Source organism: Amblyomma americanum, chromosome 6, assembly GCF_052857255.1.
Source record: "Amblyomma americanum isolate KBUSLIRL-KWMA chromosome 6, ASM5285725v1, whole genome shotgun sequence".
Lineage (NCBI taxonomy): Eukaryota > Metazoa > Arthropoda > Arachnida > Ixodida > Ixodidae > Amblyomma > Amblyomma americanum.
Window position 1 is genome coordinate 101,218,604 of NC_135502.1, and position 60,948 is coordinate 101,279,551.

Below are 60,948 nucleotides of genomic sequence, written 5' to 3' on the forward strand. Positions count from 1 at the left end.
CAGGCAAACAAACAGACAGACACACAACACCCAAATGCTGAAGTGGCCACTATAAGTGCTGCTGCACGAAAAATGGTGGATATGTTTAAATTAAAATGACATGTTTTCAAAGCTCTTTACAAGTGATAAATTACAGTTGGATATTTTTGGTATGAGTAAAGAGTATGAGTATAGAAAGGAGTATAGACTCCTAATTGTGGTGGCATGTTTTCTTCTATACAATGATGCGGAGGACACTACTATGCATTAATCAGCATGTAGTATTCACCAACAACTGCTTAATAATTTATAATCGCATTGCTCTGTCCTTCTGTTTCGGTTTCGGTTTCAACAGCTGAATGATGGCCGTGATGTCAAAGAGTAGTTTTATGTGAAGTAAGACATCTAAAAAGCCAATATAATCGCTGCTTCATCGTTTTAATCCGCTGCAGTGTTGAAGCCAGTCCTCCTCAAGAGCTGGAATGACAAATAATGTGGAAGCAGTAATTATATTGCAGCTTTTTCATGCTTCACGTGACGTAAAACTTCCTTTTGACGTCACTGTCATCGTCCAGCTGTTGAAACCAAAACAGCACGAGAAAGAACTTTGATTACAAAATATTTAGAGGTCGGAGAATACGAGGTGGTAATCCATTAATGACAATGCCTTAAGCATCATTACAAAGAAGAAAACACGCACTCAAAAGTTAGTTGCCTACGCTGCTTTATAGTTAATCTTCTCAGTCGAATTCATGGATCGCAGGTAGTCCGCAGACCACTCGTGGCGCAGTGGTTAAGTGATGCGTCACTACCCCGGCAGGCGGCTGTTTAAAACACAGCCACCGGTGGGGCTTGTGAAACCCAGGTTGCTCTTGCCAAGCTCCCGTGAGGCTCATGCGCAGCGCCACGGTGGGCATGTGACAATTGAATTAAATTTATTTCATATCCACGTGCCACGGGGTGTACGTAGCTGGCAACGTAGTAGGCAGGTTGCTTCGTGCCATGGTGGCCACGTTGTGATGACATCGCAAGGTATCGTGACCTCTCTCAACCAGTCACTATTTTAATTCTCACCTGCCACGCTGGGCAGTTTCCTCACAATCCTGTGCACAGCCTGAAATCCGCCATGATATACGCACGTCGGGATGATGTTGCAAGGGCACGTGACCTCTCTCGACCAATTAGGTAAATCCGTGTCAGAGAAGGCGGAATTTTTTTGCAAAAACGACAACCTAAATGCTACTGCATTATCAGAAAATCGCCCCTCCTCTCCTCTTTTCGTTCATAACATAATGTCTCTGCTATTCTGTTCTCTCATTAATGTGTTTTACCGACCCAGAAACTGCATACGTTGCGTAATCCTGTGGTCCGTTCCAACCCACGAGCCTCTCGCTTGTTCTGGCATAAATTATTTTCCTTTCATCAATGGGCCTAACTCGAGCGTGCATAGTTTAGCCAAACAGATGCGTCAAGTGTTTACGTTATGTACGAGAGGGAAGCGCGCTTGGGCGTACCCCATGGCCCCGGCGAACCATATTCGACTGCTTAGACCACTCCTTCCTCCTCGTTTTTCTTAGGAGCCCGTTCACTCTCTCCATTCTGTTCTGGTCTGGTTTTTCTCCTCATCCTGTACAGGAAACGTCAACGCCGCTAAAGCTGTTGTTGGGATTCAGGTAGCGTGACTGGGCCGGAGATGAGACGAGGACGATCGGAGGAAGAAAACTTGGAAAACTTCATACAAGGACTATTTACATTATGTACAAGTACGGGCAAGTGAGAGTGCTTCTCAGTAAAGAGAGCTTCTTAGGAGTCGGGAGTCTCCGATACCTCTCAAGAAGGGGGCTCTCTTTACTGAGAAGCACTCTCAGTTGCCCGTACTTGTACATAATGTAAATAGTCCTTGTATAAAGTTTTCCAAGTTTTCTTCCTCCGATCGTCCTCGTCTCTTCTCCTGCCACCAGTTGTTGGAATCCAAGTAGCGTGACTGGGCCGGAGAAGAGACGAGGACTATCGGAGGAAGAAAACTTGGAAAACTTCATACAAGGACTATTTACATTATGTACAAGTACGGGCAAGTGAGAGTGCTTCTCAGTAAAGAGAGCTTCTTAGGAGTCGGGAGTCTCCGATACCTCTCAAGAAGGGGGCTCTCTTTACTGAGAAGCACTCTCAGTTGCCCGTACTTGTACATAATGTAAATAGTCCTTGTATAAAGTTTTCCAAGTTTTCTTCCTCCGATCGTCCTCGTCTCTTCTCCTGCCACCAGTTGTTGGAATCCAAGTAGCGTGACTGGGCCGGAGAAGAGACGAGGACGATCGGAGGAAGAAAACTGGGAAAACTTTATACAAGGACTATTTACAGTATGTACAAGTACGGGCAACAGAGGGCTTCTCAGTAAAGAGAGATTCTTAGGAGTCGGGAGTCTCTGATACCTCTCAAGAAGGGGGCTCTCTTGGCATCAAACCAGCAGCTCCTTAAATACTCTTCGTATTCCCCAGATCCCTAGCTGGGGAATACAGTTCGAAGAATGATGTGCAATCACAGGATGGCACTGATGGTACCACCGACGGCAGGGCGGTCCTGATGCTTCTTCGCAGCTCGGTCGATGGAAAGAGAACAGGACCAGGTCACGTTGTCGTCCCCGCGGCTTCCAGGTGGCCGCGCACGTGCGTCCGGAGGGCAGCTGTATGACAGAGGAATGCTGGCTGTCTCCCCGCAGATGTCGAAAGATCCTGCACTGGTGACCGGCACGAATACGCTTATGGGTTGTCGAAAGACCCTGCACCGGTGACCGGAACGAATACGCTTATGGTCGTCGCTGGCATTCCTGTTGAACACTATCGTTGCTATGGGGACGCTGTCGTCGCTGCTTCCGGCATTCCTGTTCGAACACGTGAGGACCCTAATGTTGTCGTTCCCTCTGGCAGTCCTGCAGTCACGTCTCCGCCGAATTCCACGGCAGGAAGGAAGCGCGATCACGACATTGTGGAGCAGGCGCTTCACAAGCGCGCTGTCAAAACGGCGCAATCGTCTATCGCCCGCCATATCTTCCAGCTAGACTTTGTGCAAATTTTTTGCTCATTCTAAGCCACTCACTCACATTTTTTTTCTTCTCAATGTAACCACTTCTTCAAGAGCAGTACAGATTTAGAAAACCAGGACTCCAGTATTCCTTTTGACGTCGTAAATAAATGAAACTCGAAGCGTTCATCACGATATAGCTTCAAAAAATTTACTCCCTAATATGAATTTAGGACACCAGCTTTTATAAAGAGAGCAAGAAGAAATGTAAAAGCTTTGTCATGGTTCACACGTGAGCAAAAAATTCTAGCTGGTTTTATTTCGCTATTTTTTTGTGATTCTGCATGACAAATTTATTGCATGGTTTCTTTCTCTTCAAGAATAGTGCGATGAACGTGCGCCATATACGCATATCAATTATCAATGAAATTGGAAAATAAGGAAATTCTCCTATGGTCTCTTAGGTTTCGGTTACTGTTGTTTTCTTTCAAATGCAGCGCTTATCTAAAATTGTAAATTGCGCGGTTTAACTTCCCGCAGCAACACATGGGCTTTGAGGGATGCCGTTAATGGAAGGCTCCGTGTAAATTAACACTACCTTACCCGAATTACTTGAACGTCCGCTGAAATTGCAGAGCACACAGTGGTTTTCGTATTTCACTTCCTTCGAAATGCGACCGCCACGGCCGCCATCCGGCCTGCGACATTGGAATCGGCAGCCGAACCCCAGAAGTCACTGGGCCTCCGCTCCGGGCTTTTTGCCCTTTCAGGTGCGTCCCATAAGCAGTACAAGGTTATTCCAAGCATACTTCTAACAGTGAATCTTTTCGGAAGACCTGAATTATAAATGAAACATGCAGGGCTATGACAGAAAAGTAAAACGGATTACGCTGCGCATTATAGCAACAATTGAGAAAGAACTGCGAGATGCAAAACACTCTATAGATCTCATGAACGAATGTGTGAAAAATTCAGGAGTGAGATGAAGTTCCACACATGGCGGCTGCTTTGCCTTTTCTGTCAAAGCTGAACTTAGATATCGCAATTACGTTCCGCAAGAAGCACAGCAGTGAAACAACTGAAGCCCTTTTTGTTAGGCTTCAGTGTGGCCTCATAATTCTGGCATGATTTACCGCCTTCCGAAACTCATTTCTGATATCGAAACTATGCGACTATAAAGAATCCAATACCTGTCTGCAGAGATTTTAACATTGACCTATTATCAGATGAGTGACCATTTTTCTAAAAAATGATAATAACTCTCTAACATAACCAGTAAATCTGCACCTCTCATGGACTATGTTGTGCAAACTTGAAATGACGAAAAGTAAATGACGGAGACGAAAAAGAAAGGAAGAAGGTGACGTTTCCTCTCCCACACGAGAGCAGTTATCTATGATTAACCTTTGTGAGTCTTGTGGCGAAATTGAGTCCGTAAATCTTTTGCCGGCGGTTCACTCCTGTCCGTACAATTTACTTGGAGATCCCCCTCGCTCGTCTAAGGCTTCCTCTATCTATTCCGAGTCTCCGCTCCTTTGGGGCAAGCAGCAAGGGATATGCCCTGAGACCAGTGCGCGATTGTATTCGCGACTATATAATTACATCAGGTATATTCCTCTGCGAGAATGAGAATTCACTGGTTTTGAAGCGAAAAGCTTCACTACGCCAGTCCACACCGCACTTCGCGCGAGTCGGCGTATGTCGGAGCACGAGTGACGTCACGCACGGCGCAGTTTCTCTCGCTCCCTAGTCATTAGTGCGCATGCGCCACTAGTAGCACCGAGCCACAGGTGTTCCGCCGCTGCGCAGCGCCGCACCTTTCGTCAAAATAATAACTATAATAAAAAGGTGCGGTGCTAAAAGGACTAGGGAGCGAGAGAGCAACTGCGCCGTGCGTGACGTCACTCATGCTCCGACATACGACGGCTCGCGCGAAGCGCGGTGTTGACGAGCGTAGTGAAGCTTTTCGCTTCAAAAGCAGTGAATTCTCATTCTCGCAGAGGAATATACGTGATGTAATTATACAGTCGTGAATACAATCGCACACTGGTTTCAGGGCATATCCATTGCTGCTTGCCCCAAAGGAGCGGAGACTCAAAATAGATAGAGGAAGCCTTAGGCGAGCAAGGGGGATCTCCAAGTTCTACTCAATATACTCAAAATCATTTTCTCAGAATCGAACTTTCGATTTTTAGTTCTTTTTCCTCTTTCTCTCCCTACTTTATCCTTTCCTTTACGGCGCGGTTCGGGTGTCCACCGAGATATGTGAGACGGTTGCTGTGCCATTTCCTTAATTTCCTCAAAGCCAAACAAAACAAGTGAGCCAATGGCGTTCATAGAATTCATTGGTGTTGACAACTTTGCAAAGACCTTTCATTTTCAGGAAAGGAAAGGTGCACAACCGGCTCTGTGGGCCACTGGAGACCTCAATCTCGCTTTCACTTGGTATATCCTGGTTTAGCTTGGCTAATCCACATTAATTTTCTTCTTTTCCGTTTTTTTCTTCATTTTTTGCAGAAATTCTAGTCGAAGACACAGCATTATCCCAATACCCCACTCATTGTCCATGAGCGCGTTTGTATGCGCAATGCACCCTGGCCAGTCCCCGCCGTGGGTATGTGCCATTAAGCCTGAGGACGTCATCATCCCACTGAGGAAATAGCGCTAAGTGGTACAAAACGACGTGAACACAGGCAGACGAAGTGCGAATAATCATCATCGCATGAGCCTGTTGCGAATCACTGTCCTACTGGCTACAACAGGCACTTCTGAGAGTTGATAATTCATGACTGTAGACAGCGCAAAAAAGACGGGGACGTAGGAAGAACACAAAGACGAGCGTTGACTTTCAACTAAAGCTTTATTGCTTAATGCACTTAAAAAATCATGCTTCCATTCCATGAAAGAGAACTTCAGTTATCAGACCCATCACTGAGGCCTGGTTATCCCAAGCAGCTGCTCGTTGCCAATGGCGAAATCTATTCTTCCCGTTTTAAACTCACACAAAGCGAACAAGCATGAGGCACCATTCGTAACCGTTTAGAAAAAAATAACAGTGGTTCAACACATTCATGGCTTCTCACAGAAGTTGAAAAAATAGGGAATGGCGTTAACATTAAAGTTGTCTTTTCGGACCGTGACAAGCTGGCGAATTTAAAACAAGCTTGTCAATAATGCTGCGTTCATTGCACAACGATGCTCTATAAGACACCAAAATCAATTTGTACAAGGCGGTCATGCGCTGTGCCATGCCATTGCACGTTAAAGATCCCCAGGTGGTCTAAATTAATCCGGGGCCCTCCACTACAGCAGCTCTTTCCTCCTTTCTTCTTTCACTCCCTCCTTTATCCCCTCTTATAGGCCAGTTCAGGTATCAGCCGAGATGTGAGACAGATACTGAGGCATTTCCTTTCCCCAAAAACTAGTGGCATTTCCTTTCCCCAAAAACTAGTTTACTAATTTACCTTGTTAAGAAGGCGTTCTTTACTCAATCCCGCTATGGTTTGGTAAATAATATGCTGGGCAAACGGGGACGATGACTCAATGAGCGCCTCAAGGAGCATCACAACAATGTATATGAAACGATGAAAGGGCATGTGGGCATTCACTGCAGGACATGGGGCACTTTCCTTCCTCAATGCTGCAAGGACTGTAGAGATTGCATGCCAAACTTTTCCCAAACGAGAGTGTTAAGTAGACACGATAATCAGCATACCCGCGAAATTCTAGAAGCCGCAGATATAAATCGCGAGGATTGAGGACGCATGTGCCAATAGTGCTTCTTTTGCAGTAACAGCGAGGGAAATAAGCTAGCTTTTAGGATGCTAGATATATAATGACCCTGCTGTTGTCACCTTCAACAGTTGTTAACATATATCTGTTCATGCGATTTTCGTCATGTTTTATCTGGTTGTGCCTAATGTATGTACTTTCACTAGCAAAGCAATAAAGCTTCAGTTGAAAGTCAGCGCTCGTCTAAGTGTTCTTCCTACGTCCCCATCATTTTTTCACTGTCCACACTCAATCTCCTAGGTTTATATTCCTGCCACGAGCTTCTTTATCGTCTAGCAAAAATTGCCAAGAGCAATTAATCTCTTGTTTATTATGTGAGATTTTAAAATCTACTTGAATGTATGAACTGCGAAACCCTTCGTAATGAAAACGCAAATTTTGATTTTGAAAATTTTGCTTTCTACACTATAAAGGCAATTACCCAATAAACAAGTGTTGCCTTAAACATAATTATTAAGATCCTATATGTCGCTGAATAAATATGCTTGGCGTTCTGAAGAGAAACTATTGATTTTACAAAAAATGGAAGAAAAATAAAACAAATGAGTATTACCCTGGCAGCTTAAGTATTCAAGGAATAAGTAGCACTGATTTGAAAATATGCAAGAATGCATTACGCAAAACTGGTTGGTTTATGGTATATGGGGGTTTAATGTCCCAAAGCGACTCAGGCTATGAGAGACGCCGTAGTCAAGGGATTTGGATATTTCGACCACCTGGGGTTCTTTAACATGCACTGACATCGCACAGTACACGGGCCTCTAGAATTTCACCTCCATCGAAATTCGACCGCCGCGGCCGAGGTCGAACCCGCGTCTTTCGGGCCGGTAGCCAAGCGCCGTAACCACTCAGCCACCGCGGCGGCTCAAAACTGGTTAAATGAAATAAGTTATATATTTATAATTTATGGGGTTCAACGACCGAGGCTATGAGGGACAGCGCAATGGGGGACTCCGGGTGTTTCGACCACCTGGGGTTCTTTAACGTGCACTGACATCGCACAGTACATGGGTCTTTAGCATTTCGCCTTCATCGAAATGCGATCGCCACGGCCGAGATCAAAGCCGCCGCAAAGATACACCATGTAAAAGGGACACAAAGTCGCTTGGGGAGATGGTTATAAATATGTAACTGAATGAAACTGACAGAATCCAGTCAACCAAGATATTAATTCCCATTGCTTAATTAATATTTGTCACTAGTTTGCCCCACTAATCATTTCCCTTTGCTGTAGTCTACCTCATATCTACCTATACCTGTGAGCAATAACTTCTACTTTCTAAACATTAGCACTGAAGAGATAAGATATCTGTAACTAAAATGGCATAAACAAAGTAGTTGGTCTAGATGGCAGTCGGACCAGGGCAATGAAAGATAACATTGACATCTTCTGTCTTTACGTATGACAATTGTTCAATCACTCCCTATAGATAATAACTGTTACCAAGTGTAAGCACTAACTCTATCCCCCCCCCCCCCCCCTCTTGGCAAAAAAAAAAAACCCGCGGAAAAGTATGTAGTCCACATACCTCCGCTCCAAGAGATGGCCTTCTCTAGAAAGCACAGCAGCTGTCGAAAGAAACAACTGGAAAGGAAGGGACAGAGAAAAAGAATGACAAACAACAGAACACGTTCCTTATTGAAAAAGTGGCCCCAGAGAGGAGCAGCGGAGAGGTGTGGGGCAACGCATCGTACGCAGCTACGAGCAAGGACACCAGGGTTTCGGCCGCGACGCAAGGATGCCACTCCTTGACTTATCCGTCTTTCAATTAAGTGCTGCTGCGTTTCACGAAAACCAGAGTTCATATGTCCTCTTCGGTTGTTGTGCCACTCACTCGATCTGTGGCCTTTAACCCTAGATATACTCAAAATTGATTAAGTGGTTCCCGTATGCAAAGTAGAAGCAAACTAACGAGGCATTAATAGGCAGAAATCTGTACTGAACGTGCTCAACACACTCTCCAAAAAGATGATCACGCAGCAGGCTGAAAAGTGCCTTCAAGAGAACATTATAGCACCTCAGCAGCAAGAATTTGTTGCAAATGAATAAGCAAATGGATAAACAAATGGATCAACTTCACCACAAGCAATTAATTCCACCGGGCATCAAAGTAACATAGCTCTGATCATTCCCATCTTGCAGCGAAAATAAGAAGTTACAGTTTTGCAGACTTCACTTAAATTCTTTCATAGGGATTTATCCTGTTGGAAGAAAAGAGCGCTCATCAATTAATTCATATCAAATGAAAAATGTAGCTTTTGGAGTTTGTTATGGGCCCTATACTTTTCACTTAACATAAAGGATTTTCAACACCACTGACATAACTACATTAGCCTACAGCAACTCATTAACAGAGCCAGTTTCTTCATTGAAATACCTAAGGGATACTTTTGTTTGGCATTTACACCGGAAAAAACCAATTAACAACAGCTATGCAAAAAATGACCTTTCGGATGCCACACGCTGATTAGGGCGAAATATTACTTGCATCACAATATACTACGCTCCTGGTACTTCTCGTTTTCCCATTCGCATGTGAACTAATGATGCGGATCTTGAGGACAAACACAAAAGGTGTTCAAATTTATTCATACAGATTTTTCTTTGAGAAGCAGAGAACGATACGTCTGTGCGTTCAATGCAGGCTGATTATACGGTATGGCAAGCATTAATTACATAAGAGGGTGCAACAAAAAGATTATAATTAACTAAAATAGAATGATATTGATATTAACAACTAAAATAAAATGATATTTTGAAATTGAAGACATTTGAAATAGAATGCGAACCTAGTTTATAAAATTTCTGAATCAGGTTCGTGCTTCAAGATATGGAGAGTAGAAGATACACACTTAGCAGTTCGTTAAGTTGGCTTTATTGTGTTAGATGGTAAAACATCGCTGCAGGTGGTATTATTACAATAGACTTGGCCAACATTACCTTGTCCTAAAAGACGTAAACTGCGTCTGTGTTTTATTCAAGGAATGCCCATATTATCAATATACAACGTGCAAAAACCAACTCGAAGCGCTCTCAAAAACGTTCTTTTTCATCTTCCTTATCTCAAAGCATGATGCTAATTATAAAATTTTAAAAATTCAGCTGCTTCGATTTTCATGACCTTCAATTCAGCAAATATGTAACCTTGTGTCTTATAACTAAATGAAAAAAGTTAACCAAGCTTTTCGTCGAACTGTTTCACATAAATAATGCCTGCATTCGCATAAAAACCTACAAAAGACAATGCACTAAAGTATCTTTCATAGCTTTTGAAAGAAAAAATTTATAGAAAAATATACAGGGGAAGTTTTTTACTACATTTAATTCAGTATGAAAACACGAATTTGTGCTACGCATAGAACACCATGATGTGCGGGCAGTGCAGCAGGTGCGCACGCACTAGGCCAGGTTCTTGACATACACTAAACGATTTTGCTAAGCTCTGAACATCAAAATTAGTCGTCAGAATAGCAAAAGCCTGCTTATCGCCTTTACTCTGCATCAAAATGTCAGCACTGACTGCGATAACTTGTAATTTCAATCACTGTAGCAGCAACATTTTTATGCAAATCACGTGCTTATTCCTATCTTAGCGCCACTATAAAATTTCACTTTTGGTTAACAAAGTAACACATTCTCCCCTTCAGTTAATTAAGCCTCGTTGCCCTACCTTCTCGTAGCACAAGGTAAGCATGGAATTGTAATTTTAACCGTCCAAAATGTAGCAGTGTATATGGTGAATGCCTCATATGTCGTTCATTGGAGCCAAAAATGGAAAAATGCTCGATCTGTGTGAAAGTAGCCAGAAATTTTAAACTGATCTGTAAATCGCCTACAAGTGCAAACAACTTATGCCTGAAACTCTCAGTTCGTGAATTCTGCTTTAATTTTCTTTCATTTTTCGACAGCATTATGTGCTCACAGGTTCTTGGAGTCTGCTCTATTTTTGTATTTGGTTATGTGTACCTTGTAAACACTAGCAGTACTATTATGTACATAACGAATAATTCTGCAGCCTTCTATCTTCTGCGTCTGAGCCTGATAGTGATTTCTGCATTTAACCAGACACTAACCTTTGGAGCTCTCAGCTGTAAACAGCATTTGAACATATTTCCTGTTTTTCGCAAAAAAGCTTCTAAAAAGTACGCACACAGGTCTGCTGTTTTAGTGAATAAATTTCATGGACTGGAGGCGCAGCCTGTATTGGCCTAGTAGCACGATTTCTAACTTCAGTATTAATGCGGATGTATGTAGCAAAGTATGGGGGCGAGAGTACCACTAATCTTACCATTAGCTTGTAACAACCTCCATCTAAATGAGAGTAACAAGCATATCCTAGATTAACCAATCGTTCATTGGCCTCATAAAAATGCATAAACATGAGAAGTGAATGAGAAGCCTCCAAAAGAAAAACTTTATTTTCTCACTCAAGTAACGAAGTCCAAGTTTATGCTTAGTCAAGCACATGTCACATGCAGCCACCTTTTGAAGATTTTAGCAGATGCCTATAATACAAACTTGCAAGTGAGAAAGGGAGAGAGAAAAATAACTGCCGTTACAAACTTAAGTGTCAAACAGATCTCGTGCAAGTGTGACCAAAGCAACCCGTTCAGTAAGCTGGCCCGGTGCTAGCCATGTTGAATGCGAGGTGCTTGGATATTCGAGCGAAATCACATGTATAAATTCTAGTCATTCCGTCCCATGACGAGCACGCTAGAAGTTACAACTCTATGTCCTAACTCACTCATGCAACGCCTTGTGACGATTTAAACCGCTGGGGTCAGCAAACAGCTTGTGGCAAACCAAGCACTCGTAAGGCTTCTCCCCAGTATGAGTTCTTTCGTGTCGCTTCATATTCCCCGGAAAGCAGCTCTTATAAGGGCAGTAGCTGCACTGCACGTATCGTTGGCTACCAGTAGATGCGTTGCGCCGCTTTTGAACATCCCCGCCGTCTGAGCTGACAGCGTTTTGGATTCGATGCTTAGTGATTTGCTTTTTCTTCCTTTCAGATATTTCTGTTGTCGGCTGAAGCTCTGTACTCTGTTTCCTTCCACGCTTTATGTAAAGGCTGCGCACCTTAAAGCTAAGATGTAGCTCCTCATGACGACTGAGATTGCCACGATCAGCCGACCTCCTAGGGCAGTACCTGCATTTGTAAGGCTTCTCTCCGGTATGAGTTCTCTCGTGTCGCTTCATATTCCCCGGAAAGCAGCTCCTATAAGAGCAGTAGCGGCACTGCATGAATCGTTGGCTACCAGTAGAGGCGTTGTGGCGCTTTTGAACATCCCCGCCGTCTGAGCTGGCAGCCTGTCGGACTCGACGCTTAGTGATTTGCTTCTTCTTTCTTTCAGATATTTCTGTTGTCGACTGAAGCTCTGCACTCTGTTTCCTTCCACGCTTTAAGAAGAGGCTGCGCCTCTTAACGCTACGATGTAGTTCCTCATGACGACTGAGATTGCCGCGATCAGCACACCTCCTAGGGCAGTACCTGCATTTGTAAGGCTTCTCTCCAGTATGAGTTCGCTCGTGTCTCAGCAAGTTTGAAGCAGCGGTAAGCACTTTAGGGCAGTAGTGGCAATAGAATTCCCGCTGGAGGCCTTTTGCTGCTTTGCGTCGTTTCAAAGCATCCACGCCGTCCCAGCCAGTAGCAGGACGGTTCCTCCGCTTGATTTTCTTTGTCTTTCTTACAGAAAGATTTCTTGATGTAAGATCCAAAGGTTGCAAGGAAACATCTTCACTGCAAGCATTTTCTGCACCTGCAGTATGCAAGAGAAATAACATTAAATTAAATCTAAACTATACTGTTACTACACAGTAACAAAAAAGGTTTGGCAGAAGGGAGTGTCACAGTGATTTATTTCCCTTCTGATACTCAGTGACTATTCATTGCCTCAAGGGAGTTGTGAAGTGAGTCGAAAGATCCTCACTCCTCGCACCAAAAGGCTTCTGACTATCACGGCAAACAGCGTGTGCGAGGCAAAGCTCCCTTTTCTTGATATTTTAGTTTCGAGCGAAATTCTTCCTGTGAAAGGTGATCGACCAACGCGATAACCAAAAACATTACATTTCGATATAAATCTGGTCCTCTCTGGCACCGAAATGGTAAAAGGAAACCAGCAGCAGTCTAGTGCACCTCAAAATTTGCTAGCATTTCTTTATTTAGAGATACCCCTGACTTCAACAAGATGCTTTTAACAGGTTAGGTAATATAGAAATGCACAGTCGAAAAATGTTTGTCAAGAGGAATGAGTTCAATAGTGGAACAGTGCCTTTCTCTGGCACACTGAAATAGATGGAATAGGCAGTAGAGATCTCTACAGCAGCCCAAGGTTCTATTTTTAAACAAACCTTGAAAGATTTAATGCGGCAATCGATAGATATGGAGTCATGAATGTCTTCAGGCAATCAGTACTACTGACAAATTTCGTATAAAAAAATGAGGTACGAAACGTCCGCAGTGTGAAGCCTATATCACTTAAGCGGTGTGTCATGCATCTAAATTCCTCACCATGAACAAGGGTGGCACCGGTGAGTATTCTCAAGGTTCAGTAACAGTACACATAAACACCCCCAAAAGCAGCAGATTGGGCAGCTATTGCCGCAGCTCTGTTGGTAGAGCGCCGGACGCGAAATTCGGCGGTCATGGGTTCAGCTCCCAACAGTGGCATGTGGTTGTTTTTTCTCGTGCTTTCTAATCAATTATCTCTAAAATAATGACTATCAATCTCCCACTCATGAACCCCACAAATAAAGAAACATCCCTTATGCTGCTTGGTTTCAGTGTCTGTTAGCTTCTGTCATGTATTGACATGGTTAGCAATATATGGGGCATTTCACCTAAGATTTTACACAATTTTTAAAAATAGGTTTTTTTAGTTAGAACATCGCTTTTTCGGCATAGAACTCAGCGGTGTAGCACATCTGAATACAGCCAAGATGCGCTTTACTAGCAGGCTGGTTAAGCAATATTTAATAGTAAACTTTTTAACTATCACCGTCAGGCTTCTTATTTATTGAGAGGCGCATAGCCCACTGCAAGTAATATCCATATCAGTTTTTAGAATTTAGAAAACCCAGTTACGCTCAACGCTGTGGCCCAACATATTTTGGCTACATCACGCCAAATACGTGTGCTTTCGAGAAGCTCTCAGGCAAAGCAACCTCTCCAGTGCACGTAACTCGTCGAAATAGCCAAAATAGCAATGTAGTATATCGGTGTACTACTCCGCTGACAATGCTATGCCGAAAAAAGCACTGTTCTAATTCTTTTTAGCATTTTTTAAATTATGTAAAGTCTTAGGTAAAACGCCCTGTATACTTGCAACTCTTGATTTTCAACAGGGTTATCAAGCCGCCACTGTGGCTCATTCATTATGGCGCTCGGCTGCTGACTCGAAAGACGTGGGTTTGCATTTCGATGGAAACAAAAATGCTAGAGGCCCATGTACTGTGTGATGTCGGTGCACATTAAACAACCCCAGGTGGTCGAAATTAGCCAGAGCCTTCCACTGCAGCGCCCCTCATAGCCTGAGTCGCTTAGGGATGTTAAATCACACAGAACCAAAACCGATCAACAGCCTTTTAAGCAGCTGGTTCAGAAATTGTACCCGTATGAACTTAGCATGCTTGTTAACTTTAGTTAGAGTAGCGCTACCAAGGAGTTGTGAAGGTGAAGCGTAAGCATCCTATCTGTTGTAATTAAATCTGTGTTCGTTTTGCTGTATGTTTTGTAATGTTGTGATGCTTGTGTCCGTGCACAAAAACCAAGATGACATGCCACATTTGACTACCGGTTAGGCTTAGCAAACTTAATGCCAGGAATGGTTATTGTGTCTGATGAGGCTTTTTTATTGTCCGTTTTTGAGAATAAACCGTGTTGAGAGGCCCTTGCAGTAAGGTATGATAAGTGTTTTTCCCATTTCATGTGTTCAGCGATAAATATGTCAAGATGTTTCGGTTGGTTAAATTTTTATTTAAGAGCGTTAGAGGCCATAATGAAAAGTGAAGGCTTATTTTTTATTAGTTATGGTCATGCGGACCATTATTTTTCCCACGATGGTAACTGCGCACCGCTTCTCGCACTTATTGCTATCTGCATGCAGATGGGATGACGACACGGACAGGCGAAACAGAGGGAGCTATGCTATTATATCTGGCGGTATGTAGAAAAATTAGGAACATATCTGAAGCAAATATCATGGACGCTATAGGCAGGAAGGAAGCATAGCTAGTGATCAAGCGGCACCAGAATGGCTCATAGACACAAAACCTCAGAACCCTGGCAGCGTTACAAAACACGCGATTGGTTGAAACGGTGACTTCATCAAAGGTGGAAAAATACGAGGTGCTAACCACTAAAAGTTAGTATGTACCATTACGCACAACTGCACCAACTAAAACGGAATAGAATAACATTGAAAAAGAATTCAATTGACCTAGGATACAATTAGAATAGAATTGAAATATAGTTAGAAGAGAATGAGAATAGAACTGGAATAGCAATGGAATAAAATTTTAATTGAACAACAAAGCTTTGTTAAAGGATAGCAATGATGGTAGCCATATGTTACTCCTAACAAGCGCAATTTTACTCTCTAGTGAGAGTCATATCACTTTTTTGATTAAAGCTCAGATGATCACATTACAAGTATGTGGCAGGCCACACCAGATGATGCTACGTGACGGTTGTCCAAGGAATCAAACTTGCACTTATACCACCAGTGGAGGCTCTTGACATGGTTTGATGGGAGAAACTTGTTCTGCCAAAAAAAAAATGTGGAATAGATGTGTGCAAACTTTGACTATCTAAAGGAAGTAATTACGGCCTCAGTTTTTTTTTTCTTACAGTGCAGTGCCGAAATAAGTGTACAGCCCTGCTGAGATGAAAATGACACAATGACAAATACCATTCAAATTTTGTTTTCAGTGAACATTGATTCTATGGTTCTTTCTGGCCAAGTAAAGGCTTGACCTTCAGCGAGAGATGCATTTATTGCTTAGGAAATTACAGTTCAAAATTTTCCCATCACTCAACTCAAATTCGTGTTCTAGTCTCTGGCATCGGTTCCTAAAAGACTGTATCGACTCATCGCAGTGAACTTGCGAAATTGGCCACCGATGGCGACAACTGTATTACATGTTTTGCCTTCTAAATCATAAAATATGTTTTCAGTGAAAACATCACCTGTGCCGTTATTGTGTGCCGCCATATTCATGTAGGCGAACTTCGACTTCGCAGATATAAAACCATAGAACGCATAATACTTTGAGAGGGTGTATCAGTGCTTAAGACAGGACACAAGGATTGAGACATACAGTTCCCTGACTAACAAACAAGTCATTGATTGCAGCATATGAAGCATTAAGGATACACGGTGAGCTAAAGTAACAAGAAAAACCGCACAACCACAGCTCTGGGAGGGATAATAGAGCGTCACTGAATAAGAAACGCAAAATCTTGTAAGAAGAGAGCTATCGAGGGGCCGCTGATGTATGTGTCATTTGTTTTCTGTATATTATAGGCCTTGGAAATAAATTTTGAGGACTCATCTGTACACGTAGCGATGATAGGAATCTGCTGCAGAACCACTTCGCAATTTTTGCATAAAGCAGTGTATCACTAGATGGTTTCTGTTTGATTTGGTCTCTAAATATCTCACTTGCTCATGTATGGTCGATCGTTTATGCAGCGTCCCGTCTCACCAATGTATTAATGGCTGCATGACGGCAGAATCTTATATACCACACCAACGCTACAGTGAACTAAATTCTCCTGATGCTATTTCTGACATTCTTTTTACCTTCTTTCTTTGTTAACTCATTTTCACTGCCCAACTAGTTTATTCTGGGCGGAAAACGGCAACCACATGCTCCCTTTGCTCACAATCTTCTTCAGGTTGTGTGAGACTTTTGCGCGCATGGGATGCATGCTGTTTTCTTCACTACAGGTTGGTCAACAATGTTGCGCTTGCTACTTTGGATGCTGCATTCGGCAAACAGGGACTCTGCTATGCTCCGCAACATCGCATCGAATGAAGGAGAGTCCCTGCTTGCTGAATGCGAAATCAAAAAGAGCAAGCACATGAATGCTCACTAACCAGCCAAGACGAAAACAGCGTACATGCACAAAGTCTTGAAAAACCTGAAAAAGATTGTGAACAAAGTGGGCGTGAATTTAAGCGGGAAAAGAATACTGACAAAAACTGAGATAACATGACGTTTCGGAACCTACTTGGTTCCTTCTTCAGGTGCGAGAGCGGACGTGTTCCAGCTTGGCTTTTTAAGACCTTGTATAGTCATTTCCCGGTTTATTGAACGTAAGCCATGGTTGTTAGAGGGAGCAAGGCTTCTGGGGGAGTGGTTAACAATCCTCCGTGTCTGTTGAATGTGCATGGACCATGGCTCAAGTAAGAGCCTCCTGCGCAGGGGTAACTAGGTCTCCAGCCCAATGGCTCTGTCGAAGTCACTCCTGTGGTCACGTGCATGCCTCACAGAGTTCAGCCACCGCTCTTCGATCCCTGTTTTGGTTTATGGGAGTTTAACGTACCAAAGCGACTGAGGCTATGAGGGACACCGTAGTGAAGGGTTAGGATATGAAAATTTCGACCACCTGGGGTTCTTTTAACATGCACTGACGTGAGTGATTCCTGTTCATTTTTCTGACATCTGTTCTGTGCTGCTGCATTCTTTCAGGGAAATACTTGGTTTCGCAAATGTACTACGCCAGCCACTTCATGCGAGATATTCTATACGTTGATTTGGGTCTTTCCTTCCCGATGATGGCTTTTTCGGATGGGGAGTAGGTGCCTGATGGTGAAAGGTGGCTTGTGTGTTGTTTGCACTCCTTCCTTTCTGATAACCGAGGCCAAGGTTTCGTGGTGCCTTTTACATAAGGGACGCATATGTTTTTTTGCTGGTGTCATGTGCTTGGTCCAGAGGTGGAAATATTTTTGTTCTTGTTAGATATTTTCTGGTTTTAAATGATATGCCGAATCAACGCATATCTCTGTCCAATGTTTTTTTTTTAGTATAAATGAGAATCAAGTTGCTGTTTTCCACCCAAGATAAACTTTGTGGGCTGTGCAAACAAGTAAACCAAGAAGGAAGATGAAGGGCTGTTAGAAAAAAAGCATCAGAAGTAGTTTGTTGACTGTATCGTTGTTATAGCATACAAGATTCCGATGTCATGCAGCCAGTCTACTTCAGTGAGATGGAACGCTGGCCTCAGTGATTGACTACATGGGCATGCCAAATATACACAGAACAAGTCACACACAAACTAGATAGCTATACACCGTGCTGAGTGCGAAAATTGAGAGCTGGTTTTGTAGCAGACTGCTATCATTTCCAGGTATAAATATGAGCCCTCGAACGTCATTTCCTAGGCCTACAATCATAGGTGCCGACTGCGAGGGGACTGGAGGGCTCAAGCCCCCCTGAAAATTTTCTGGGGGGGCTTATATCAGCTATATCAGGGGGGTGACAACAGCTATGCCAGACTGCCACACACTATATTAAGCACTATATTTAGGGTACCTGAAAGCTGGAATCATTTTTGATGTCAGTCCATGTTGCGACGCTATTCAGTTTTAAAATCTGAAAAAAAAGGCAAATTTTCGTGCCCTCCCGTAGGCAGCATTGCATAATACTGAAATGCGCTGGGAGGCTTGTGTGTCAAAAAAATCGGCGGCATGTATGGCATGTTCCACCAAATTTTAGTCTGAATTGCACCCCAACCAGTGATTTCAAGCATTCTTAAAATTCGTTCAGGTTAGTGATCTCTTCTAAGATGATGGTTCTGAGAAGAAAAAAACAGCTTTGGTTTCAGTTTTCGCTTCAGTTCCGGCTCCATTTCGACATTGCGAACTGGCAGAACATCCGGCATCATTTTGTGCGCGATATATATACCCATCAGAAAAGGTTATTTTGAGGCACTGAAAAATATGATTTCGATAATAATATCAGAGCTACTATGCGTAACCTCTCTTCTTTGTACTAACGCAGTCAAGAGTGCTAAATAGCACCTGCAAAGGCAATGAGGGTGCTCCTGTGGCATACGTAGTCACTGTGCAGGTTTAACAGTGGTCACAGTGTACCACCAAAGAAGTAGCAGTCTCAGCGGTTGCCTTCAGTTTCGACGATAATCCAAACTCCCCATCCATAAGCTGCACCTTCCCCTCACTACCACCGCTATTTCGCACCCTAAGGCAATGTTGAGCCTTTTCCGAAGAGTCTGGGTTTTAACTAAAATCTTTGTTTGACACAACGCTTCTCTGTTGCTTGTATACAAACACTCAGCTCTCACCTTCGAAGGGCTGATCATTTCTTTGGTCTGTACCTTCTTCCACACTGCTAAAGAACTCAATGCAGTACTGGCCAGCTTCCTCTGCACAAAGATGAATCTTGTCACCAGCCGCACAGTCGTGGTCGCGGCCCTCTTCACTATCCGGGGCCAATGCAGCAGGAGCGCTGACGGCAGTTACAGCACATTCTGATGCAGGAGGATCGGTGGTGGTCACCGAACACTCTGGTGTAGGAGGAGCAATAAAGGGCTGTTAGAAAAAAAGCATCAGAAGTAGTTTGTTGACTGTATCGTTGTTATAGCATACAAGATTCCGATGTCATGCAGCCAGTCTACTTCAGTGAGATGGAACGCTGGCCTCAGTGATTGACTACTTGGGCATGCCAAATATACACAGAACAAGTCACACAGAAACTAGATAGCTATACACCGTGCTGAGTGCGAAAATTGAGAACTGGTTTTGTAGCAGACTGCTATCATTTCCATGTATAAATATGATCCCTCGAACGTCATTTCCTAGGCCTACAATCATAGGCGCCGACTGCGAGGGGACTGGAAGGCTCAAGCCCCCTGAAAATTTTCTGGGGGGGCTTATATCAGCTATATCAGGGGGGGTGACAACAGCTATGCCAGACTGCCACACACTATATTAAGCACTATATTTAGGGTACCTGAAAGCTGGAATCATTTTTGATGTCAGTCCATGTTGCGACGCTATACAGTTTTAAAATCTGAAAAAAAAGGCAAATTTTCGTGCCCTCCCGTAGGCAGCATTGCATAATACTGAAATGCGCTGAGAGGCTTGTGTGTCACAAAAATCGGCGCACATTTTTGTGAAGCTGGCGCCACGCGAAAGAACCGAGCGCGCGCTGCAGCATAGACTGTTCAATAATCTTGGAGAAGTCTCCCCTCCTGGCGTGTTGAGATTGTGTAACCTTTCGCGCACTTGGCTTCATCTGCTCCTCATCGCTCGTAGGTGGTGGTGACTCACCGGCGGAGAAGCCCCTACAATTGTTCCAATGACCTGACCAATGACGATGCGCGTTTCGGTGGGAGGCAGAGAGGACACTTGTGCTCCAAAAGCTACGTGCATGTGCTCGTCTGCTACTACTTCTCGTGTTAAATTTGTCAGCATTATTGACGCTGATTCCTCTACTGTACCACTTGGTTCTTGGGTTCCTCAAGGATAAGTACTTGGCCCCCTTACCTTTTATATCTTCTATATGGCTGTAAATTACCGTTCCCCTCTTTAATGTATTCTGTATCCTCACAGTAAAATAAATAAAGAAATATCTCTTGCCAAGGAGCATGCCCGGAGGAGGGGGGAGACGGTGAATGAAAATGAGATAGTGCTAACTGCCCCCCTCCCCCGGCAAATTGAAAACTCGGCGCCTATGCCTACAATATACAGAAAACAAACAACACATGCATCAGCAGCCCATCCATAGCTCGCTTCTCACATAAAAATGCATTTCTTAATCAGTGGCGCTTAATGTTTATCCGGTTGTATGGCTCTCCGGTTTTTGTTATTTTTGGTCGCCATGTTTCCTTCATATGTTCACTCTCATGTTGCGATAAATAATTTGGTTTCTAGTCAGCGCAAGTTGCATCTTGTTCCCTTTGTCATGTCTTTAGCACTGTTACGTCCTCTCCTTCAACATGTACCAACCGGCCTGCATCAGCCCTCTTCTGGTATAAAACTTGATGGACCAATAAATTTTCCTGCTCGTGCGATGTAAAGCACTTATTCATTTATTTGAGTTTCTTTCATACAAAATGTATGGCATGTTCCACCAAATTTTAGTCTGAATTGCATCCCAAACTGATTTGAAGCATTCTTAAAATTCGTTCAGGTTAGTGATCTCTTCTAAGATGATGGTTCTGAGAAGAAAAAAACAGCTTTGGCTTCAGTTTTCGCTTCAGTTCCGGCTCCGTTTCGACATTGCGAACTGGCAGAACATCCGGCATCATTTTGTGCGCGTTATATATACCCATCAGAAAAGGTTATTTTGAGGCACTGAAAAATATGATTTCGATAATAATGTCAGAGCTACTATGCATAACCTCTCTTCTTTGTACTAACGCAGTCATGAGTGCTAAATAGCACCAGCAAAGGCAATGAGGGTGCTCCTGTGGCATACGTAGTCACTGTGCAGGTTTAACAGTGGTCACAAGGTACCACCAAAGAAGTAGCAGTCTCAGCGGTTGCCTTCAGTTTCGACGATAATCCAAACTCCCCATCCATAAGCTGCACCTTCCCCTCACTACCGCCGCTATTTCGCACCCTCAGGCAATTTTGAGCCGTTTCCGAAGAGTCTGGTTTTTAACTAAAAACTTTGTTCGACACAACGCTTCTCTGTTGCTTGTATACAAACACTCAGCTCTCACCTTCGAAGGGCTGATCATTTCTTTGGTCTGTACCTTCTTCCACACTGCTATAGAACTCAATGCAGTACTGGCCAGCTTCCTCTGCACAAAGATGAATCTTGTCACCAGCCGCACAGTCGTGGTCGCGGCCCTCTTCACTATCCGGGGCCAATGCAGCAGGAGACCTGACGGCAGTTACAGCACATTCTGATGCAGGAGGATCGGTGGTGGTCAGCAAACACTCTGGTGTAGGAGGAGCAATAAAGGGCTGTTAGAAAAAAAGCATCAGAAGTAGTTTGTTGACTGTATCGTTGTTATAGCATACAAGATTCCGATGTCATGCAGCCAGTCTACTTCAGTGAGATGGAACGCTGGCCTCAGTGATTGACTACTTGGGCATGCCAAATATACACAGAACAAGTCACACAGAAACTAGATAGCTATACACCGTGCTGAGCGCCAAAATTGAGAACTAGTTTTGTAGCAGACTGCTATCATTTCTAGGTATAAATATGATCCCTCGAACGTCATTTCCTAGGCCTACAATCAAAGGCGCCGACTGCGAGGGGACTGGAGGGCTCAAGCCCCCCTGAAAATTTTCTGGGGGGGCTTATATCAGCTATATCAGGGGGGTGACAACAGCTATGCCAGACGGCCACACACTATATTAAGCACTATATTTAGGGTACCTGAAAGCTGGAATCATTTTTGATGTCAGTTCATGTTGCGACGCTATACAGTTTTAAAATCTGAAAACAAAAGCAAATTTTCGTGCCCTCCTGTAGGCAGCATTGCATAATACTGAAATGCGCTGGGAGGCTTGTGTGTCACAAAAATCGGCGCACATTTTTGTGAAGCTGGCGCCACGCGAAAGAACCGAGCGCGCGCTGCAGCATAGACTGTTCAATAATCTTGGAGAAGTCTCCCCTCCTGGCGTGTTGAGATTGTGTAACCTTTTGCGCACTTGGCTTCATCTGCTCCTCATCGCTCGTAGGTGGTGGTGACTCACCGGCGGAGAAGCCCCTACAATTGTTCCAATGACCTGACCAATGACGATGCGCGTCTCGGTGGGAGGCAGAGAGGACACTTGTGCTCCAAAAGCTACGTGCATGTGCTCGTCTGCTACTACTTCTCGTGTTAAATTTGTCAGCATTATTGACGCTGATTCCTCTACTGTACCACTTGGTTCTCGGGTTCCTCAAGGATAAGTACTTGGCCCCCTTACCTTTTATATCTTCTATATGGCTGTAAATTGCCGTTCCCTTCTTTAATGTATTCTGTATCCTCACAGTAAAATAAATAAAGAAATATCTCGCCAAGGAGCATGCCCGGAGGAGGGGGGAGACAGTGAATGAAAAAGAGATAGTGCTAACTGCCCCCCTCCCCCGGCAAATTGAAGACTCGACGCCTATGCCTACAATATACAGAAAACAAACGACACATGCATCAGCAGCCCATCCATATCTCGCTTCTCACATAAAAATGCATTTCTTAATCAGTGGCGCTTAATGTTTATCCGGTTGTATGGCTCTCCGGTTTTTGTTATTTTTGCTCGCCATGTTTCCTTCATATGTTCACACTCATGTTGCGATAAATAATTTGGTTTCTAGTCAGCGCAAGTTGCATCTTGTTCCCTTTGTCATGTCTTTAGCACTGTTACGTCCTCTCCTTCAACATGTACCAACCGGCCTGCATCAGCCCTCTTCTGGTATAAAACTTGATGGACCAATAAATTTTCCTGCTCGTGCAATGTAAAGCACTTATTCATTTATTTGAGTTTCTTTCATACAAAATGTATGGCATGTTCCACCAAATTTTAGTCTGAATTGCATCCCAAACTGATTTGAAGCATTCTTAAAATTCGTTCAGGTTAGTGATCTCTTCTAAGATGATGGTTCTGAGAAGAAAAAAACAGCTTTGGCTTCAGTTTTCGCTTCAGTTCCGGCTCCGTTTCGACATTGTGAACTGGCAGAACATCCGGCATCATTTTGTGCGCGATATATATACCCATCAGAAAAGGTTATTTTGAGGCACTGAAAAATATGATTTCGATAATAATATCAGAGCTACTATGCGTAACCTCTCTTCTTTGTACTAACGCAGTCAAGAGTGCTAAATAGCACCTGCAAAGGCAATGAGGGTGCTCCTGTGGCATACGTAGTCACTGTGCAGGTTTAACAGTGGTCACAGTGTACCACCAAAAAAGTAGCAGTCTCAGCGGTTGCCTTCAGTTTCGACTATAACCCAAACTCTCCATCCATAAGCTGCACCTTCCCCTCACTACCGCCGCTATTTCGCACTCTCAGGCAATGTCGAGCCGTTTCCGAAGAGTATGGTTTTTAACTAAAATCTTTGTTCGACACAATGCTTCTCTGTTGCTTGTATACAAACACTCAGCTCTCACCTTCGAAGGGCTGATCATTTCTTCGGTCTGTACCTTCTTCCACACTGCTATAGAGCTCAATGCAGTACTGGCCAGCTTCCTCTGCACAAAGATGAATCTTGTCACCAGCCGCACAGTCGTGGTCGCTGTCCTCTTCACTATCCGGGGCCGATGCAGCAGGAGCGCTGACGGCAGTTACAGCACATTCTGATGCAGGAGGAACGGTGGTGGTCACCGAACACTCTGGTGTAGGAGGAGCAGTCACGGTAGACTCCAACGTGTAAAGAACTGTACATGGACACAGTACGCGGCCTGCAATGGCGAGCAAATTCATTAGGTGCATGTGACACTGACAACTGCAGGGAAACTAACTGCATTCATATTAACAACCGAAAACAATAATTCATGAAACAACGGTATTTGTGCCACTGCAATCCAGATTGTTCAGGAAAAAAAAATGGCAAACGCTGATAATTATAACCCTCCATATAGTCTTAAAACTTGCCAAGCTGAAAGCCTCTAGCTCTATACAGTCCGGAGTTATATACAGTTGAGAGTCACAGTAAAGTAATGTTACGACACTAGAGACTAAATTGCTCAGTGCAACTTATTTCTGCACAACACTTTCCGCTAGTGGCTTGGTCAATTCTGCATTTAAGCCTGAGTGGAATGTGATAGCGACATGAAAAAGATGGGACAAGCGCTCTCTATGAATAGCAACGAATTGAGGGTTTAGTGTGTTGATCAGATGTGTTTCTCTGGTAGAACGCAGAAAGATGTCTCCAGAGGACATAATCTCCAGAGGAATGCAAAACACTGGACAAGGTATTTGAATTTCACAGTTAGCTTTCTTTACAGGTTTCTACTATGATAGCTTCATGTGTATGTGGGCCAATACAGCGTCAACTCTAACGTTAAGCTCTGGAAGCATATTCTCACTCTCAACAATCGTTGACATGTTCTCATCTGCCATCTCGCTACTGTAAGTGTGGGAGTGTTTGGTTCAACAATATAGTATTCCAGTTAGATGGCAGCGATTAGCTCATAACAGATATTTCAGTAGTGCTTCATGCTACAAATACGGGCAAACCGCACAACAGTCATGCTGGTAATAGCTCCCAAGACAGCAATACTTTCTTTCCTCACCCCCATACTACTTGAAGAATTGCTTTGAACAGGTAGAGATACCAAATATGCTAAAGCATGGTTTTAATGTTTTTTGTACAGTTGCTTAATTGATTTGAGTACAATTCAGACAAAAAAGGCAGGCACTAACAAGACTAATTAATACGATACCACTAATGAATAAGTACACAGAACAAATGTTTGGTTTGGTTTACGGGGTTTAACGTCCCAAAGCGACTCAGGCTATGAGGGACGCCGTAGCGGAGGGCTCCGGAAATTTCGGCCACCTGGGGTTCATTAACGTGCACTGACATCGCACAGTACACGGGCCTCTAGAATTTCGCCTCCATAGAAATTCGACTGCCGCGGCCGGGATCGAACCCGCGTCTTACGGGTCAGCAGCCGAGCGCCATAACCACTGAGCCACCGTGGCAGCTTACAGCTAAAAAAAAATGTGAAAAGTGAAAAACTGTGAAAAGTGAAAAACAATGTAAAAAAATAGAAACATGACAAGCAGGTAGACACATCAGAACAAATACTGCCCTCCGCTTACAAATCACAAGGCAAAAATTTTACGACCACAATGAACAAAAACAGGCGATGAAATCATACCTAGAAAAACAACGCTGGCAACTAGATGACAGATGAAAGGAAGGAGAGACACATGCGCTGAATAACAACTAAAATTTTATTTAGGAGTGTGTGTGTGTGTGTGTGTGTGTGTGTGTATATATATATATATATATATATATATATATATATATATATATATATATATATTGCTCCGAAATAAAATTTCAGCTGTTAGCCAGTGGATGTGTCTGTCCTTCCTTTCATCCGTTGTCTTGTTCCTAGCACTGTTCTTTCATGTATGCAGTATGAACTGGCCTGACACCTTGCCCAGAAATATAGGCAAAATCAAGAAAGGTGAAATATATGACCAGGCTATGTGGTGAATTATAAAGCGTCACACTAGAAAATGAGCATGATACGGCTATGTTAACATATCATCCCGGTCGAAATCAGTGAATGTACGGTTGCTCTATAGAACAGCAGCATGGCAGTACATGAATTGGTCTGCGTGTTCCATTCTAGGATTATGTCCACCCAAACACCATTGTAGCCTGCTATATACAACCTATGACAAAAGTATCCAGACTACAACGCATTCTTCAAGGTCATGCTGTGAAGCCCGTTCTGAGTCCCCAGCATTCCTAATACTTCAACAGTGAAGAAAACTTTTCCTTACTGCTCACAGGACTTGAACGGATTCTACAGCACTACTATTACACAACTTACAATTAAGCAGATGCCGTATGTGTGCAGTACCCTTTTCAACAAAAGGTGCACTTTTAAGTGCAACAAATTTTTTATGAAGTTCTGAGAAGCTATAGATCCAGATTCAAATGAAGGACACGGGTATATTGAACGGACTCTTTTTTTTAAGTTTGTTGTAAAAGAAGTAAGCTGATCTCTGCACTCCATGTGGAATGTTTGCAATGAGAGGTAGGGCACATTACTGGCCAACTCACAGCTTCTGCGTGTTGTTTTCGTTAAGTGCAGTTGGGGGCATCAAATTTTATAGCTTACAGGCAAAAATTGTTCATTACAATAATGCATTCTAGAGCTACTGCAAGCTAATTTGGGTGTATGTTCCTTGTTGGGCATGTCTTAAATTGTTTTTCAAACATGTTCTAGAACATGTTGATTCCATTTACATTTTTATGAAAAATTTTCTCCAAGTGATCTCTTCTTGCTCCCAAAGCTAACTACCTGTCACCAATACTTAAACTGGCTTCCTGTTTCCCAAGTTAGTTATACACCACGTTTCTATTTTGTGTAACCTAGATCGTTCAGTTGAGAAGTTAGAGTATTCGCTAGATAGCATCTCATGAATCTGTGTACACTTTAGCCCCAACAACAAAAGCTGCAAGTAACATTTGCATTTGGCGACAATGTCCATGCACAGCAAGTAACACTCCGAAGAAAAGACTCAGGCTTTTCAAGGCGCCAGATGAGCCCTTTTCTTTTTCGTTGTTCCACACGGTTGAAACTCTGAAAGTAAAAGAAAAATTGAAGCTCCATTTTACACCAAAATAATACACAAATATTAAAAAACAATGATGCATGTCAGATACTGTGTTTAATTTTTCCTCACTACCTCCTCTGCTAGCACAGAACATAAACCATTACGACCTCCTTAGAACCTTAATTTGGTCGTAGTCCTGCTCAGATTTTAAGCAGCACTCCCAAGGTTCATAAAAATGGATTATGATAACTTGCTTCATAAGGTGGTGAAAAGTATTTTGTGGTGTTCCAAACATCACTCAAAACACGTAAACAAGATAACAGATGTAGCGGTCTCTAAATAGTGAGCAAATAATGTTATATTATCTGCAGTTTGTCACCACCGATCCTAAGCAGCCTACCACGGGGAGCTAATAAATAAGTGACGAAAAGCAAAAGTGGAAAGCGTTGTGTTGTGTAGGGCCATCATGCGCCAAGCACAAGGTACATAAAAATTTTCTGCGGGTTTTTATAAAACTTGTGGAAAATGATCGGGGGTACAGGTGGCCTAAAATGTAAGTTATATACTGCCTAGTGATATTTGCCTGGGAAGTTCAGGCTCCCTACCAATCGAATAAAGACCCCAGCCTGCTTCTGAGGAATGAGAAATTGGCTGAAGTGTGGTTAAAAAAAGTCTCTTGATATAAATTACTCAATATTATCTGATCTACAATTTGTTTAAGAAACCTCCTCTCTTTAAAAACTTAAAAACCTGTGAAATGTGAACAAGGGCATCTTCACCTAAAAGTAATGTGGAGTAGAACGGTATGTGCAATGTAAAAAACTGCAAAGTGCTTTTTCCACAGTGATTAAAGTTTCCTACATGAAAATAAAACATGGTTTATTGTAAGCTCATCTCTACATAATTCACATTTGGGCTTCTCTTGTTCTGTCACTAGGAAATTATGTGTGAGGTGTGTGCGCCTTATACGAAGACAGCAGATAATCACTTCCTTGAAACGTTTTGCGTCGGTGCAAGAATTCCATTCTCCTAAAACCAACTTTAGCAAGTGTAGTTTGTTAGTTGCTTCATTCTCCCAAGCGGACTGCCATTTTTCTTTATTTTAATATGAACATTTAGTTTTTTTATTTGCATGTCACGAGCCTGCACAGCGCAGAGGTCTGCTCTCTCGCTGCCTTTAATTCTGACATGACTCGGCACCGAGCAAAGTTTTATATTTTTTCCTTGAGCTAAGACTTTTGTTATGTTATGCATGATCTCACCGAGCATCGCAGTGATTGCATTTCTAGAGTGGAGAGGTTTGAGTAAGCTGAGAGAGTCTGTGTAACTAATAGTTTTTATGTGGTTCTCATTTAGTATTCTTCTTAAGGCTAGGCATACAGCGTAACACTCAGCTATGAAAAGTGATGCACACTGTGGAGGTCAGATTATTTCCTTCTCAACCAATCAATAAATTTTCTCAGCGGAAAGCAATTTTCAACAATCGTAACAGTATGATCAAGTAAGCAGGTTAACCATGAGGCCGAGGAATATTTTGCTTCTCGTTGGTGTGCTTAAGCACCTAGCACTACAAGATATCAGTTCTGACTCAAACATAGCAAGTAAATCTGACATGAGCTTTTTATAGCGATTCAACATATGTGTGTCACCTTCGATCCAATGCCTACTTCGACAAAAACGCATGTGAAAGATGACACCACTATCTACTTTAAAGAATGATGTAGAAGGGAACGAAATGCATATCTGAATTACTTTTTGATTAAATAAATAAGCATATCTCAAAAATGTAATATAGCTCAAGAGCTCAGTGTGTGTTTTATCACCTGTAGCTGCATGTCGCTGTAACCTCGTTTAAATTTTCCAAGCGCTCATTGCTGATTTCTTTATGTGATGTGTGAGCAATTTCAGCGACTTCAAAGAAGCAGTAAGCCTTTGGATTTGTAACAAAATGAATGCCCTAATTCCACATACCACAAAACCTCGACTTGCAAACGTGATTCAACTACCAGGTAACATTGAATGCCAACCTATCAAGTGACAAAAAGCCTTTCCAAAATTGCATACCCCCATGGGTAAAGCATTCCACCAGTGAATTCCGATACACTAATTACAAAGGTATACAAAGGTGCATGTGTGTCTAGGAGACGGTCTGAAAAGATAAAGCTCATTTGAAAAAAATGTTTAAGGGTTTTCTCAAATCCACTGCTTGCGAGATATTATAGGGACTGCTGACGCTACTCACTATAAAGAGAGGTCCGGAACATAGGCCAAGCAGGCGTAATGTTTGTGAAAACTTGCCAGTACACGGAGCCACTGCATTATTTCTGCACTACGGGACTGCGCCTACGCGATCACCGCCAGGAACTCTTTTCTGCCGGTCGCGTGGATAAAGAGAATGAGATAGGAGCTCAGCCTTGCTCGACAGGTCTTCTTGCTGGCGAAGTTGAGCAACATGTAGTGTGGCATTGGTCCTCTCTATAGAGGAGATGCAAATACAAAGGAAGGGATCGGTTATGCTTCCTTCCCTTTTCATCACCTGAAGCACAATGGCGGTAACAAATGCAAGGTCGCTGACACATTAGTTCTGGATATGTAAGCCCAATTAATGGGATACCAACGCTTCGAATGAGCCGATTCATGGGCATCGTAGAAGAGGACAAGCAAAGCAGGACAACTTCTCCACGTTGAATGCCTGAGGTGAAGAAGCTCCGATTTAGTGTTAAAATTCGCAAAGTTTGGCAATGAAGGCACGTTATTCCAATCCAGACAGGTGCGTGTGCTTTACCATTTTACAAACACAACGACAGATTGAAGGACATTTCACGATAAGCTGGACATGGTACGACTGCTAACAGTAATGTTCTTTGCGGACCTGCTGCCACGTAGTTTACTTTATGCATCCATCCTGGGACCGCTTTGAACCGGCGGACAGTGCAGAATACTGTTTTACACTTTGCAGCGTGGAGATCTTGCAAAATGAGCCGTGATGTATGTATTTTGACGTGACAATAACTAGTATAGGTGTGACCACTAATAGACATCACAGTGGAGGAATCTAAGGCTGCTCCCACCACCCTGAATTATTTATTGTGCATGATATATCACAGCAAACACGTCCTATAGTTTTGCCTGCTTCAAACGAGATCGCTGGGAACATAGTTAATTACGCCACGCTCAGAAGCCAAACGCCATGGCAACTAAGCCTTAGAAATGGTGGCAGCTCGAAGCACTGATTTCTCGCGAGACTTTGCGAGTGTGATATCTGTAATGTTAACACTAATGTCATGCGTTCGTCAGCCTAGCCTCAAAGCCTGCATTTCTGCTGATCCATAAGCATTCTTTAACTACCTAAGCATTAACGAGCAACAAAAAAGAGCTCTCATGAATTGTAGCTCCATACCCATGTATCATTGTTTATTCCAGCTGTTTTATTCGTCATTCCGTTTTGCGCTTTTTATTCATCATGCTGAACCTGTGCAGCCGCTCCATTTCAGCTCACTGATAAAAGGGACTCATCTGGGTTTCCATCGCTGATATTTAAACAATCACCCAAAGATAAGCCACCAGTCACCGGCAAAAGGTCGGCACACATCAAAAACATTCGGTTTTCAGCACACTCAGTGCGGCAATTTTTTTTTAACAGAAATTAAGATGTTCCCATGATGGACTTAACCGGCAGCTTCCCGGACAGCATGGAAATATTTGTTTTCTGGAGTCAAAGGTAACAACAGCCTGGAGTAATAGGCATGTCCGAGTACATCACACCGGCATGAAGACTGCAAAAAAGGCAAACATGGTAGCAGACACGAGGCTGAAAGAATGGCCCGCATTGGAAACCTCGAATGCATTGCAAAGTGTTTCTGCTGTATAAATATTACCATATAATTGCCTCATTTCTCTAGTAAATCCTCTTCTACCAGGCATCGCTGCATGTAAACACGGCAGAAAGCAGCGTATCTACACGGCACAAGGAGGAGACGAGACATCCTGGGCACTGATACACATCCCATAAGCAAACAGTCCAATAATTTGAAAATTGCCCCGAGTTTTTAGTGATTTATTTTGTCCATGGTGGTTGACAGCAAGAAGAGGGTTCCTCATCATGCTCTTTACCCTTGCAGAGGGCGAGAGAAAAGCAACAGCTCAGAATCTATGAGAGAGGACGAACGATAATATAAACTTATTCATTCTTCATACCCTGTGTGCGGGGCTTTAATGATGTCAGCGCACAGCGACTTTATTGCGCCGTGAAAATCATTGCCAGATGTTCAATGCTGTTTTACTCGATTCATTTTGCATTCATTTCTACCTTTGTTTCCAAACGCTTGCAAATGAATGATACAGCAATGATTCCTGCTACTTAGTCTCATTGCAGGAAAAGAAAAACAAACCATAAGCGGAAATAAAGAATGGCCACACAATGACACTAGGGCGTTGTGTCTCACTGACCATCAAAGCCAAAAATATGCTGACTTTTCACTGGAAGAAAGAAAAGCTTTCCAACTTTATTCATAAGAACAGTTTTAAGCTGCTGTCCTTTACATCTTATATGAATCGACTCTGTAAAACGGCAGAGAGTGAAAACTTGTAGTTCCCGACACTGAGGAGAAAACAAAATCAGACAAAGCCTAGACGATAGGGCATTAGAAGAATTATCATCCTAAATATATTATTATGAGATGAAGTGAAGTTCCTGACTGCTCAATCTCTGCCTCATTGCAGTGCTGGTAATTCCTTGCGTCAATTTTGATAACGCTGTTAAAATCCGTGGAAGAGAGCAGCCCCAAAGAGATAGTAATTATTATGGTGTTTAACACAAGGAGGTGACACATGGGCTAACGAGGGTTGCTATAGTGATGAGTTTTGTATTACACTAGGCCCTGGGATCTTTCAACTGTGCTGGCATTGCACTGCACATGAGGGTTCGTGTATATCAGCATCATATAAATTAGGTCACTGCTGCCGGCATTGAACCCACGACTTCGAGCCCAGTAGACGAACTCCAAAGCCATTGAGCCACCATAGAGGGTGCAAGTTGGTAGCAAGTTTTCACCGTCTCCACGTGATGCCCTAGCCTTATTTTTTTACTTCCAAACTATGACTCTAAAGGCGGCAATATGGTTTTGAAATATATGCAGTGTTGGACGACTTGCCTTTTAAAACATTTCTCTTCCTTTCAGTGCTGCCAGCATGGCAGAAAACCGTTGTACTGCATGATAATGTGGAATATGACCATCCAGTGAGCGCTTTCACTTATGCTATGCTAAGAAAGAAACTTCAATTTCGAGAAGCCCGGTTTTCGTCACCTGAAAAGTTTATTTTCATCCTAGCTCGCTCTCCTTACTTCCAAACCTAACTTCTTTGAAACCAATACCTAAACTGGTTTCCTGTTTCCCAAGTTAGGTATAATATACCCTATGTTTCTCTTTTGTGCAACTCTGCTGTTACATTTGGTTCGGTTTGGTTTATGGAGGTGTAACGTCCCAAAGCAACTCAGGCTATGAGGGACGCCATAGTGAAGGGCTCCGGAAATTTCGACCAGTGGGGTTCTTTAACGTGTACTGACATCGCACAGCACACAGGCCTCTAGAATTATGCCTCCATCGAAATTCGACCGCGGCGGCCTGGATCGAACCCGCGTCTTTCGGGTCAGCAGCCGAGCGTCATAACCACTGAGCCACTGTTACATTACATACGGTTCAGCTCAGAAGCTAACCAGAATGTTATCGCTAGAAAGCCTTTCATGAATCTGTATACACTTAAGCCCCAACTGCAAAAACTGCAATCTTCTGTTTAGAGCCAGAACCATGGCCCATCTGCACTCTACAACGATGTCTAAGGACCAAGCAACTCTCCAAAGAAAAACCACCGGCTCTTCACGGCCCCAGTTGATCCTGTAATTTCTATTTCGTAGTCCATCATGGCTGGAACCCTGAAAATGGAATAAAAACGGAAGGTCATGATTTTAAAGCAGATTAATACCCCAATATTTGAAAACAATGTTTTGTGGCAGACATTAAGCTTTACTGCGTTACCAAGCAGCTCTTCCAAGGTTCATTAAATATGGTTATGGCATCATGCTAAACAAGGCGATAAAAGGTATTTTGTCTTGTCCTGAACATCACTCCAGTTATGTAAACAAGAAAACAGAAGTACGGCCTCCAATTGCTGAGTAAATCATGCTATAATATATGGAGTTTGTCACCACTGAACTCAAGCAGTCTACCATCTGGGAGCTAACAAATAGGTGACAGACAGCAAAAGGGGCAAAAAATTTTCCACAATTTTAATAGTACAGTATAATCAACAAAAAGCAAAAGTCAAGGCGAGGAAAACTGTGCTAGTTCTTAGTGCACTTAGGTACCTGGCATTGCGAGATATAAGTTCCAACTCAAACACCACCAGCATTTCAGAATGAATCTTGCATGACTAATGATTCAATGCAAGTCCATCATCTGCGATCGAAAGCCTACCAGAAAAAAAAACATACAGGCTGAATGCGAACTGCATTATCGAAATAAAGCATGATGGAGACGGCAGCCAAATGAATATCTGAATTTAATGATTAGATAAGATAAGCGTACCTCAGAAACGTGAAATAGCAAAGATAGATAGTGTGTGTTTCATAACCTGTGCCTGTATGATGATTTAAAATTTTACATGCCATTTTAACTGATTTCTTTAATCATGTGCGAGTTATTTCAGGGCGAAATCTACTGATTTATATATACATACAGAAGCATGCGGTAAGCATTGGGATTTGTGATAAAACAAATGCCTAAGTTTCATATACCAAACATCCTCTATGTACCAATGCTACTACGAGGGCTTGCGAGGTGTTATAAAGACTGTTAATGGTACTCACTATAAAGGTAGACCAGGAACATCCGCCAAACATGCGTACAGTTCATGAAAATCTGCCTGCATAGTAAACAGAGCTGGTGCCTTAATTTTGCGCTACAATATTAATTGTCTGCTACCTCCGCCAGGAACTCTTTTCTGCCGGTCGCATGGATAAAGAGTACAAGGCAGGCGCTCGACCTTACTCTGCAGCACATCTTGCTGATAAGTCGAGCATTGTGTCAGCTTCATTTAAATGATGGCACACCAGCTGGAATTGATCCCGTAGCTTCAACCACTGAGCCATCACGGCTGGTCTGCGGGAAATAAGCTTTAGCAGCAAATTTTACCGTATTCTAATGATGCTCTAACCGCATTTCTTTGCTTCAAATTTCATCATCGGCAAAGGCAGGATTAATTAAGGCTTCGAGATAAGATATTCTGACTCGGACTTGCCATGTAGATCCCCTCTCATTTCTTCACAGTGATGCTGGCATGGTATAAGAAAGTTGTAATGCAGCGTAATCAGAAATAAGACCCTCCAGTGACCGCTTTTTTATCATGTGTGGTAGAGAAGAAAGCATAAATTTCGAGCAGCCCCTTTTTTTTTGCTAGAAAAGATTAATTTCCGAAATCAAGCCAAAGTGCTGCAAAGATCATTAGGGATGCCTCAAGTGAGAAGGAATCTATGAGAGAAGAAATGCTTGGCAGAAGTTTGTAGCCAAAAGAAACAGCAAGTGCTACAAAAAAGACGTGCGCAAAATTTTGCACCTTAGCTGACTTTCACAGCAAGCACCTGGCAAAGGCCGTCCAAAGAGAAATGCTTGAAAGTATACATGCTTTCTTGCCACAAAATCAAACGCCATGCTCATGGGACACTGACGCAGCGACGCATTTTCAAACACTTTGTTTTAATGGATACCATGCATCAAGGTATATCACGGGGAAATGCTCCTAAGCATGCAAACGTCACCCAACTTTCTCTGCTGGCCTGACGTCGCACCATGGAGGCAGTGTTTAGCACATACGTCTATTCCGAAATGGCAGGCTGGGCTTGCCCCACATTGTATGAGCAGCAGCTATAGGCCCTCTTCAGAAAAAACAATTGAAGTGTGCTGTCAAAAGATACATTGGTAAGTAATTTAGTACATGATAAAAATGCGATCAATTTTATTTTATTTTCGCGGAACTAAATGAATTGCTAACAAACGCAACGAGATGGTCTTTTCCAACATAATTATCAAATTAAAGCCAAAGAGTGAGCTGCAAGCGATGTAATATCTCGTAATATGCCGTTGCAATGGGTCGCATAAAAGCAATGCTGAACGTTTGTTAGCCAAACTAGTATGAACATATACCCCAAAACTAAAATAAATGGCTGTGGTTTAGCTCTGGTCAAACCTGGAGTGACGCGACAGCTGGAGCTGGCCGAGTGGAACTCGCTCAGACGAATTGCAAAATCAGTCTTTCGCCGCTGCGTTTCGCTGGGCATTCCTTCATCTTCGTCGCTGGACGTGGATTCACTCTCTCCCCCTCTCTACACCTCCCCCATCGGTTTCGCCGGCGTGCCGCGCCACCGCCACGCTGAAGGCTCGAAATGCTAGCGCAATGTAAGCGCGCGGCGCGCACTAGTTGCGTGTGCTGGCGTCACTTTGCGCATGCACACCACTGACGAGGCGGGCGGCGTTTGCTCCGCCGTCGGCGCAGCGGCGAGGCGCGCTCACTAGCTGGGGGCTATGACGTCACTCCGCGCATGCGCACTGCTGGCGGAGCGGTGGTGCCACGGCTCAGCGCGCAGCCGCGCTGACCTCGCGAAGTGGGTGGCGTAGTGTAGCTATCGCTACAGAAACACACATTAGCGCGGAACGGTTCAGCATAGTAAATGGTAATGATCAGCATCATTTTGGTATTTGGAGCCGTGATGCCCTATTTATGGCTCCAATTACGTGCTAGAGACGCCACCTTGCCCCTCGGCATCAATCTACTGAACCCTACCTATCCATTGAATCACTGTCTTTTTTTTCGTTTTAACGAAAGTCTTATCTTTCGAGTGCCAACATGAGACTTTAACCTCTAGTGATAAAGAAAATATCGTTTACAATAATAAAGATCTAAAGTTCCAGCTTCGCACGTCCATACTGGTCTCAACCACGACCACTAGAATAGAGGAGGGCACATTTTTTAGGAATCACCTGACCCCACATTATTCATCAGCCACTCATTTCCGTGACCATGTTTTTGCAGTCTCCATTCGAGGGTGGGCTGGGGTGAAGAGTGCGAGGCTGGCTGCTTCAGTATCGAAACTTGCACCATTACATATACGTACGCTTGCCCTGCGCTGTGCCGCACTTCTGCCCCCCAAATGCCAGCCAGCGGACAACGCACTGACAGAAGATAGCAGACTGCCCGTTGGTCTTCGCCGGATTCACCTCATGCGATAAAGCGACAGAGAATTGATTTTATACACAACGAATTGAGTTGTGCTTAATGGCACATAGGCAGCTTGGGCCATCGGAGGAGGAAGAGGAAGACGTTGTTCGGTCTACTGTCGCCTCAGTTATGTTTCTTTTCCTAATTTTGCCTAATTTACCTAGTTTTATTTTAATATTCGAGGACGGCAGCATCTTCAAGGCAGTACTGTGCCTATGAGAAGAGTACGGCTGCTCCGGTGCCAGCAAGCCTAAAGGGACCATGCCAATTTAAGGAGGCTGGCTCGAAAGAGGCGGTCATTGCTTCCCAGGCTGTGGAGCGACCAGAACATGAAGACGACCACCCGTCCAGCGAGACCTCATCGCTTAGCGGGGATGAGTCAATGATCGTAGACGGTGACGAGACAGTGGCCAATATGGCTGACGTGGACGAGGGCTTCATGTTGGTGAGACATCGCAAGCAACGAACGGTCGGGATTCCGGTAGTGGTTGAGCCCACAGAGAAAGGGGTTGATTTAAGAGAGAAGAATCCCATCTTACTTTTCGCGGCCATTCAATCACTGCTGGGATCAGCTCCGATTCGTAGTCGGTTACCATGCACGCGGGCCTCTTCAGCTGGATATCTCGACGGAAGAGCAGGTTGACAAGCTCCTACAGAGCTCTCAAATTTTTGGCATCAAAGTTAACGTGCGGTTGCCCCATTCCTACATGAAGAACACCGTTATTATTAAGGGTGTACCAAAGTGGTATTCAGAACGCGACCTACTTGATTATCTGAAACCACAAGGTGTTCTGCACGTGAAATGACTTGTGCGTCGTGTGGAGTCTCCAGGAAAAAAATGGGCTGCGAAACATATCAACTCTCTCCTGTTGGCATTCGCTCCCAACTCAGAGCACCCCGAAAAAATTGATCTGGGATTCACAAAACACGCAGTTGCAGATTTCACTGAAGCTCCCCCACGGTGTTTAGATGCCAACGGATGCCAAAGTTTGCACAAAGGATCGACGCTGTAAGCGGTGCGGAGGCGACCACGACCTTAAAACCTACTGTGATTGAATGTGTGCGTAGATGGTGTCTCCTGGAGCGCACTACATTATAATGTGAGTGAATGTGTGTATGTATTGTGGCACTACAATGGCCTATGTTCGACTATGAGTACTGAATATGTGCATAGATGGTGACTTCTGGAGTCGACTGTGATGTGGACTGTGTGGATTGATTGTGTGCATAGATGGTGACTGCGGGAGAGAATGTGTGCTATAAGAGACTGTGCGCATAGCGGGGTAGATGCGACAGGCTTTAGGACATTATTAATATATAAGGGACGCTACGGTGGAGCAATTGCCGGCAGATAAAGCAAGCCTAACCCCACCTGTAGCATTCAACACCTCAACTCAACTCAGCTAAGGTCATCATGCACCAAGCACAAGGTGTAGGAAGTTTTCTTGGGAGCTTTATAAACATGTGGAAAGTGATATGCGGTGTAGAGCCTAAAAGGTTTGTACTATCTAGTAATAACAGAGGAAATGAGATTTAAAAATGGCTAATGGTAAAAGCCTTAAAGAAGGTAAAGTAGCCTCAGCACCTATCATTGGCTGGGCAAGGATCTCGAGGCTCCTAACCAATCAAATAAAAAACCTCAGCCTTCTCAGGATTGAGAAAGTTGCAGAGGTATATTGTATTGTAAACGGGACCACAGGATCAAAGTTTAGTTTTTCAAGAATGCCTGCTCATTTTAAAAAGCTAAAAACAAGATATGTTAAGAATTGCAGTGTCGGATGAAAAGGAACGCATTCATGACAAATTCAGTAAAATACTCCTTTCTTAGTTTTTCCAGTTTCGCGCAAGGGAATAAAATGTGTGTTAACTGTAAGTTGATCTCCACATTTTTCACAAACAGGTCTGTCTTGTTTGTTAGCAGGAAGTTGTGTGTATGTGTTTGTAGCCTATTAGGAGACAGCAGAGAATCACTTCCATGAAACATTCCTGGTGCACACATGGCTTCCATTCACCTAAAACCGGCTTCACCAAGTGTAGTTTATTTTTTAATATGTTGTTCCAAGCCGACTGCCATTTTTTTCCTTAATTTCTGCTGTACTAACTTCAAGCAATCTTTCTGCTCTGCAAGCAACAAATCTGCTCTCTCGTTGCCTTTTATTCCGACATTACTTGAGACCCAGCTGAGTTATATCCTCGAGCTGTGGTTGTCATTATATCTTGTATGGCGACACCAAGTATAGGAGTGAATGCATTTCTAGGGTGGAGAGGCGAAAGTACGCTTAGGGAGTCTGTAAATCATACTGTTTGTGAGGTTATCGTTTACTATTTTTGTAGCGATAGCTACATTACGGTAGCATTTCGAGCCTTCAGCGTGGCGGCGCCGCCACCCTGTGGCTGCGGGCTGCCCTGTGGCTGCGCCGCCACGCTGTTATGGGTTGGTTGTTGCAAATGGGTTGCAAGCCCCAAGGGTAGCGTTGGCCTGGCGGCCTGGGGCACAGCTGGAAACATCCGAAGGTCCTGGCAAAGGATGAGTCGACTGCCAACAGAACAACTTGTTTATTCTAGCATCGCAAGAGAGCAGCCGGTCAGGGCGACCACGTTACTCGACGGAAGAAATCGAAGCCTCATCTTGGCGTCCGGGGCAGCTGCTTTTATACCCTCGGAGTCGAGGGCAAGAAGGAACGGCTCGGGATGAGGCGCACGAGACGGCGACGCACGGACATGTTGAAACGTGACGTGACGCGTCCGCCGGGCCGGCGCCGGTCAGACCTCCTCGCTTCCCAGTTGGGGAGCTCCTCTCCCCGGCTGCCGCGCTTTGACAAGCGTGGGCACCAACACACACACACACACACACACACACACACACACACACACACACACACACACACACACACACACACACACACACACACACACACACACACACACACACACACACATAGACACGTGGCATTGAAACCTGCCTGGACGCGCTTGGCGGGAGGCGGGGCGGCAGCACTGAACGGGCCCAAAATCACCGCCACTTTGAACGAAGCCCCGGCGTCCGTTGCATCCGCGCCGACTATACCGCGCGTCGTAGGCGAAACGTAACAGACCGCCCCGCCGGGAGGAGATCCCGATGGTTAGGGGACTGCATCCGCTGTCCGGAGGGATGTCGCTCGATGATGCTCGTAATCGAAATCGGCCGTCCCTCGGCGTTGCTTGAGCGCAGCGCACAGAGAAGGCCTCGTTCTCAGGTTCAGGTTCACCCAGGACACTGCAAAGTGACTTCGGGAGAGTTGCCATTTTTGTTCTCGTTCCCAGCAAGCGTTAGAACTACGCCGAAACGCAACCGCTCAGTCAGCAAGCACGAGACAACCCTCAATAAGCTCTGCCAGGCTCTTTCCCCTTTTATACTACTGCCTAGTTCCTTACAGTAGTCAAGCAGCACTCAGAACGCGTCCACAAATGGGAAAATTGCACTAGAAAGCACGTCATCACTTTGAAACACTAAACAAAAGCAATATGTTAAAAATCCTGCCTCAGGAAGAAAACATCCGTAACAAACAACTTTGAGGCGGATTCCTACGTTAGGGGCCTCGACTTAAGCCATCGGCGTTACCGTTGAGACTCCCCTTTTTGTAACGCACCTCAAAGGAATATTGTTGCAAAGCGAGGCTCCAGCGCAGGAGGCGGCCATTTTTGGGAGAGATGGTCTGCAGCCATTGGAGAGGGCAGTGATCCGTCTCAATGATAAACCTCGAGCCGGCTAGGTAGCATGACAATTTCTGAACGGCCCACACGAGACACGCACACTCTTTCTCGGTGGTGCTGTACGCCTGCTCACGACAGGTCAGCTTACGACTAGCATACAGGACGGGGTGTTCCACTTCTCCATTTTCCCGTTGGCACAGTACAACGCCCATGCCTCGCTCACTAGCATCGCACTGAACAACGAACCCTTTTGTGTAGTCTGGCGATAAAAGCACAGGCTGGCTTGTTAGGGCGCTCTTTAGGGCGCTAAAAGCTCTTTCCTTTGTCTCGCCCCAGACGACTGTTTGGGGCTCTGTTTTTCTTAGAGCATCCGTCAGGGGAGCCGCGATATCGGAGTACCTGGGGATGTACCTCTGATAGTAGCCGGCGACACCTAAGAACGACCGAATATCGGTCTTCGTGCGCGGTTGCGGGAAGTCTCGCACAGCGGCCACCTTTATTTCAGAGGGGCGGCGACGACCCTGTCCAATCACGTGACCGAGGTAGACAACCTCGGCCTGTGCTAATTGGCACTTGGGAGCCTTGACTGTCAAGCCCGCTTCGCGCAGGCGGGTTAGCACTGCCCGCAAGTGTGCCATATGCTCAGACCAGGATGCGGAGAATATCGCTACGTCGTCTAAATACGATAAAGCGAATTCTTCCTGTCCCCGCAACACTTTGTCCATGAGGCTTGAAAAGCAGTATGGCGCGTTCTTCAAACCAAAACTTAAAACTTTAGGACGGAATGTTCCCATTGGTGAAATGAACGCCGCATACCTACTAGCCTCTTCTGTAAGTGGAACCTGCCAATAACCCCTGACAAGATCTAGGGTGGAAATAAACTGAGCGCTACTAACTTTCTCAAGGCGCTCCTCGATGTTAGGGATCGGATAAATTTGATCCTTAGTGATGGAATTAAGCCTGCGGTAGTCGACGCAAGGACGAGGTACCTTGCCCGGTACCTCAACTAAAATCAAAGGGGAGGTATAATCACTCTCACCCGCCTCAATAACACCGAGCTGTAGCATTTCCTTTACCTCAGCCTCCATAATATCGCGCTGGCGGGGTGACACCCGGTACGCCTTGGATCGTACTGGCTCTGGGGAGGTAAGTTCTATTTCATGAGTAAGGACAGAAGTCCTACCAGGCCTCTCAGAGAACTGACCTTGAAACTCTTGTAAGAGTTGGTGTAGTTCGGTTTTCTGCTCAGGCGACAGCGGTGCTTTACTGATTAAGTCACTAATGACCTGATCGGTGTCTTCCCTGTTCGTCACTGAGCCTAGTCCCGGAAGCTCGACCGGAAGCTCTTCGGGAACGTTTACCATCATACACACCACTGCTTCCCGTTGTCTATAGGGTTTGAGCAGATTACAGTGGTAAACTTGCAGTGCTTTCCGTTTTCCTGGCAGACTCACCACGTAGTTAACGTCCGACAGTTTCTGAACAATCCGTGCTGGGCCCTCCCACTGCACGTCGAGTTTGTTTTTTAGCGATGTGCGCAATATCATTACCTCATCGCCCACCTCAAAACAACGGGCCCTGGCTGTCCGATCATAATAAACCTTGGCCCTCTGCTGGGCCTTTGCCATTGCTTCACCTGACAACTCCTGTGCCCTTCTTAAGCGTTCGAGGAGCCTGAGCACGTACTCGACCACGACTGGGTCGTCGCCCCTGCCTTCCCACGAGTCTCGAAGCATGCGAAGCGGAGACCGCAGCGAGCGACCGTACACCAGCTCAGCTGGCGAAAACCCCGTAGCCGCATGCGGCGCGGTCTTTAATGCAAACATCACACCAGGCAGACACAGCTCCCAATCACTTTGTTGTTCAAAACACAATGCTCTCAACACGCGCTTCATGACGGAGTGGAGCTTCTCAACGGAATTCGACTGTGGGTGGTACACTGAGCAGTGTAACAGCTTTACCCCACACCTTTCGAGAAAGGCTGTCGTCAAAGCGCTAGTAAACACTGTGCCCTGATCTGACTGGATTTCCGCAGGAAAACCAACTCGCGCAAATATGGACAGTAGTGCATTGACTATCTCAACTGAGCTGAGTTCTTTAAGCGGCACTGCTTCAGGGAGCTTTGTCGCTGGGCAGATCACAGTCAAAATGTGTCTGTACCCCGTGGCTGTTACCGGCAGAGGTCCCACTGTATCCATAACGAGCCGCCCAAAAGGTTCCGTAATGATAGGTACCAACTTCAACGGCGCCCTCGATTTGTCCCCTGGTTTGCCAACCCGCTGACAGGTGTCACATGTCCTCACAAAGTGTTCTGCGTCACGAAAACACCCTGGCCAATAGTACTCTTGCAAGAGACGGTCCTTAGTCTTCTTAACTCCTAGGTGTCCGGACCACGAACCGCCATGCGACAAGCACAACAGAACCTGACGGTAGCACTGAGGCACGATCAGCTGATCGAACTCCACTCCCCTGCGGTCTAGATACTTCCGGTACAGGACCCCACCTCTTTCCACAAAACGAGCATTTTTCTTGGCGATACCTTCCTTGACATTGCAGCGCATGTTTTCTAGGCTGCCATCCTTTTTTTGCTCGGCTATCAAAGCCGACCGGCTGACTTTTAGCAACTTATTAAGTCCATCTGACGTAGGCGCGATGAGCAAATCTGCAGATAGCTCTTCTAACTTTCCCGTGTCGGGCATTTCCTCTCCAGTACCTGGTGCCTTCAACGCTACAGGCTCAATTTTATTCAGTTCGGACGTGCTCTGAATATCAGCTTGCTGCGCCTCCGACCCTTTCTCATTGTTCGACAACGTCGGCCCCGCAACTACCGCCTTTGCAGCGAGCTCCCGAACTCTCGATCTGGTTAAGGCCTGCACGCTAGCCTCACCAAACAAAAGCCCCTTCTCGCGCAGGAGGTGATCGGACCTGTTCGAAAATAGGTACGGGTACTGGGGGGGGGGGCAGCATAGATGACCCTGCGGCCTCCGTCTCAATTGCTCCGAAAGGTCCTTCAATCAGCACTTTTGCTACGGGCAGACACACGCTATGAGCTTCCACGGCTTGCTTGATCCATGCGCACTCGCCCGTGAACATATCGGGTTCTAGAGGGGTGAACTACATCCATTGTAGCTGCGGAATCACGAAGCACTCGGCACCCTTTCCCGTTCACGAGGAAGTCTCGCATGTAAGGCTCGAGAAGCTTCATGTTCTCGTCAGCGCTGCATAATCACAAAAACACGACTTTTGTTTTTGTTTCTGGACACTGCGCCGAAAAGCGACCCGGCTTCTGGCACGTATAACACACGCGCGCTTGCCTCGTCTCGAACCGCTTTCTGCGTTCGGCTTCGGCTGCCGCCGTCTCCTTAAGTTCGGTCGGACTGCTTTCACTCGCATCCGCACTACGTGTGTCCCCCCTTGCTCTCATGGGTGTGAACTTCGGCCTCTCAGACTTGGAGCCAAATTCACCCTTTTGACCGTCCTTAGCTCCGCGAGCCCGACGCGTCACAAACTCCTCGGCTAGCTCGGCGGCTTTAGCCACTGTACTAACGTCTGGCCTATCCAAGACCCAGTACCGCACGTTCTCAGGTAACCGACTATAAAACTGTTCCAGTCCGAAACACTGCAGAATTTTCTCGTGGTCACCAAACGCTTTCTCTTCTTTGAGCCACTCCTGCATGTTTGACATAAGCCTGTAGGCAAACTCTGTATATGACTCACTTCTGCCTTTTTCATTTTCCCGAAACTTCCGACGGAACGCCTCCGCTGACAGCCTGTACTTTTTTAGCAGACTCGATTTCACTTGGTCGAAATCCTCTGCCTCCTCTCTCTTCAAGCGAGCGACTACGTCGGCCGCCTCGCCGGGTAACAAAGTGAGCAAGCGCTGTGGCCACGTTTCCCGAGAGAACCCCTGCTTCTCGCACGTTCGCTCAAAGTTAACCAGGAACAAACCAATGTCCTCTCCAAGCTTACACGGCCGCATCAGGTCAGTCATTTTGAACGATACTCGTTCTCCTGCACCGTGTGCCTGACTTCCATTACGAGCGCGTTCCATCTCTACCTCGAGACGCTTCATTTCCAAAGCGTGCTGACGGTCGCGCTCTTCTTTCTTTTTTTGTTCTTTACGTTCGCGCTCGTCTTTCTCTTTTTGCTCTTTACGTTCGCGCTCGTCTTTCTCTTTTTGCTCTTTACGTTCGCGCTCGTCTTTCTCTTTTTGCTCTCTACGTTCGCGCTCGTCTTTCTCTTTTTGCTCCCTCTCCTCAATGGTCTCAAGGCATTCCGACAGCTCGTCATCCTCAGCCTCCAACTCAAGAATAGCCCTTAGCAGTTCTGGTTTTCTGAGTTTGTCTGAGACATCCAGACCCAACTCTCTTGCAAGCTCCAGCAATTTCGGTTTGCGCAACGACTTCAAATCCATGGCTGCTCCGAATGCTGCTTTCTCTACTGCCTACTATTGTCTTGCCGCAAACTAAGCCGGCAGCAACGACAACCACAATTACCAGCTCTGTTTCTGACACTAACAAAAGCCTGGCAAAACTCAGAAGAAGAAAGTCCCGCACTCACCAAACCTCGCAGCCAAGAATTCAGCGCAGTCGTTCCGCTGCAGGCAACCAGTCATCACACAGGGCTCGTTGCACTGCTCCCGGATGGTCGTTGTGCTGCTCAGCATACAGTCGACCGCATATCTTCGCTGCTGGCCTCCGTTGTCGCGATCTCACCGCTGGCAACCAGTTGTTGCAAATGGGTTGCAAGCCCCAAGGGTAGCGTTGGCCTGGCGGCCTGGGGCACAGCTGGAAACATCCGAAGGTCCTGGCAAAGGATGAGTCGACTGCCAACAGAACAACTTGTTTATTCTAGCATCGCAAGAGAGCAGCCGGTCAGGGCGACCACGTTACTCGACGGAAGAAATGGAAGCCTCATCTTGGCGTCCGGGGCAGCTTCTTTTATACCGTCGGAGTCGAGGGCAAGAAGGAACGGCTCGGGATGAGGCGCACGAGACGGCGACGCACGGACATGTTGAAACGTGACGTGACGCGTCCGCCGGGCCGGCGCCGGTCAGACCTCCTCGCCTCCCAGTTGGGGAGCTCCTCTCCCCGGCTGCCGCGCTTTGACAAGCGTGGGCACCAACATGCACACACACACACACACGCACACACGAAGACACGTGGCATTGAAACCTACCTGGACGCGCTTGGCGGGAGGCGTTGCGGCAGCACTGAACGGGCCCAAAATCACCGCCACTTTGAACGAAGCCCCGGCGTCCGTTGCATCCGCGCCGGCTATACCGCGCGTCGTAGGCGAAACGTAACATGGTCATGTGGTTCGGAGCAGCTGCCGGCGGTGCGGCACCGTGGCTGATCCCGTGGTTCGTCACGTGTTTGGTTACGTGAGCAGCCACGTGGTGCCGAGCGGATGCTGCTGCTGGCGGCGCGCCGGCGAAACCGAGCTGCCACAGCTGTGCGCATGCGCCGTGTCAAGTGGGACGAGGATGAAGGAACGCCCAGCGAAACGGAGCGCCGAAAGACTGACTTTGCAACTGAACTGAGAAAGTTCCAGTCGGCCAGCTGTAGCTGTCGCGTCACTCCACATTTGACCAGAGCTAAACCACTGCCAATTTATGCTACGGCCACACAGACTACGTAACATTCTGTAGTGAAGATGGATGCGCACTGTGGAAGTTATACTGTGCCCTCCGAATTCCATCGCACCACTGCGCTTCCTACGTAAACATCTTTTTTCGAATCAAGAGTTTAAAGTGCGTAAAACTTTTGTATTTTTTTTCGAGTGTTACTGGGATTCTTGGACGATATGTTGTTGTGGAGTTTGTTTCTTACGGAGCTGTGTAAGAGCGAAATCGCAGGTTGCGGGAATTGTACCGTGAGTGTATCTTGTCTACGAGCAATGCTTGGTAATAAGTCTGGTTGGCTGAGGTTTTGGGACATCTCTTTAAACGGCAAGAGCAGTGGCTGAGTAGCTTAATGTTTGTGGTTAAAGAGTGTTCTATAAAGGCAATTTGAAACAATACAGTAACATAAACATAGACGCTTCTCCAGTGAACGAATATTTAGAATATACGAGCATGTGAGCACGGCTGTTCTGATTTTAAGTGATAATTGATTGGTTTCTACATAAGGACTGTTTACGGGTGACGTCCTGTATGCAGCAGTGGAAAGACGCAAACCTAAATTATGTACTGTATCCTGTCATTAGAGGTACAATGGTCTCGCTGACCTATAAACTGCGCATCCATAATCTAATCTACAGTGTACTAGAGAGCGATAAATTTGTAACAGACAAATTTTATACGAACCCCAGTGTTTTCATGAGAGTACGTTCAGTTTATTCAAAGATCGAGAAGCTTTCTTTTTGAGGGTGTTTATATGTTTTGGGTGTGTTTATGTTTATGTGAGGGTGTTGGGCGCTCAAAGCATCATGGGCTGGTGAGCTACTTGGTGCGGGACAGTCGGATTTTTTCGGCAACACAGAGTGGCGTTACTGAGATGCCCCGTTCCGTCCAAGACGCGCGCCATGCGCAGACAATTTTGGCGTGAACGTAGTGCGCAAAAGCCATAGCAGCGAAAACGCAACAGCATAGGACGCCAATAAAAGGTTTCTGTTCTCCGCAGTGCTATTAAAAAAATCTCTTAAGCAACAACAACATTTTGTGCAATACTTGGTCAATAGAAGAGCAAGCCATCCCTTATTTTGGAGAAAGTTTTAATTTAAATGCTTTTCTGCTTGTTTTTTGCTATTTATAGACAAGATATTGAATGTTAGGCCATTTTTGATTATCAAACAACGTTTCTTTTTTCATTATTTTTGGCCAAAAGTTGTGGTTCCACTGTAGGTAGCTCTCCGTCCCATGACGCTTAGAGCGCCCATGGTGGCTGAGGTGGCCTCGAGGAAGCTCCATGCAAACTCCTATAGACGGGGCGCCAACTTTCCCTCTAGGAAAAAAAAACTATGGTGATCAGGGCCTCTCTCTTCACCACGGACTCGTCGTTGCCGCTACAGTGCATGCGCCTCACGTTCACGGCAAACAAAAGTCGCACGAAGTTTTCGCTCTGTCTGAAGATGCCCGCACCACAAAATTTTAGCGATGGAACGCGCACCCGCCGCGGAGGCTGAGTGGCTAGGGCGCTCAGTCTGCTGATCCAGTGTACCCTGGTTCGAACCTAACCGCGACGGCTGTGTTTCGATGGAGACGAAACGCTAAGGCGTCCGTGTGCTGTGCGATGTCAGTGCACGTTAAAGATCCCCAGGTCGAAATAATTCCGGAGCCCTCCACTACTGTACTTCTTTTAGTCCCTCGTTTATCCCTTCCCTTAGGGCTTGACTGCGGTGTCCGCCGATACGCGAGACTGATATTGCGCAATTTCCTTTCCCCAAAAACCATTTATGAAGCACGCCAAATTTTGAGACTGCTTCTGGATTTTGCTCATTTCCGCTTGCCGGGGCTAGCCAAAATTCTATTTATTCCTTTTTATTATTATTTTAATAAACCACTTACTACATACTACTACTTCAGGATTTTCAAAAACCGCCAGGCTTAGTAGCGTCGGTTGACGTCAGGAAGCACGGGAGGTTCAAACAGGTCAGCGATTTTGGCTCAGAAAGGCGACACAAAGAATAATTCTTCCTTTTTGACATCACTGACTAAATAACTTAATTCTAAATGCAAGGCAGTTTTTTTTTTGTCAGCATTTTACTAAGCATGTAGAGTTACACCGTTCTAGCAACAATAAAATCCTAGCGGCAGCAGTCGCGCGGCAGCCGCCCGTTTTCCTGTGCTTGTGGTGCAGCACGGCAGCGGTGCGTCGGCGTTCCGCCACGCCACCCAAAATCCGCAGCGCAAGTTCGCTCCATGTGGGTCGCGAGAGGTTGGCGAGCGCTAATGCTTGCAGCCCACATCTCTCTCACCACATAACCTCAAAGCGCAATTAAGGCGTCCAGGGAGCCAGTTATGTGCCCTTCCTTCCCTCAAAATCATCAGTGTCTAGAACCTTGCCAATGCCAACGCCAATGAACACATGAATGCGGCAGGAATACAGCCTCAGTGCCACGTTTCTGCCACAACGTGGTCAATGCCAACGCATGCAGCGCACTACCGCCACGTAGCTTAAAGCGTGACTGAGGTGTCCACTGTCCCAGGGGGCCATGAATGAAGGAATGAATTAACTTTATTCCCGTCATCATGGGGCCTCACGGTCTGGGCGCAGCAATTAGGAGGGGGTGCCTCCCAGCCGGCAGGCTCTCAGCACCGGAGACCGTGGAGAAAGTCTTGTAGTAAACTGTCCCTGCCTGACGATGATGAGTGTTTGCTGATCCGAGTCGTGGCTCCGGATCAGCTCTTCCCAAGTGACAAGGTCTCGGATACCTTGTGATTTAGCCCCAGAAGAACCTTGACACTCCCAAATTAAGTGATTTGCAGGGGGCCTGTTATGCGTGTTTCCTTTGCTCTCGAAGCTCCCGCTCTCTATCGGTTTCAGCACAGCTACGGCTCGGCGACATCCCGTGGTTCTCGGTTCAAGGACATATGACACAGACGCCGAACAAGCTACGGATAGTAAATATTTCGCTTTAAAGAGGCGCGAACACTGTCCGCCCACACCAACGACCGCGCCTCGCCGCCGCTGCGGATACGCCGCCGAAAGGAGAAAAAGGCGGGAATAGCTTGGCAACACTCAGCTATGCGCAACTTTACTAACGCGTAGTGCTGGAGCAACTTACCCATGGAGCTTCCACCAGAGTAGGCTGGCAGTGATGCACCACGTGGGTGATAGCTTACCCGAAAACGTGTCTAGATGAGTGGCCCTTCAAGGCTTTAGAAAGTGAATCTAGATGTGCCAGTTATGGGCAGTGCCACTTAAGCATTTGTCCCAAGCTGTAATTCGTGTGGTCATGGCAGCACTTCAGTCTCAATACGGATAATGGCAGCATATGAGAAGCGCGTCTTCTTCCTGTGCAGTATATTCAAAACGTGTGCTGATATATGCGAGGCAAACGATAGCTTCATGGACTTCGACAGAGGACAGTAATTTTTGACGCAGGCCCACAGCATGTTGCGTCTTTTTCCGCCTTCTTTTTTGCACTTTATGCAAGATTTCTTTCGTATCAGCTTCACACTACTGAACAAAAACGACGACTGCGCAAAAACAAGATTTCATTTTGTGAAGGAGCCAATTATGCATGTTCGTTCACTTTGTTCCTACGCAACATCTGGTACGGCAAGCAAATACTGCGAGGCTTAGACATCCCAAAATTCAGAGAAACAAAATTGCTCTTTAACAACGAGCCAGCTCTAGTTGCATCGAGAATTTCATCGTAGCTACTTCCTTCGGCATGCCATCGCTGCACCGAGCATTCACCTCCAGCGAAGGCGCCTTCACGTCGAGCTCAGGAACGGCTCACCGCAAGGCAGGCATGGCTGGCCGGCTTCCGGCGCGGCGATCACATTAACGTCGACGAGGCCACTGCCATTTGGAGCACACGTGGGCCTACTGCAGGGCCCCACTGAGCTAGACAGGCCAAAAAATGACCGAACCTTCCTATTAAAATATCGCTGAAAGGATCACAAGACGACCATAAGCATGATGAAGCGCGCCCTCACTTCGTTGCACTCCACCACAGCAGCAACACACCAAACATAACGAGCCCATAGGGACGGCATGTCGCGACAAGTAGGCGCCCACTGTAACACAACGGAGCACATAGCGACCTCTCTCGTTAGTCGGCATTGTCGAGGACGTGGCGCCCTCTCTCGAGAAACGACATAGTGAGACACGAAGGAGGATTGCACACACCAACAGAGCAACGTAGAATAACAAAAAAGGACAGCTGGCTGCGCTAGGCGGCACTACTGCACTCGCTGATTTCGCCGACTGCCAACGGCGTCGCGCGGTAAGAGGCGCGGCGTTATCTCCCTTCCGTGGTATGCGGGGATGTTATGCCGGTTAAAGAGGGGCGAGCGTATCGGAGTGTTCGGAGCCGCCTTACTGACGCCTCGCTCGACGAGCGTCTGTCGCGAGCCGCAACCGCTTCGCGTCCGCCAAGTTTCGTGGCGCAGTTTCCTCATTTCAGTGATCGAACTCCGTTGCGGTCTCTTTATATTTAATACGATAGGTTGTGGGGGAAGTTGGTGCATGATGAATTGAACGGCGGCGCAACGACAACGGCACATGGAAAAGACAACACATGCGCACACTATATTCGCGGACCGCGTTTTGTGGCTATGTTGCGAAAGCTACGAGCTCACGTCGCCAGCTTAAACGCCTCTCTCCCAACCTCGTGAGAGGATGATAAGAGCGCGCTTGTGAAAGCCTTGCGCCTTGCCCTCGTAGCTTCCTCTGCACAGCCACAAACAGCGACCTTCCTCCCTTCCCTTATTGCGCGGTTCAGGTGTCTGCCGAGATGTCAGGCATAAACTGCGCCATTTCTTTTCCCAAACAACCAATTTTCAATTTAAGTTTTTATAACAACAGTCCAATAACTGTTCTAAAGGAGACAAATTTATTTTATTCAGCTCAAGCATCTGACACAGCACAATATCGCTCCGAACTCAGCTAGTTATAGGAAATCAACAAGAGACAAGACAGCACACATGTATAGTCGCAGAACCCTTCGTATCCCCTGCGCATAAAGCGCTACCTTTTGATAAATGGTTTTCGAAAGTGCGGAGAGGAATGAAATATGTTTTTAGTAAAAGCTATGTCATACATTCCAAGCAAAAACAGTCGGAAACATGAAAGGATAAAGACAAAGGAAAACCAGGAAACGACTAACAACAAAACACATCACAACCAACAATACCCGTTAGTGCACCAAACGCTAAAGATGAAAGGAAGGAATCTAGAGCGGTGAGTACATGACTTCACAAACAACTTCAAAGATATGAAATGTAATTTCTTCGCAGGGCTACAGAGGTGTTCCTAATATGTGTTATTCCTTTTGCTAAGAATTTTTTTTTTATGTGGGATTTCGAAAACCATTCATCAGAAGTGCGCAGGGGATAAGATGGGTCCTGTGGCTTCGTGTGTGCTGTCTTGTTTAATGCTGATTTCCTGTCACTGAAAAGCTTCGGAACTATATTGCGCTGTGTGACATGCTTGAGATGAGTATTACAAATGCGCCTTCTTTCTGTCTAATTAACAGTTTGTAGTGTGCACATGTGTTGTATTTTTCTTGCATCGTCGTCGTTGCGCTGTCGTTCATTTTAATGCGATAAATTTTCTGCCTGCTAAAAACTCAGTCTGGTAAGCGCTGAATGAATATTCTGCGCATGGCCTTGGAGCTTTCAAACAGAAAGAATGCAACTCTTAAAGAAGGAAGGGGGAAATCATGGCTTTTCAAAATGATTTATGCGTACTGTAATCACGCGCAGAGCTCGCTCCGCTGGTTAGATCACACAAAACGGATAAGAGCATGTAAATACCTTGAGGCATGGTTTAAAATCCGGCACAGGTAGGTCATCGGTGATCAGTACCGCAACAGTTCTGTTACTCATAAACAATACAGCAGTGTTAACTGATGAGCAATTGTTTAGTGCATACAACTAAAGCATAATCTTTCTCGTGGTCCGGTGTCCAGCAGACTGCAATAATTGCTGTGTCAGATTGGATAAGGAACCGCAAAGCAACCTATAGAACATTTTACGATATTTTATGTGCATTCTTGACGTTTGTATTTAAAGCACCCTCTCTTCCCAAGTAACGCAATTCGCAGCGGTAATGTTATCTGAATGGTATGAAATGTTACCCAGTAATGCTACCTGAAAGTTGCTGTTTCCTCTTTTTTTGACAGTGAGGTAACGTTTATAGCAACGTCCAACAACGCAAAGATAACATCTCATAACGTTGCTGCAATAAGAATCAAACGTTTACAGTGTTAAATTTAGTTTGATATTTACGTTGCAAGAATCACACAGATTTAACGTTCTTACAGCGTTAGCATCAGGTTACGGGTGGCGATGGCGGTCATAATGGTTAGCTTAACCGCATCTTCAGCTCCTGCCCATTGCTACTGGTTCCTGACGAAGTTCATCAGAAAGCCAGCAACTATGTGCAAAAGCTGCTGAGCAGTTTCTTGTATAAGTGATTTGAGGAGTGTCAGATGCTAGCAGAAGGGAGTGCTTGTATGTGTAAAATGTAGGCAAGCTAAGCAACAGCAGCTACCATGAGCTCCACTGATGATGTCACAAAAAGAAAGGGTTGCACAGCACAGCAGGCCTGTGAGCTGAAAGCAATTATGGTAGCATTCCGCTCCAGCTCGGAACGGAATTCACACAAGGCCCATCTGATTAAAGTGTTAAAGATGACATGAAGGCCATGCAGCATTTATTGTCTGTTGGCCCAGATGTACCTGCCCCTGGATCTATGCAGTGAGCAATAGCATTAAGCCCATGAAGTCTTCAGAGGAACACTTGTCCAGCACAAATAGCAAAACACAAAAAATTATCACAGATGCACTAAGAAAAATGCATATATGGCAGCACTTCCCTGAAAAATGCCTAATAAGCTGCTGCAACATTTTGACTACACTGGAACTATGCTAGCATAGCTGTTTGCAATATATGTTAGTACACTGAAAGACAGTAGCAGTTCAAATTAAGCAGCTGATCTCTTGATTAGGAATTTTTTCGTCCGGAAAAAAGTCCAATTTATGACTTTACTTGTGAGGTTTAACGTCCCAAAGTGACTAAGACTATGAGGAACGTCATAGTGGAGGGCTCCGGATAATTTTGACCACCTGGACCCCATGAACTGTGAAACGTCAGTGCACAATAATTCACTGACATTACACAGTATACGGGCCTCTATCATTTTGTCTTCATCGAAATGCGACCGCCGCCGGCGTGGTTGAACCCACATCTTTCGGGTCAGCAGCCGTACACCATACCCACTGAGTTACAAATGCACCAAATTGAGGAAGCAGATAAACACTGATGGGTCAACGAGGCACTTCACCACTGTAAATGTATACAACCGTATAGGGAGTATTCAAATGTAATGGGTTTTATTCCGCTGTCCAGCACGAAAATTCAGCGGTGCAGACCAGATCTGGTGAGGATAAGCCGACTGGACACGCGTAGCAGCCTTTAGGCATGCTCCACGAGCAACTAATGATGACCATTGTCATGTCGGTGAATACATATGTGTACAGATTGAAAAGAAAACCACAAATAATTAACTGTCTCAGGAACCTTCAATCTCGCTTTCTCCAGATAACCTTGTTTACAGCATGTCAAAGCTACAAATGTTTGTTTTTCTGCAAATAATGCCTCAAGTTCCACAACTCTGCTTTGCTAAACTGATTCTAGTCGAAAATAAAGCTTAAATTTGTTTGATTCTTAATCTCCAGCAGCTATTAAATAAATGACGGCCAGAACTGCGACGCAGTGGAGCGCTCTAAGAATATCTGGACCTTGCTGTTCGAGCCATAGCTGGACTAGCTGTACTGTTTACGGAGCTATTAGGCATTACATATCACAGCAGTCAGGAGGACTGGTGAACTTATGCATACATTCTCATACGGAGGTCTGCCAGACGGCGGAAAATGCGGTGTGGTATTCAATGGTGAACTTACCGCTATAATTAAGAAGTGAACAATTGAAAAGCAAGAGGTAGAGCATCTAAAGAATATAGAGCCATCAGGACCATCATACATAGCCAATAATTCGAAGCTAAGCAGCAGAAGAAAATATATCAAGGCCAGGATTGAGCAAACAGAAAGTCATGGAGGAAACTTAAAAGCAGCAACAAGCAAAGAGAGTATGAAGGAGCGAAATATAAGCAGTAGGAGACAGACAGCAAGCAAGCTCCGATTTGTTGATGGTGCTGTTAAGTATCTACGAGTATGAATTGCAGTGTATGCTTGAGGACCTAAGCAGAAAAAGAACTGCAGGCATAAAAAGAGTAAGCAGAAACCACAAAGAAGTCCAATAGTCTTTGAAAGGGACCAACAGGCTATGATGAGTAGAGGAACATTAGAAGTGGTAAGGGAGCCTTATGTAAGCCAAGTAGAGTTTGGAGAGCCAGAACATGATAAATAAATTATTAGGAGATAACGAATTGCCTGTAGTGAACTCGGTGGGCATTCTTGTGTTCTAAAGCAGCCTAATGATGTTGCTCAAAATAAAAGCCACATCTTGAAACTTGGATGCTAACAATGAGGCTTGAGATTAAATGCAGGAAGCATAGTAGGCCACATAGATGAAAATGTTAGCAATAAGACTGGACTATGGCAACACTGATTTCAGAACAAGCCTGAATTGTCAATACTCTGGCAGAAATTAAAAGAAGAAAATGGGCCAGGGCAGCGCATACAATGCAGAGAATGAATCACCAATGGTCTCTTAGGGCAACAAGATAAACTTCATGATCGATTTTAATGGTACAAGAGCGTCTGAACCTCTGTCAAACCACGCGTGTTTTGATATTTGAAAACATGCTGCAGTATGCACTACTCTGCCTAAAGTATTGACACAATCATCATAGTCCATGATCAATTTGCTAATAATTCATGCCACCGGTTCTTTCCCATCAATTTTCAATGACCTGGACCACATTAATAGGAAGACTTGGGAAGCATGCATTGCAAAGCTGTCAAATTTGAGTGCTACGAGAACAATTTAGCAGTAAATTTTCAGCTCAAAAAGTCTCGGAAAGAGAACACCGGTATCTGCTTAACATAGAGTTGATGTTTGAATGTGCCCGCTCTACACTAAAAAAAATGTACAAATCAACTATCCACACATTCAGCAAGAAAGCTTAGAAAAAGCAAAGAAATAGAAAATAGGCTTACGGTGGTAAGTTCGCCAATCCAACCCACATCGCATTCTCCACAGTCTGGCAGACCTCTGTACTAGAATGTGTGAACATGCTTACTGTAGTGCACATTATTTAACTGTCCCAACAGGACACAAGAGCTTGTCAATTAAAAGTGCAGGTTGAATTAGGGGAAATCCGTTGGTCTGTAAAATTTCTGCACATATAGCAGTTACTGAGTCATGAGCTAAATGGTGAGTTTAAAACTCAAAATAAACATGCTGCAATATATACAAAAATGCTGTGTAAACAATCTATACAAAAAGTGCTTTATGGGCTCTCTCTTACATGACATCAGTTAATCGCATCATAGTGTTGGTAGTACACAAAATGCACGTGCAGAACACATACATGCACCGTTTTTGTTGATATATATTACCATGGCCTGTTACGTGCTGGGCAAGAAACAGGTAGTGACTAATGTTCCATTGCAGCCTTTTTTTCTGGTAGAATTTGAATCATGTGAAGTGCAGTTGAAAGTTGTTTCATACATAACAATACTTCATGCAACACAACTAAAAGTTCTATGCTGAGTAGTGGTTTCAACCATTAGTGAGAATTTTACTATTCTAACATGTGATGCAAGTCACTGATGCTGGAGGCGTAAAACTATATATTGTGAGGTACCAACAGCTAATGTGAGCAATCATGCCTTTAAGAGATATTGTCAATATATATGCTTCTGAATGCACTAAAGTTATTCTTAGAAGCATTCAGAGAAAAATAGTTTTGCAAAATGCCATTAGCGAGAGTACGCCTTTTATGAACTAGTTGCAAATGTAAAGAATTTGGCTTTAAGACCACGCTGTGCATGCTGTAATGCCAAAGCAGTTGCATACAAGCAATTTGTGTACTACACCCCTAGTTTTATGGTGGGTCGATACTGCCCAATTTTCACTCAAGGTAGTGAAAAATGTCTGCTATAACACAGACTTGCTGAAAGCTTGCTGAAAGCAACAACTAAATAACGGGTTTTCAAGGAAGGAAAGAAGTTACAAAGTTAATCTTGCAGGTTTTGAACTTCAGGCTAGTTTTTTGAAAATATCAATCCCTGACCCACAATGATTGAAGTTTCAACAAATAACAGCTAATTTGTAATCGTAGAAACATTATTATCTGACGTATGACTTTTCAAAAACCTGCGTTTGAAGACAGCTGGCAAGTAGCCCTGATAAAAGAAACCACTAATGACACACAACCAAGCCCTTGTAGGCAGAAAACGGCACATTTTCAACTATATCCTCGCAATTAGCTTTCAAGTAAGTGTTAAACAATACAAATTCCTTGATTTCCTTCATGCTTACCACTGGTCTATACATACAAAGATAACCGTACAAGATATGGTTATCTGCACCTTGTAAGGCAATCCTAGGGCTTACTCGAAAGGTAACTCGCCATAAAAAGAGTGCACGGTAGAGAGAGAGAGTAGGCACACGGCTTCTTGACACTCACAAAGTGAACAAGGGAAGGGGAAAGTTCCATGGTGCTTGCCAATGTTTCGACAAGAGGACTTGGCAAGAGGACTTGTCTTCGTCTGGGATCAACATACCCAGTGGAAACTTAGAATCTCTGAAGTAGAGAGTTGTTCTCTCTTAATACGAACACGCGAGCACATGGCCATGCTCTCTGGAGGGCCACTGCATCTGACATTGCTGCACATCGAAACGAAGTGACAGATGACATCATCATCATCAGCCTGACTACGCCCACTACAGGGCAAAGGTCTCTCCCATGTCTCTCCGATTAACCCTGTCCTTTGCCAGCTGAGTGCACTGTATGCCCGCGAACTTCTTAATCTGATCCGTCCACCTAACTTTCTGCCGCCCCCTGCTACGCTTGCCTTCTCTTGGAATCCAATCCGTTACCCTTAAGGACCAGTGGTTATATTGCGTTCACATTACATGTCCTGCCGAAGCCCATTTCTTCCTCTTGATTTCGACTTGGATATCATTAACCCGCATTTGTTCCTTCACCAACCCTGCCCGTTTCCGGTCTCTTAATGTTACACCTATCATTCTTCTTTCCATAGCTACCCATGTTGTCCTTAACCTGAGCTGAACCCGAAAGTTAGCTTCTGCGTTGCTGTCCCGTAGGGGAGTACTAGCACTACATTCAGGTCCATCTTCTACTGCGCCATTTTACAGCGATGGGTGGCTCTGTCACGCGTATTCCAGAACTGGCGTAATTATTTAAAAAGGTCTCAAACGTGGTCACAGGTTTTCCCAGTACTTCATATTGCTGATTTATCGTTTCTTTCACCCTACCCCTCTAGTTCAACCCGTCTTTCATTCATCGTTATACATTTTACCTTATGCCCTGCATCTCCTACTATCACTTCTCAGGAACCCTTGACTTCCACACTCCTTCCTCCCCCCCCCCCCCCCCCTTCCTTCTGCCTTTTCCCTGAACCTGCCCTCATTTTCTCTTTTCCTTTCGAATTTTTTTGACAGCTGGACACACAGCCTTTCAAGCCAACTATCTCTCCATGCTCCACACCTCGTGATTCCATTCTATTGAGCTCGCCTTTTTCCTTTCACAGTTTTGCAGATCCACCGGTTAATCCTCATTAGCAGCCATCATGCCTAGACAAGATGCACCCTTCCAAATCATAACGCCATTCCCACATCGCACCCTCCTCTTCCTCACCGGGCCTTCCTCCCCGTAGTGAGAGCCCTATATAAACCCCGGCAATGATGAATCCTTTGCCCAGACGAAGACAAGTCCTCTCGACGAAACGTCGTCATGCACCCTGATGCTTTCCTCTCCCTTATTCAGTTTGTGAGATACCAGGGATAGGTGTTCAAGCAAACGTACCACACAAAAGCACGTTTTTTTAGTAACACGCAAGGCTCAGAGCCTCTTCTCCTGACCACATTCTGAATCATGCTCTGGTGGCTTACTATATCAAAATACTGGACATGGCAAAAACAGCTCATTAGTGAGGGCTGTTGCTTGCTATATCTGAAATTAAACATTTATGACAATAATGAAACGAAGCCACCAGCATCTATATCAATGTACAATTTGACGTAACATACGGCCCCAACAAGGACAATCTAGCTGGATGTAAATTCTCTTTTTACATTTCTAAACTGCATGCAATATTTCTAGAAAGCGCGAGAACAGAAGCTCATACATAGTGGAAAAGAACAGAGTGCATAATAATACCACTTATGAGGTGTTTATCAGCAAATGCAATGAGCAAAGCTTTGTAAATGGTAATCCGGAGTTGCAGAAAATCAGAAAATACGTGCAATTGAGTTGAGATATAGCTTGAGCTCTAGGTGGAATGGATGCTATTACTTTAGCAACAGATGATACTGTACCAAATATACCTGAAGCAAAACAGCTTTCCCCTTTGCAAGTTCCGCAATGTACCTAGTACCAAGGTAGTGCTAAAAGTAGCCTGGATCTTTCAACCAACAGCAAGCATTCGAAAATGTAGGAGGTGAAATTAAATAGGACAAGTTTGATGTTTACATTGTTGCACTTTTTTTAAGCAACCCTGTGATAAGGCATCAGGCCATTATTCAAGTTTTATTTGTCATGCTGCGATATCGGGTCAGTTGAGTGCTTTTCACAATTCCTGACACTTCATGCTTCTTGCTCACTCCATTCACCCGATATTAATTTCGTGCAGTGGCTTTTTCTAGTAATTGCCCGCGCACAGACATCAAGTATCAGTCACCAACAAGAATGGGTGTTAAAACTGAATGAGAACATAAAGAAAAATAAAAAACACAAGTCTGGCTTTGATAGATCAGCAGATCCCGTGGGACACACTCAATACGTACTGGCTGAGGGGTGCGCGCCGCGAGCCGGTGGATGTCCTGACATATCGTTGGACAGCGGCTAACACGTAGTAGCAACCGGACAATTTGAAGGGCGTCAGTGCGGATGACAATTCGGGCCGCAGGGAGCATAGTTATGCCGGCCACGGAGAGAGTGCTTCTCGAACTGCAACGAGCTCAACACAAAAGTACGAAGGGGGTTTCGTTAGCTGAAACCGAGAGGTTTGATTCAGGGCAGGTCTGCACGGGCAGTGAATTGCTGTTGTTGCTTTGCAGGCGTGTATGCTTGCGTCTACGTAGGCAACAGTGGATGCTTCAGGCAGGCAATCATCTTGTTCCTCAAATTTCTGGCGAAGCAACGATGCCGAATTAGCAGATGTTGGCCGGCGATTATCTGTTCGCTTGATGTCGCTGAGCTGTACAAACTTCCATGGGGGAAGAACTGGCGTTGGCGGCTGAAGAATGAATTGTGACGTTGCATAAGTCCTCAGTGCATGCGTGGAGTGCGATAGACTGTCCTTAAGGCTGCGCGCATCACGGCACTGCTGCACGAGTTCATCAATGGTAATGAGCTGCGCATTCTCTATGACCGGCGTGAAGCTACGACCGGTGTGATGCGTGGAAGGCATGTAATTGTCCTCATAGCTTCTTGGTTCACGGCTTCAAGGCGATCCCATTGGGCTCTTGTAAGATGTTGAAACTGGGCCTGATAAACAATACGTGGCTGTAGAACTGCCCTCACCAATTGCCGTGCAACGAACGAGCCTGCGCCACAAGTTTTAGGAGAAACTCTTCTAATAAAACCCAAAGTCGGAATAGCTTGCCTGTTTGCCTGAGAAAGCCATGCAGTCGCTGATCCTGATTGGTGAATCATTAAGACAAGGATTTTTTACACTCGGACTTTCCTGTCGTGAGATGCCTGATAGACAAAGACGGATTAAAGGTTTAACGTCTATACTTTGAAGAACTGGAAGAGATGAAGTTATTCTAGCTCCCTTTTCTCTGGCATTGGACTGACTGGTGGCTCCACTCTAAACTTTGATCATTCCTCGATACACTTCCATGTCAAAGTGCTCAGAAGTAACTCACAGCATCGATCATGATGTGGTAGTTGTTTTGCCATCCATCCATCCCTTGGCACTTAGAGGTTCCTGAACACATTTAATACCAGTCAATATTTGCACTTACAGGAAGTTCCTCATGGTGTGGTGCATTTTTGACAGAAAACATGATAACTAAGTGGATGAGATAGAGAAGTCTGCGAGGATAAGGTGGCCACAGCTGGCACAGGACAGCTTTAACAGGAGAGGTATGGGAGAGGCCTTTGTCCTGCAGTGGACATAGGCTTCTGCTGCTGCTGATGATGATGACAAACACTGTAGTGTTGGCCCGGGGCGTGTCAAGTGAAAGGTGCCATGACTCAGTGGCTTGAAAATGACGTACGAGGGTTTACTGGACAAAGAAGAGGAATTTATAGACTGAATGACCCTTATGTGTCTTAGGAGTGCATGCTCAAGAGAGGTGATTGCAGCTCTCGACGCAGCTGTTCACCAAAGTTTTGAGTCTATGTCGAGATAACACATGGGGTAACATACTCCCTGTTTTGCTGCTGAAGGCGAAATTGTCAGCGAGTGGAGTTGCCTTTCTGTTCATTGTGGAAAGCTACGGCTCAAAGTAATGAAAACCAGGGTATAGGAGATACAGCATTTCACATTATGCTTTGATTAAATGCAGTGGGAATTAAATAGACTAGAGACTTGCCTTACGATGTTTGCACTCCTTAATTTGCACCAGAGGCAAATAAATTTGTGTGCAGTTGACCTACTGCTTGCCAATCTGCTAGAAGAAATGAATCCAGGTCATAGAAAGTATAACAAGAAAAGAGTGATGCTGCATGTGCATTTCTCTAAACAGTCCTGAAATATACTAATTTTTTACTGCCTGATTACATATTGTAATCTTTGCAAGGAATACGAGGTTGATGAACTGAGAAGAAAAAGCCAGGAATGGTAAATTTGGTACCTTGGTACCTGGACAAACAGCTGACCCACTGGGCTTCCCCAGGGACTCTGTCGCCAGGCGTCTCTTACAACAGTACCCGCTTGTCCAGATCCAAAGGAACCACGCGAATGATTACCGAAAGTTTAAGCGTAAGGAGAACAGATGCATGAAGAGTAAACAGCTTTTCAGCGTTGTTGCAATGGGATAGATGGTTCCATACGCCTCTAGACTATATCAGGCAATAAACAAGTTATCAGAAGAGCACCTCGTGCGCAGAATCATCTCAAAGCACATCCTACATGCAGTACCAACACGGACAGTTTGTGTTAATTCAATCCAAGTTTACGCTGATTGACTAATGTTACTTCAAATAGAGACG

General features: G+C 45.0%; 1 protein-coding gene across 4 annotated transcripts; it reads right to left on the minus strand.

Moving 5' to 3' along the window:
- Positions 1-11,181: 11,181 nt before the first annotated feature.
- LOC144093941 (uncharacterized) lies at positions 11,182-49,634 on the minus strand. Of its 4 annotated transcripts, XM_077627702.1 has the most exons (5): positions 48,686-49,634; positions 23,863-24,153; positions 21,480-21,701; positions 19,095-19,316; positions 11,182-12,546 (listed from the first exon to the last, which is right to left on the minus strand). In XM_077627702.1, exons 1-5 carry the CDS (start codon positions 48,687-48,689, stop codon positions 11,531-11,533), a joined length of 1,755 nt encoding a protein of 584 aa, XP_077483828.1. In that variant the 5' UTR covers positions 48,690-49,634; the 3' UTR covers positions 11,182-11,530. The 4 variants fall into 4 exon arrangements, with proteins under 4 accessions (XP_077483828.1, XP_077483827.1, XP_077483830.1 ...); XM_077627701.1 differs by lacking the exon at positions 48,686-49,634 and having other exon boundaries at positions 23,863-25,661; XM_077627704.1 differs by lacking the exons at positions 21,480-21,701; positions 48,686-49,634 and having other exon boundaries at positions 23,863-25,663.
- Positions 49,635-60,948: the final 11,314 nt, after the last annotated feature.

Coding starts and splice junctions, on each gene's coding strand:
- LOC144093941 (XM_077627701.1), bottom strand. CDS start 24,184: ATGCACCTAATGAATTTGCTCGCCATTGCAGGCCGCGTACTGTGTCCA. Junction 21,702..23,862: donor AAATGATCAGCCCTTCGAAG/GTGAGAGCTGAG, acceptor CTCCTACACCAG/AGTGTTTGCTGACCACCACC. Junction 19,317..21,479: donor AAATGATCAGCCCTTCGAAG/GTGAGAGCTGAG, acceptor CTCCTACACCAG/AGTGTTCGGTGACCACCACC.